Source organism: Arachis stenosperma, chromosome 3 (assembly GCF_014773155.1).
Source record: "Arachis stenosperma cultivar V10309 chromosome 3, arast.V10309.gnm1.PFL2, whole genome shotgun sequence".
Lineage (NCBI taxonomy): Eukaryota > Viridiplantae > Streptophyta > Magnoliopsida > Fabales > Fabaceae > Arachis > Arachis stenosperma.
In genome coordinates this window covers 43,799,734-43,871,822 of record NC_080379.1, presented here as the reverse complement: position 1 = coordinate 43,871,822, position 72,089 = coordinate 43,799,734, and the positions used below count along the sequence as shown (strand labels likewise).

The 72,089-nt window shown below is 35.6% G+C and overlaps 2 protein-coding genes across 2 annotated transcripts; one reads left to right on the top strand and one right to left on the bottom strand.

The window, feature by feature from the left end:
- The first annotated feature begins 18,080 nt into the window (after positions 1-18,080).
- On the top strand, positions 18,081-42,677 carry LOC130965764 (DNA-directed RNA polymerase III subunit 2). Its single transcript, XM_057890525.1, has 39 exons — positions 18,081-18,540; positions 21,060-21,251; positions 21,432-21,558; positions 21,727-21,848; positions 22,064-22,156; positions 22,356-22,425; positions 22,497-22,587; positions 22,710-22,762; positions 23,140-23,204; positions 23,797-23,902; positions 24,000-24,110; positions 24,267-24,326; positions 24,530-24,568; positions 24,715-24,765; positions 24,936-25,034; positions 26,056-26,115; positions 26,207-26,299; positions 26,985-27,089; positions 27,242-27,352; positions 27,481-27,597; positions 30,215-30,331; positions 30,434-30,514; positions 31,188-31,292; positions 31,373-31,453; positions 31,549-31,680; positions 31,825-31,869; positions 32,849-32,926; positions 32,995-33,134; positions 33,236-33,323; positions 34,398-34,525; positions 34,622-34,751; positions 34,837-34,967; positions 36,966-37,091; positions 37,173-37,228; positions 37,800-37,870; positions 38,765-38,849; positions 39,424-39,527; positions 41,007-41,135; positions 41,954-42,677. Exons 2-39 carry the CDS (start codon positions 21,199-21,201, stop codon positions 42,002-42,004), a joined length of 3,504 nt encoding a protein of 1,167 aa, XP_057746508.1. The 5' UTR covers positions 18,081-18,540; positions 21,060-21,198; the 3' UTR covers positions 42,005-42,677.
- Positions 42,678-61,674: 18,997 nt separating this feature from the next.
- Positions 61,675-66,692, bottom strand: LOC130969534 (nucleotide-sugar uncharacterized transporter 1). The gene is made up of 8 exons (XM_057895297.1): positions 66,666-66,692; positions 66,381-66,508; positions 65,238-65,389; positions 64,906-65,114; positions 64,724-64,817; positions 63,982-64,148; positions 63,695-63,865; positions 61,675-62,338 (listed from the first exon to the last, which is right to left on the bottom strand). Exons 2-8 carry the CDS (start codon positions 66,451-66,453, stop codon positions 62,062-62,064), a joined length of 1,143 nt encoding a protein of 380 aa, XP_057751280.1. The 5' UTR covers positions 66,454-66,508; positions 66,666-66,692; the 3' UTR covers positions 61,675-62,061.
- Positions 66,693-72,089: the final 5,397 nt, after the last annotated feature.

Below are 72,089 nucleotides of genomic sequence, written 5' to 3'. Positions count from 1 at the left end.
AGGCGGGGCGTTAGTGACAGACGCAAAAGAATTAATGGATTCTATTCCAACCTGATTGAGAACCGACAGATGATTAGCCGTGCCGTGACAGGGTGCGTTGAACATTTTTACTGAGAAGACGGGACTATAGCCACTGACAACGGTGATGCCCAACATACAACTTACCATGGAAAGGAGTAAGAAGGATTGGATGAAGACAGTAGGAAAGTAGAGAGACGGAATGGACAAAGTATCTCCATTCGCTTATCTGAAATTCTCACCAATGAATTACATAAGTATCTCTATCTTTATGCTTTATTCATATATCATTCATAACCATTTGAATCCGCCTAACTAAAATTTACAAGATGACCATAGCTTGCTTCATACCAACAATCTCCGTGGGATCGACCCTTAGTCGCGTAAGGTTTATTACTTGGACGACCCAGTGCACTTGCTGGTTAGTTGTGTGAAGTTGTGATAAAGAGTTGAGATTGCAATTGAGCGTACCATGTTGATGGCGCCATTGATGATCACAATTTCATGCACCATACACCTAGAAATATTAATTGACTATTAACATGATTAGTTTACAAAATTAGATAAAATCAACTTCAATTTGAGGGATTTCAATCCTTCAAGTTCTCTCCACAATTAGGTTTTGATTTGATCTAATTTCATAAACTTATTATGTTAATAGTCAATTAAGACTCCTAAGTGTGTGTTAGAGTGTCATTTAATGTGTCACATTAGCAAATTTTGACTCCATCAACAAAGTGACAAAAGACTAATATGACTAATTTAAAATTTTTAAAGGACAAATTTGATTAAAAAAATCTTTTGAGGACCAATTTAAAGAACGAATTATTTTTCAAGGACTAATTTGACAATTTACTCCAATGGCTCCCTTGTCATAATTGGCTGTGAAGGGGTTTCCATAACTGTGATCACACTCACATAACTGCATTCGACCGCTGAGATTGTGCCAGGTAATCAATTTTAATTTTGACATGTAATTGGTCAAGCCATTTGGTGCTAGTTGAGTCTTTTTATTCTTTAAATTAATTGCTTGACAATTTATATGATTAAATAGTTATGTGTAGTCACAGCTACAATGAAATGTATGGTCCTAGTATTGACTAAAGTTCCTCAAATGATAGAGTTTGTTCTATAATGGCATTTCAAAGTTCCACACATTCAAAATAGCCAATTTCATCAAGTCTCAATCAATGGTATCATTAGAATTTTTTATGTCACATATGAAGCATATATACTAACTGATGAGCGGATAATTTATTCACTTTTTGGCAATGTTTTCATATAGTTTTTAGTATGTTTTAATTAGTTTTTAGTATATTTTTATTAGTTTTTAAGAAAAATTCACATTTCTAGACTTTACTATGAGTTTGTATATTTTTCTGTGATTTCAGGTATTTTCTGGCCGAAATTGAGGGACCTGAGCAAAAATCTGATTCAGAGGCTGGAAAAGGACTGCTGATGCTATTGAATTGTGACCTCCCTGCACTCGAAATGGAATTTTTGGAGATACAGAAACCTAAATGGTGTGCTCTCAATTGCGTTGAAAAGTATACATCCAGGGCTTTCCAGAAATACATAATAGTCCATACTTTGCCTGAGTTTAGACAACACAAACTGGTGTTCAACGCCAGCTTTCTGCCCTATTCTGGCGTTAAACGCCAGAAATAAGTTGCAAGCTAGAGTCAAACGCTAGAAACAAGTTACAAACTGGCGTTTAACTCCAAGGAAGACCTCTACATGTGAAAGCTTCAATGCTCAGCCCAAGCACACACCAAGTGGGCCCTGAAGTGGATTTCTGCATTATTTACTTATTTTTGTAACCCTAGTAACTAGTTTAGTATAAATAGAACTTTTTACTATTGTACTAGAGAGCTTTTGGAACATCTTTGGACCATTGTTCACATTTTGGGAGGCTGGCCATTTGGCCATGCCTACCCTATTTTCACTTATGTATTTTCAACGGTGGAGTTTCTACACACTATAGATTAAGGTGTAGAGCTCTGCCGTTCCTCGAGTATTAATGCAAAGTACTACTGTTTTCTATTCAATTCATGCTTATTCTTATTCTAAGATATCCATTCGCACACAAGAACATGATGAATGTGATGATTATGTGACACTCATCACCATTCTCACTTATGAACGCGGGATTGACAACCACTTCCGTTCTACATGAAGACAAGCTTGAATGTATATCTCTTGAGTTTCTAATCAACGATTCACATCGACTCCCCTCTGACAATGGGGCATCTGAATCCGAGATTAGAATCTTCGTGGTATAGGCTAGAATCCATTGGCAGCATTCTTGAGATCCGGAAAGTCTAAACCTTGTCTGTGGTATTCCGAGTAGGATCTGGGATGGAATGACTATGACGAGCTTCAAACTCGTGACTGTAGGGCATGGTGACAGACGCAAAAGGTTAGTAAATCATATTCCTACACGATCGAGAACCAACAGCTGATTAGCCATACGATATCTATGCATGGTATTTTTCATCCGAGACGAGCAATTCGACAGTTGATTAGCCGTACAAAAATCGTAGAGGACCATTTTCACTGAGAGGATGGGAAGTAGCCATTGACAACGGTGACACCCAACATACAGATTGTCATAGAAAGGAGTCTAAAGGATTGAATGAAGGCAGTAGGAAAGCAGAGATTCAGAAGGAACAACGCATCTCCATACACTTATCTGAAATTCTTACCAATGAATTACATAAGTATCTCTATCTTTATTTTATGTTTTATTTATATTTTAATTATCAAAACTCCATAACCATTAGAATCCGCCTGACTGAGATTTACAAGATGACCATAGCTTGCTTCAAGCCGACAATCTCCGTGGGATCGACCCTTACTCACGTAAGGTTTATTACTTGGACGACTCAGTGCACTTGCTGGTTAGTTGTGTGAAGTTGTGAAAAAGAGTTGAGATTACAATTGTGCGTACCAAGTTGTTGGTGCCATTGAGATCACAATTTTGTGCACCAAGTTTTTGGCGCCGTTGCCGGGGATTGTTCGAGTTTGGACAACTAACGGTTCATCTTGTTGCTCAGATTAGGTAATTTTCCTCTTTTTTCAATCCTTATTTTATTTTCAAAAAGTTTTCAAAAATTTTTCTTCTTTTTCATTTTTCCAGAATTAATTTTCGAAAAATCCAAAAAATTTTATAAAATCATAAAAAACCAAAAATATTTTGTGTTTCTTGTTTGAGTCTAGTGTCAAATTTTAAGTTTGGTGTCAATTGCATGCTTTTATTTTCCTAAAATTTTCGAAAAATTCATGCAAAGTGTTCTTCATGATCTTCAAGTTGTTCTTGATAAGTCTCCTTGTTTGATCTTTAAATTTTTTTGTTTTGTGTCTTTTCTTGTTTTTCATATGCATTCTTGTTTTGTTAGTGTCTAACCATTAAAAATTTCTAAGTTTGGTGTCTTGCATGTTTTTCTTTTCTTGGAAATTTTTCAAAAAATAAGTTCTTGATGTTCATCATGATCTTCAAAGTGTTATTGGTGTTCATCTTGACATTCATAGTGTTCTTGCATGCATCATTTGTTTTAATCCAAAATTTTTATGTGTTGAGTCATTTTGTGGTTTTTCTCTTTCCTCATTAAATTAAAAAAATCAAAAAAAATATCTTTTCCTTATTTTACTCATAATTTTTGAAATCTTTGGGTTGACTTAGTCAAAAATTTTTAAAATAAGTTGTTTCTTGTTAGTCAAGTCAAGATTTCAATTTTAAAAATCTTATCTTTTCAAAACTTTTTCAAAAATCAAATCTTTTTCATTTTTCTTGTATATTTTCAAAAATTTTTTAAAATTGATTTTCAAAATCTTTTTCTTATCTTTGTTTCATAATTTTCGAAAATTTTACTAACAACTAATGTGATTGATTCAAAAATTTGAAGTTTGTTACTTTCTTGTTAAGAAAGGTTCAATCTTTAAATTCTAGAATCATATCTTTTAGTTTCTTGTTAGCCAAGTAATCAATTTTAATTTTAAAAATCAAATCTTTTCCAAAATAAATTTCAATCATATCTTATCAATCATATCTTTTTCAATCATATCTTTTTCAAAAATTTGATTTCAAAAATCTTTTCTAACTTCCTATCTTTTCAAAATTGATTTTCAAATCTTTTTCAACTAACTAATTGACTTTTTTGTTTGTTTTACTATTTCTTATCTTTTTCAAAACCACCTAACTACTCTTCTCTCTCTAATCTTTGAAAATTCCTCACTTTTTTCAAAATTCTTTTTAATTAACTAATTGTTTTAAATTGTAATTTTTATTTTATTTCTTCTCCTAATTTTCGAATTCTAACTTTATTTTAAAATAAAAACAAAAATATATTTCTTTTCTTCTGAATTATTTTCAAAAACTCCTCTCTCTCTCATCTCCTTCTATTTATTTATTTATTTACTAACACTTCTCTTTTACTCATAATTCGAACCCTCTTCTCTTCTCTCTCTGTGTTTGAATTTTTTCTCTTCTATTCTTCTTCTCTTCTACTCACATAAAGGAATCTTTATACTGTGACATAGAGTATTCTTCTTCTTTTCTATTCTCTTCTTTTTCATATGAGCAGGAGCAAGGACAAAGACATTCTTGTTGAAGCAGATCCTGAACCTGAAAGGACTCTGAAGAAGAAGCTAAGAGAAGCTAAAGCACAACAATCCAGAGAAAACCTTACAGAGAATCTCGAAAAAAAAGGAGACATGGCCGAACCCAATAACAATGCAAGGAAGATGCTTGGTGACTTTACTGCACCAAATTCCAACTTCCATGGAAGAAGCATCTCAATCCCTGCCATTGGAGCAAACAACTTTGAGCTAAAGTCTCAATTAGTTTCTCTAATGCAACAGAATTGCAAGTTTCATGGACTTCCATCAAAAGATCCTTTTCAGTTCTTAACTAAATTCTTGCAGATCTGTCATACTGTTAAGACCAATGGAGTTGATCCCAAGGTCTATAAGCTTATGCTTTTCCCTTTTGCTATAAGAGACAGAGCTAGAATATGGTTCGCCTCTCAGTCTAGAGATAGCCTGAACTCTTGGGATAAGCTGGTCATGACTTTTTTAGCCAAGTTCTTTCCTCCTTAAAAGCTGAGTAAAGTTAGAGTGGATGTTCAAACCTTCAGGCAGAAAGAAGGTGAATCCCTCTATGAAGCTTGGGAAAGATACAAACAACTGACCAAAAAGTGTCATTCTAACATGCTTTCAGAATGGACCATTCTGGATATATTCTATGATGGTCTGTCTGAATTGTCTAAGATGTCATTGGACCATTCTGTAGGAGGATCTATTCACCTGAAGAAAATGCCTGTAGAAGCTCAGGAACTCATTGACATGGTTGCAAGTAACCAGTTTATGTACACTTCTGAAAGGAATCCTGTGAGTAATGGGACGCCTTAGAGGAAAGGAGTTCTTGAAATTGATGCTTTGAATGCCATATTGGCTCAAAACAAAATATTGACTCAACAAGTCAATTTGATTTCTCAAAGTCTGAATGGATTGCAAAATGCATCCAACAGTACTAAAGAGGCATCTTCTGAAGAAGAAGCTTATGATCTTGAGAACCCTGCAATAGCAAGAGGTAAATTACATGGGTGAAACCTATGGAAATACCTATAATCCCTCATGGAGAAATCATCCAAATTTCTTATGGAAGGATCAACAAAAGCCTCAACAAGGCTTTAATAATGGTGGAAGAAACAGGTTTAGCAATAGCAAGCCTTTTCCATCATCCTCTCAACAACAGACAAAGAATTCTGAGCAAAGCCCTTCTAGCTTAGCAAACATAGTCTCTAATCTATCTAAGACCACTCTAAGTTTTATGAATGAAACAAGGTCCTCCATTAGAAATTTGGAGGCACAAGTGGGCCAGCTGAGTAAAAGAGTCACTGAAACTCCTCCTAGTACTCTCCCAAGCAATACAGAAGAGAATTCCAAAAGAGAGTGCAAGGCCATAACTATGAGTAACATGGCCGAACCTGGAGAGAGTGAAAAGGCAGTGATTCCTAGTGAGGAAGACCTCCTGGGATGTTCATTGACCAATAAGGAGTTCCCCTTTGAGGAACCAAAGGAATCTGAAGCTCATACAAAGACCATAGAGATTTCATTGAATTTCTTTCTACCATTCATGAGCTCTGATGAGTACTCTTCCTCTGAAGAGGATGAAGATATTACTGAAGAGCAAGTTGCTAAGTACCTTGGAGCAATCGTGAAGCTGAATGCTAAGTTATTTGGTAATGAGACTTGGGTGGATGAACCCCCTTGCTCACCAATGAACTGAATGACTTGGTTAGGCAAACATTACCTCGAAAGAAACAGGATCCTAGTAAATTCTTAATTCCCTATACCATAGGCACCATGACCTTTGAGAAGGCTCTATGTGACCTGAGGTCACGCACAAACTTAATGCCACTCTCTCTAATGGAGAAACTGGGAATCTTTGAGGTACAGGCTGCCGAATTCTCATTAGAGATGGCAGACAAATCCATGAAAAAGGCTTATAGACAGGTAGAGGACATGCTAGTAAAGGTCAAAGGCCTTTACATCCCTGCTGATTTCATAATTCTAGACACTGGAAAGGATGAGGATGAATCCATCATCCTTGAAAGACCCTTCCTGGCCATAGCAAAAGCTGTAATTGATGTGGACAGAGGAGAGTTGATCCTTCAATTGAATGAGGACTACCTTGTGTTTAAAACTCAAGGATCTCCCTCTGTAACCATAGAGAGGAAGCAAGGAAAGCTTCTCTCAATGCAGAGTCAAACAAAGCCCCCATAGTCAAACTCTAAGTTTATTGTTGGGAGGCCACAACTAAACTCTAAGTTTAGTGTTGAGACCCCACATTCAAACTCTAAGTTTGGTGTTGGGAGGCCCCAACAATACTCTGAACATCTATGAAGCTCCATGAAAGCTCACTGTCAAGCTATTGACATTAAAGAAGCGCTTATTGGGAGGTAACCCAATTTTATTTTTCTATGTTATTTTCTTTTTTTTTTTAGGTTGATGATCATGTGGAGTCACAAAAACAACTGCAAAAATTAAAGAAAAATAAAAAATAGCATTAAAAATAGCACACCCTGGAGGAGAAACTTACTGGCGTTTAAACGCCAGTAAGGATATCAGCATGGGAGTTTAACGCCCAGTTTGGCACCATTCTGGGCGTTAAACGCCAGAAAGAAGCACCAGACTGGCGTTAAACGCTAGAAAGAAGCAACAAACTGGCGTTAAACGCCACAAATAGGTTGCAGCCTGGCGTTTAATGCCAGAAAAGGAATAAAAGCTGGCGTTTAACGCCAGAAACAAGCAGCAATCTGGCGTTAAACGCCAGAATTGCACACTAAGGGCGTTTACACGCCTAATTGGAGCAGGGATGAGAAATCCTTGATCCCTCAGGATCTATGGACCTCACAGGATCCCCACCTACTCCACATCTCCCTCTCTTTCCCTATAAATACCCCCTCTTCACTCCTTCATTTTCACACATCACAAACACTCTCCTACCCCCTTAGCCGAACCTTTAATCCCCCATCTCCTCCATCTCTTCTTCTTCTCCGCCCTTCTTTCTTCTTTTGCTCGAGGACGAGCAAACATGTTAAGTTTGGTGTGGTAAAAGCATTGCTTTTTGTTTTTCCATAACCATTTATGACACCTAAGGCCGGAGAAACCTCTAGAAAGAGGAAAGGGAAGGCAAAAGCTTCCACCTCCAAGTCATGGGAGATGGAGAGATTCATTTCTAAGGGCTATCAAGACCACTTCTATGAAGTTGTAGCTAAGAAGAAGGTGATCCCTGAGGTCCCTTTCATGCTAAAAAAGAATGAGTATCCGGAGATTCGACATGAGATCCGAAGAAGAGGTTGGGAAGTTCTCACCAATCCCATTCAACAAGTTGGAATCTTAATGGTTTAAGAGTTCTATGCCAATGCATGGATCACTAGGAACCATGATCAAAGTATGAACCCGAATCCAAAGAATTGGCTTACAATGGTTCGGGGTAAATACTTAGATTTCAGTCCAGAAAATGTAAGGTTGGCGTTCCACTTGCCAATGATGCAAGAAAATGCACGCCCCTACACTAGAAGGGTCAATTTTGATCAAAGGTTGGACCAAGTCCTCATGAACATATGTGTGGAAAGAGCTCAATGGAAGAGAGACTCAAGAGACAATCTGGTTCAATTGAGAAGACCGGACCTTAAGCCTGTGGCTAGAAGATGGTTGGAGTTCATACAACACTCCATCATTCTTACTAGCAACCGATCTGAAGTGACTATGGATTGGGCCATCATGATCAATAGTATCATGATTGGGGAGGAAGTGGAAGTTCATGAGATCATACCTCTAGAACTCTACAAGGTGGCTGACAAGTCCTCCACTTTGGCAAGGTTAGCATTTCCTCATCTCATTTGTCACCTATGCAATTTGGCTGGGATTGACATAGAAGGAGACATCCTCATTGAAGAGGACAAGCCCATCACTAAGAAAAGGATGAAGCAAATAAGGGAACCCACTCATGGACCTCAACAAGAGCATGAGGAATTTCCTCATCAAGAAATCCCTGAGATGCCTCAAGGGATGTATTTTCCTCCACACAACTATTGGGAGCAACTCAACACCTCTTTAGATGGCTTGAGTTACAACATGGACCAACTAAGGGTGGAGCACCAAGAGCACTCCATCATTCTCCATGAAATTAGAGAAGATCAAAGAGCTATGAGGGAGGAGCAACAAAGGCAAGGAAGAGACATAGAGGAGCTCAAGAGCACCATTGGTTCTTCAAAAGGAAGACGCCACCCTCACTAAGGTGGACTCATTCCTTAATCTCATTGTCTATTTATTTTTCTGTTTTCGATTTTGAGCTTTATGTTTGGCTATGTTTTGTGTCTTTACTACATGATCATTAGTGTCTAGTATCTATGTCTTAAGGCTATGAACAATTCCATGAATCCTTCACCTCTCTTAAATGAAAAATGTGCTTAATTACAAAAGAACAAGAAGTACTTGGATTTCAAATTTTATCTTGAAATTAGTTTAATTATTTTGATGTGGTGGCAATACTTTTTATTTTCTGAATGAATGCTTGAACAGTGTATATTTTTTATAGTGAAGTTTATGAAGGTTAAAATTATCGGCTCTTGAAAGAATGATGAACAAAGAGAAATGTTATTGATAATCTGAAAAATCATGAAATTAATTCTTGAAGAAAGAAAAAGCAGTGAAAAAAAGTGGCGAAAAAAAAGAGAAAGAAAAGGAAAAAGCAACAGAAAAAGCCAATAGCCCTTTAAACCAAAAGGCAAGGGTAAAAAGGATCCAAGGCTTTGAGCATTAATGGATTGGAGGGCCCAAGGAAATAAAATCCAGGCCTAAGCGGCTAAATCAAGCTGTCCATAACCATGTGCTTGTGTCATGAAGGTCCAAGTGAAAAGCTTGAGACTGAGTGGTTAAAGTCGTGATCCAAAGCAAAAAGAGTGCGCTTAAGAACTCCTCTAACTGGGGACTTTAGCAAAGCTGAGTCACAATCTGAAAAGGTTGACCCAGTTATGTGTCTGTGGCATTTATGTATCCGGTAGTAATACTGAAAAACAAAGTAATTAAGGCCACGGCTAAGACTCATAAAGAAGCTGTGTTCAAGAATCAACATACTAAACTAGGAGAATCAATAACACTATCTGAAATTCTAAGTTCCTATAGATGCCAATCATTCTAAATTTCAAAGGATAAAGTGAGATGCCAAAACTGTTCAGAAGCAAAAAGCTACTAGCCCCGCTCATCTAATTAGGACTAAGTTTCATTGATATTGTGGGATTCATTGTATATTCTCTTCTTTTTATCCTATTTTGTTTTCAGTTGCTTGGGGACAAGCAACAATTTAAGTTTGGTGTTGTGATGAGTGGATAATTTATACACTTTTTGGCATTGTTTTTATATAGTTTTTAGTATGTTTTAATTAGTTTTTAGTATATTTTTATTAGTTTTTAAGCAAAATTTAAATTTCTGGACTTTACTATGAGTTTGTGTATTTTTTGTGATTTCAGGTATTTTCTGGCTAAACTTGAGGGACCTGAGCAAAAATCTGATTCAGAGGCTGAAAAAGGACTGCTGATGTTGTTGGATTCTGACCTCCCTGCACTCGAAATGGAATTTTTGAAGATACAGAAACCTAAATGGTGCGCTCTCAATGCGTTGGAAAGTAGACATCCAGGGCTTTCCAGAAATACATAATAGTCCATACTTTGCCTGAGTTTAGACAACACAAACTGGCGTTCAACGCCAGCTTTCTGTCCTATTCTGGCGTTAAACGCCAGAAACAAGTTGCAAGCTAGAGTCAAACGCTAGAAACAAGTTACAAACTGGCGTTTAACTCCAAGGAAGACCTCTACATGTGAAAGCTTCAATGCTCAACCCAAGCACACACCAAGTGGGCCCTGAAGTGGATTTCTGCATTATTTACTTGTTTTTGTAACCCTAGTAACTAGTTTAGTATAAATAGAACTTTTTACTATTGTACTAGAGAGCTTTTGGAACATCTTTGGACCATTGTTCACATTTTGGGAGGCTGGCCATTTGGCCATGCCTACCCTATTTTCACTTATGTATTTTCAACGGTGGAGTTTCTACACACTATAGATTAAGGTGTAGAGCTCTGCCGTTCCTCGAATATTAATGCAAAGTACTACTGTTTTCTATTCAATTCATGCTTATTCTTATTCTAAGATATCCATTCGCACACAAGAACATGATGAATGTGATGATTATGTGACACTCATCACCATTCTCACTTATGAACGCGTGATTGACAACCACTTCTGTTCTACATGAAGACAAGCTTGAATGTATATCTCTTGGGTTTCTAATCAATGATTCACATCGACTCCCCTCTGACAATGGAGCATCTGAATCCGAGATTAGAATCTTTGTGGCATAGGCTAGAATCTATTGGCAGCATTCTTGAGATCCGGAAAGTCTAAACCTTATCTGTGGTATTCCGAGTAGGATCTGGGATGGGATGACTGTGATAAGCTTCAAACTCACGACTGTAGGGCGTGGTGACAGACGTAAAAGGATAGTAAATTCTATTCCTACACGATCGAGAACCAACAGTTGATTAGCCATACGATATCTATGCATGGTATTTTTCATCCGAAACGAGAAATCCGACAGTTGATTAGCCGTACAGAAATCGTAGAGGACCATAACTTAAAATTTGTTGCTATAAACTCCTTAAAACTCCTAGAACATAATTCATGAACATAGAGAAATTATAACGGATTGTCCTCTTATGAACATCATGGCCAAATTTGAGAAGAGAGGAGGAAGAGAAATATTCTCACCTTTTCTTACTTATTGAGGTTTCTAGATATGATTTTTCAAACAAGAGAAAGAAAAAAAAATGGATCATCCTTGAGAAAGTATGATGGTCGAACTCTTCATAAGAGAAAAAGAGAAGATTTAGTTAACAAACCTTCAAAAAATTGGTATGATAATGAAGAGGAGGATAGGAGAAAGTGATTAATTAGAATGAAATTTGAGTTTGAGTCATGAATCTCTCAAAAAATAGAATCAAAGTTTTATGAATAAAGTGTTTTCTCTATTCTTTCTTTCCTCCTTTATTTCTTAAGATAAGAAGATAATAATTGAGAGAGAGAGAGAGAGATATTAAGGGATAAAAAGGGATAAAAAGGGAGGATTTCATGGTCATAAATTACTCTTAAGAGATAATTACCAGTTATGGTAATTATTTGATCACATGTTTTTATTTTATTTGATCAAATAGTCCTTTTATCAGTGCAAATGACGCTTGTATGATAAGTTATCTTAGTTCCAAAATATCTTTAAAATATTTTGATATAGTTTATTAAAATAAACAGTACTAGGTAAAATCCCATACCAATTGAATTTAGATCCGGTAATTATATAATTCAGAAAAACTCTTTTACTGTTTATAATAAAATATTATTTTTATGAATAACAACCTTGGGTTTTTATTTTAGATATGCGTCTATTTTGTTAAACAAAGCTAGACTATGATTCATGATTTTCGCAACTTCTCATCATAGAAAACTTTATAAATTATTTTACAAAAGATTAGAATATTACACTCTTCAAATTGGGCTTTGAGAATTTTAGCCCAAATATTCCCACCTCTTTAGTCTTGGGTCCTTTAAGATTCTTTCTTTCTTGACAAAAAAAAAAGATTCTTTCTTTTTTACGCATCACTTAAATCTACTTCTCACTCTAATCTTATCCTTATTTGAATTCATTCTTCCCATAAAATATGGGAGGCATAATTTTCTCCCCTTCTTTAATCTTATCATTAATGTTAAGATTATTTTCAAATTTAAAAATATTTTAAATTTTTTAAGAGTATCTGTAGGTTCCAAAAAATTTTTATTAGACACAAGATTGATGCAAATATCATAAATCTTTTTTATGGCATCTATAATGAGAAATGGTGAAACAAAATCCTCACAGTCTTGATCCTGAACCTTAAGATAGTTATAACAACATGAATACAAGGAATTTCTAACAAAATTAAAATATCAACAATAGTGATTACAATCAAATCTAAGTCATGACAATAAATATCAACTGGATCCATTTACTCACATATCAATTGCTATAAGTTACAAGTGCATGCATGATGCTACAAGTTCATCCCAAGTTTGTGTGAGTTCCTAGTTACCTTAAACTTGACTTTGTTATTGTCACCACATTACTGTGCATTTCATTTATGACTTTTTAGCTTGTTGTATTTGTCTAGTCTCATTTATTGTGCTGGTGGGAGCCTCCACCCAATGCCATTCTCAAGGTCAACTGCGATGTTGGTGCTCTTTAGAGAGTCCAACAAGCAGGTTTTGGTTGTGTTCTGAAGGATGATAGAGGGAGATGGGTGCTGGACCATTTAGGTACTCTTTCTTTCTAGTCTGTTTATCATTGTGAGTTGTTGGCTACTTGGCAGGGGCTGATGTTAGCTTGGAAAGCTGGTTGCACGAGTATTATTTGTGAGACAGACTCGCTCGATGCTTATCTTGTATTGATTAACATCACCAGCCACACAAGACATGAGGTGAAAGATATTGTGTTAAAATTCCAAGATCTTTTGTCCAAAGACTGGGAGGTCCAGTTCCATCTGATTCAAAGGGAAGCTAATAGTGTTGCTGATTGGTTGGCTAAATCTGGAGTAAGAAGTTATTCAGCTCATATTTTTTGGATAAGCCTAGTATAGCTTTGGAGCAAATCCTAGTGCAGGAGGCTACTGGTTCTAGCTAGTTTAGCTTGGCTTGTATTTTGTTTCTTTGTTTTTTGATATTTTCAGTCACAAAAAAAATCCATTGTGGAATGTCTTGATTTAAAAGGCTTTGCTCACAAAATTTTTAGAAACATAAATTAGCCAAAGACAATTCTCTTTTGCACACGGCTTCTAACTCTTTCGAGTTCATTCTTGATATACATGCAATTCTTTTCATTCAAAACAAACTATTCCTTCAGATCATTCTTAAACAGTTCAAAAGGAACAAACAGCATCCTAAGCTCAAATTTAACATTTCCATAAGCAACATCCTCATTAAAATCTAGACCAAGTGGACCTTTTTCTTTATTTGAAGATACAGAGGTGTCAAAGTCCTCAAATATATAGTCATACACTTCATCACTGTCAGAGTCCATAGCATCAGCCATTGGACCTCTTATAGTAGCCCCTTTAGACCTATTTTTGTCTACATTGCCTTGGACTTAGTCTAATCCATTCCCTTTACTAACATTAATATTGATTCTGTTATCAGCTTCATTGTCATTTCTAGTGTCAACTCCACTTTCATTCTCACCATTTAAAACATGCTTCTTCCTCTTGGTTTTAGTGTATCTCCTTTTTCATGGTGATTGATGACTTAGATGTCTATTTTTTCTTGCTCTTTTGAGATCTTGAAAAATTCTCACTGCTATCACTCTCATACTTAGGAGGAGGAGGCTTATAAGCTTCATACTCAGCACTCTTGTAGGAATCATATGAAGATGATGATTAAGTCTCCACCAAAAGATCATTATAAAAAACAAACTTTCTCACTCACAAAATCTTCTTCAGAAATATCTTCCTCCATTACATTACCTTTAGGATTATAAGGCTGATCCACCGTACGCTTAAAATACAAGTAGAATTCTTTCAGGTTATGTCTCAAAATAAAGTCATACATATCGTTTATTTTCTTATCACCAACGTAGTTAGATCATGTTAGTACATAGCCTTATACTCCAAATATTCCAATCTCTGAACAACTCCTCCACATCCTTCTTATTCACGAAGTTCACATTTATCAGGAGAAATTTTTCTACTTTTTTATCTTTATAGTATAACTCACCTTTCAAATATCTTTTGAACCTTCCACCATGATTAAACATAGAAACAACAAAAATGGACATCTATAAACATAGTACAAAATTTCATTTAAATTGTCAAAAAAATTTCAACAATGAACAAACATAAAACACCTAGTACGAGAAACAAAGCAAACTAATCAAATCGTATATTTTATTGTAGTTTTTACACATAACAATAGACAAAATCCTAACTCAGCATAGAAATTTACGAAGACATCATAATCATATAGTTTACTCAGTTTTCAACAAAAAAGTCATTAAAACAATGCAACAACACTCTCCAGTTGATTAAACAAGTTCATTATAATGTAATAAAAGCCAAAATAGGAGAATATACATGAATGCCAAAAACTAATAACTAACCTTGTTGATTCTTATCAACTTCTGTCAACGAGTCATTTCAAGAACTAATACTTGCAATGTTGTCACTGTATTTTGGAAGAAAACAAAAAAGGAAGACAATGTTTTCGAATTTTTCTGTGATATATGAGTAAATGAAAGAGATTAATAAAAAAGTAAAAAATTCAGGATCTCTTATACAATTTTATTTTTGCAACGACATTTTATATTTGGGAAAGAGACTAATTAACCCTTTGAATAATTTTTCAATATTATGTGACACTAATATTTGCCATCTCACTCATAAATTGACACATCATATGGATAGCTTTTTGTTAACCGATTACAAGAGTTGATTTTTTCAATTCGTCTCTAGGATGAGAGCTATTTGAGGATTTTCGAATGATTGGAGTGTGTCATGTTCTATAGACAAATGATTAAGGATTAAAATGAGTATTCACTCAAATGACGTTATATTGACCCAGCTTTGGTGTTTTTGTTGGATATGACCCATTTTGTGTGTAATCTAAATTTATGGAAAATATTATAAGAGGGCCGAAATCGCCAATTCCATACATCAAGCCCAAATGAAAGGGGCAAACAACTCATTCAGTCTGTAAAAAGTGGCTCTAACAAGTGCTGTCACTGGAAGATTGCGTGCCCCTTTTAAGACGCCATTAATACATTCAACTAGATTCGTGGTCATATATCCCCATTTATGTCCACTATCAAATGCCAAAGCATACTGATGCCGAGGGGTCTTATCTAACTACCGAGTATAAACCTTGCCGCGGTCACGTAGTCGTTGGTATCGCATATTAAATTCATGCACTGTTCTGGAATAGCCTGTTTCAAAAAACGACCGTTAGACATTTACACACAACAAAAAAATTTGAAATTCTATATTGCTAAATTTTATTTACCTATGTTGACAATAAGCTTTTGCAAGTACAGTGTCTTAAACTTTCTCAAAAAGTTCGCTACTATGTGCCTAATACAATGCATGTGGATAGCTCTCGGAGGATCCTATGCTCCATTGCTACGGGCTATGACTGAAGTAATGGACTCATGACAATTAGAAATAAGACCGACACCATCACGAGTCACGACATGTCTTCTCAAATTAGAAAGGAAAAAGTACCATGCATCAACAGTCTCCCCTTCAACAATGGTAAAGGCAATAGGCACAATATTCCCGTTGCCATCCTGTGATACTGCAACCATCAGAACTCCCTTATATTTTCCATATAAGTGTGTGCCATCTACCTACACAATTGGTTTGCGATGTCTAAATACTCTAATATAAGGGTAAAAACCCCAGAACACACACTATAACAACCGGGTATCCTGAGCCAACTCATCTCCTCGATATACAGGCAATGTTTCAAACTGCATAGCTGCTGATGGTTTTTTGTTACACATAGCTTCAAACCATGTTGGCAGAGCCTCATATGAGGCCTCCCACCACCAAAAATCTTCTGCAATACTTTTTGTTTTGCCAACCATGCTTTGCGATAGCTCACGGTGTAATTGAACTTTGTTTGCACATCTACAATCACAAATCACACTTTCAAAGATGGGTTAGGTTCAACTAATGGCTTTACCGCTTTTGTGATTGTGTCTGAGTCTAGCTTGCAGTGGTCTTAAGAAATGGTAGATCTGGTGCGAGTGTCGCTACCGTTATAACGTCTTATTTCCCAACAATATTTCTTTCGGATCAAACTTACCCTGATAAGCCAATTACAATTGTTGTCATATTGTACACATTTGGCATAAAACGTCGTTGGTTCAGACTCGTATACCCGGTAGTCAACTCCTCTACGAATTGTATAGTCTTTGATGGCTGCAACTACAACTTCTCTGGAACTGAATTCCATCCCAATAACAAATTCACCGTCTGCAACAATAGGTGGATCTGCAACAATACCACAAAAAGCAATTATACAATATGATTTACCAACCTCGGTAGAATCATCATCTCATAGTACATGAAATATATCTACTCTCTTAATATCATATTCACATACGAGCAGTTACATACTCAAGAAACTCTGGTGCATTCAACGCCGCAAGGTCCAAAACGCGCAGAAAAGACGGCTCCTCAAATGGATGTTGACTTGCTAGGACATTTGCTACTTATTCTACATCTGGCTCATTAATGCAATCAACATCGTCTCCATCTACGTTTGGATCATCTATTTCATAGTTGCCTTCAAATTCATCTTCGCTTTCACTATTGTAGCCTTCCCAATCCATGTCTCCATCGGCTTCTTCAACACCATAAGTCAAGTGTTTGAACTCAACATATAGCTCGATGACAAAGTCTTGTGGTCGACTTTCGTGATATATTGAAAACATTTCTTACATCGTTGCTTCATTAGTTACATATTTTATCTCGAATTGTATGAATCCTCCAAATACTATTACAAGATATTTGTATACAACACTAATTACTCTTTTCAATATCTGAGGATATATCCTTTCACAAATTATACCTTTTAGTTCTTCAAATAATATGGTGAAAGGAACAACAATATCGCATGAATTCTCACACATAAATTTTACACCTTCCGCTATTTGAAATAAAATTTGGCCATTATAATACACTCTCAAATGAACTCTATCACCCATTTTTTTCAATATTTTTTTAAAAAATTAGATACAACAACAACAAATTTACCAGAATGAAAAAAAGAGACGTAGAGTGAAAAAAAGAACAATAAAACTAGGAAGATGAATGCAAAACTTGGCTAAAACCTTATTTGTAGCTGCTGTAATTTATTTTTTGTATTTTCTGTACAAATCGCCCCCTTCAATCCACCATACATCAACTCACCCCCACCATCTATCAATTCGCCCTCTCCATTTTGTTTTATTAAAAAAAATAAAACTCTCTACACCATTTTCTAGCCTTTTTTTTACCATTTTCTGTTACTCCACAAATCGTTGGTGGCGATTTCTGTCTCTGTCTAATATTCAAGTAAAACATGAATTCACATCAAGAATAACCAATGTTCTGAAAATCAGACCGGATCAACTGGTTCGACCGGATTAACTGAAAATTGGTCATTTGTTCGGCCGGTTGACTTCTAGAATTGCAAGATTCTGAAAACCGGACCGGACCGACTGGTTCAACTGGGTTAATCAGAAACCGTTCATTTGTCCAATCCGGTTGACCTCCAAATCGTTCTGCAAAAAACCGGTTTAAAAACGGTTAAACCGGTGGTTAACCGGCGAACCGGCCGGGTTTTTTCAAGCCCCGGAATCAAAACAGCGCGGTTTTGATTCCAGAGAAACACGAGTACAGTGCTGAATGACACCCCCTCCCCTTTCTCTCTCACAAACACAGCCTCACCAACCCTAGATTCTCCTAAACCCTATCAGAGCCACCATCACCATCTCCCCTTTCTTGCATTCTGCTCTTCTCCTCGCGTCGCCAGAAGCTAAGGTCGGTTCGCGGCTGTTGTTGGCGTCGCCGTTTCCCTGTCCGAACTCTCTCTGTCGCTGCTTTTCTGCTCCTTCACCGTTGGTCGTCACCGCTTCTCTGCTCCTCGCCGTGAGTCGTCGCGGCTTCTCCCCTCCTTGCCGTGCGTCGTTTCTGCTTCTCCCATCCTCGCCGTTTTTGGCTGTAGCCCCTTCTCTACTCCCTGCCAATCTTGTCGTCGCTGCTTCTCTGCTCCACACCGTGTCTCACCGTCATTGCTTCCCTATTTCACGTTACTGAAGTTCCGAATTTGAATTTCTCAGTCTCTCTGCTCTCTGGCTCTATGCTGTCTTTTCCTCCCCTTTGCTGCCAATCCAGATAACGTAAAAACCTCCCCTTTATCCTCTTCAATAATGTTCAATTTGTTGTAATTGTATTATATTGTTTTCTTCTTCGTTTTGTTCTGAATATACATATGATGTATTATTGATGTTTCTGCTGAGTTTTGAGATATTAATTTTCTTAAGTTTTATTTGAATTCAGTCAGTTGATGTTGAATTAATTCTGCTGAGATGGAGTTATAAATTAAATTTGTTTTAAGTTTAATTTATTAATTATGCTGAGAATGATTTTTGCTGAGATTGATATGAATTAATTCTGCTGAGAATGAGTTATAAATCCAATCTGTTTTACTTGTTATTTTGCTGTCATTGATTCAAAAGAGAAACATGGCTACAATTCTGCATTGGATTTACTATATGCGTTCAAAATAAGGGTTGGGTGAAGTTCAGACAAGGAGATGGTTTACTCATAGGAAAAGAGAATGAAGTTAAGAAGCAAAGAACAAAAAGATTACCTAATTTATGAAAATGGAAAATTCAGGAATGGAAACCTAATTTGTAAAGGTTATTTATGCTTCTTTATTGTGTTTTTGTCTTGTTTAGTTAATTTAATTGTTCAGTTTTTTTGTGTTCTGGGCTTCTTACTGTGCTGTGGAATTGCTTCTTCCAGCTCAAATTGTAGACTATACTGATTTCTTTTCCACCTTGCACCATACTAAAATTTGTGGCCTCAAATTTTGCTTGCCTATCTTCTGTTATATCTGAAAATGATATTGTTTGACCGAGTTTAGAAGTCCTATTGCTAATGTGTTATATATACATGAAGATTAAGAAACTGATATTGTTTAATTCATACAATGCTTTAATTATTCTGCACCCTATCTCACAATATATGCCACTTTGAATTTTTAATAATTTTAGGTTATATTTAATTAAACCGGTTCAACCATGATTCGACCTCGGTTGAACCGTTGAATTATTAAACCAGTTACTTGACCGGTTCATTGACTGGTCCGGTTCTTGCAACCTTGGGAATAACACCAAAAGCACTCCAATATTGAAAAAAATGAGCCCTCAAATGAAGAATTTTTTTAAAACTTTTAGGAAGTCTAAAATACACGTAATATTTTAACTTCAAAACAAAAAACCCTAAAACCGTTTCCCTCTCTCCCAAGGCCAAACCCCAACCTCAAGTCTCAGCCCACTCTCCTCCCAAGAATCATAGATTCACTCACCAACCTTTTCTGACTTTCTGCTTGTGAGTTTTTTTTTTTTTGAAGTTATTCTTACTAATTTTTTATACTGGATTTTTGCTGTTTTAATTTATTGATGCTAATTGTATTCTAATGTAGAACTGATTGATTTAATTTGTAGAAGGTTTAGATGAATCGTATTTGTATTTTAAACTAATTGATTTAATTTATTGTTCTCTTTTTTCCTTTTCCTCTCTTGAGGCTTGTATACTAAAGTTTGGAGAAATTGAGGGAGATAATAGAGCAGAAGACATTTCCATTAACACTAGAAAATTTGTTTCCTAGCTAATCAAAAGATGAAGATTCCATAACAGGGTCTTTCTTCTGGTGTTGTGTAGCACTCTTTAATTTCCTTAGTGGACTAATCACTTTGCAATAGTTTGATTTGGAGGTCAGTGTTAATAATACGAGTTTGTTTTTAAAGGAGGGGAAATGGAAAGTTCTAGCAGTTTTAAGTTTCAACATGGAATTTTCATTTGCGTTGATAAGGAGTCTTCGAGACGAGGCAGGGAAGACATGATAATTGTTCATTGAAGCTGTTTTGTTTCATGCCAGTAGCTAGTGGATTTTTTTGTGTTAGAAGCGATTATTAGTTATGTTGTTTTGGTTGGTTGACTGCATTTTGTATTCTTATTCTATGTTCTTAATTTTTTAGTTTGACTTATAGAATATGCTTAAAATCAATGAGTATTTTTCTTACTATGTATGTGACTTAGGCTTTTTTAGATGAGTGTTCATCTTCACGAAAAAATATTGGAATTCTGCTATATTAGTTTATTTTCCAATGGAATATATTTCATTGAAAAACAAAAAAGTCATAATTTCAGCCTCTGCATTATAACTTTAATTTTCTGGATGTTTTCTTTTTCTTGGTTAATCTCTGGACAATTAATTATTTAAGAGATCGAGTCAACCGGTTCAACCCGTGACTTACCGGTTGACCCAGTGACCCAATAGTCCGACTGGTTCGATTACCGGTCTGGTTCTGATAAGTATGCTGGTAGGTGTGCCTCCCCTCTTTGATCCTTGCTCTGTTTTGCTGTTGTTCTTGCTGATGGTGGTGTGTTGTTCTTGCCGCTTGTGTGTTGCTCCGTTGCTGTGTTTTTGGGTTCTTGCCATGGTTTATGGGCTTTATATAATTTTATTTTATTTTATTTTTGTATGTAGCCATTAAACAGATATGGAGTAGATTCATTTTGAATTTCTTCTTAATGTTTTTCCTTTTTTCCTTTTTTCTTTTTTCTAAAATAGTTTGTCTTATTGCTGTTTCTTTCCTTTCGTATACACACACACATGCACACTATGCAGTCCCATCTCTTCCCAAATACATTCACAAAGTTGGGGTTCAACCAGCTTGATCAAGTGATCATAAACCTCACAATAGCGTTCTTGAAACTCCACTTTCCCGGGCGCGCACACAAAGGAAATTGACTCCATCATCATCATAATGGTTCTCAATCAGGAAGAACTGCAACAACTGCCAGATGACAATTCTCAAAAGTGAGTCTTTGTTCTTTAGATGAAAACGCTTACCACTTTTTCTCTTTGGTGTATGTTTTGTTATTATGGTTTAAATTTCTCTGATATTTTTTTCTTTTTTCTCTTCTCTCTTCTCTCTACTTTCTTTTTTTTTTTTTAAAACAATTTTTATATGTTCTAATGTTTGATCTGTAAATTAAGTTCTGCCATGGGGAACCAATTGCCAAATTGCCCTATCAACTATTCCGGAATCATGAACAAGCAATTACTAACTGCTCCAATCAAATCCGCTACCGATAAGTTTCAGCTTCTTCCTGAGTTCCTCAAGGTATCTCATTATGTAATTGTATGTGGATTATAATGATGGTTTATGATTTATGAATTTTGTTGTAATAATTAGTCAAAATGAATACGCATTAGTAATTTGTTGCCACAGCTTAAATGGATGCCTCTGATTCTCTTAAGTTCTTTTAAATTTATTTTCGAAATCTATTAGATTCGCGGATTGGTGAAGCAACATTTGGATTCCTACAATTATTTCATAGAAACCGAGATGCAGAAAATTCTCGATGCTAACAATATCATTCGGATGACTAAGTTCCCACATATCTACATCAGGTAAAACCAATTGTCTTGACCTGTACCCTGACCAATTTGCATAATTTATGTTTTGTGAATTGTCATATATGTTCCTATAGTTAGAGCGAACATTAAGGCAAGGAATATCATTTGTGGATCACTGGATCTATTGTTCTTTAGTCTTTGTGTGCTCAAGCCATGCCAAGTTGTTTTGATGGGATTTATAGTTAATTTACAATAAGCTTTCCTTGCAGGTTTTTGAAAATTAGAGTTGGTAAACCTTCAGTATCAGTGGATACTGCTGTCGAGAATATTACTCCACAGACATGCCGCTTGACTGACCAAACGTAAGATTCTTTTCCCTCAAAAACATGTCAGAGTCTTAATGTTATATTGTGTAGCAATAGATTGTTTTATATTCACTGTAGAGTTGTTCGCTTTGGTGCTTCATTTTTGTGTGTGTATATAATGGCAGAGACTATAGTTTGACCAAATAGCACTCCTTTTTTTTGAAACATGATTCAATTTACAATGTCCAAATTGAAGGTATGCGGCTCCAATAAATGTTGATATTGAGTATGTGACAAGTCATGATGCAGCAGACAAACGAAGAAAGGTATTTGAACTATACTGTGATGTGAATTTTACAAAGCGAAACTGCATTATGAATTTAGCTTTGTTTTTCAGAATAATTTTTGTATTGGAAGAATGCCTATTATGTTGAGGAGTCATTCTTGTGTCCTGCATGGGAAAGACGAAGCTGAACTTGCAAGGCTTGGTTCGTATGAGTTACAAACACATATATTTATTTATTTTTTATGCATTTTCCCCGTTGAATCCTAAGCCTATATGTTGTCCGTTCCTTGTTAAAACTTACTTATTTAAATTTTCTCTGATCAGGTGAATGCCCTCTTGATCCTGGTGGATATTTTGTAATCAAAGGAACTGAGAAGGTGCCATTCTGACTCTTTTCTTCAATGCTTTTCATAGTTAGAGACACATTTTGGAAGTTTCTGATCAAGATTAGTTGAAACTGATGTTTTTGAATGATACAATTAAAAAGGGTTAATAATCGAAAATGATTGTATAAACGTTGAAATGGACATTGGTAAATAACTGAATATTTGTTTGAGAATAACTGGAAAAACATTTTAAATAGTTGGAGATAAGTTGTTAAGGTTTCTTTTTCTTATTAACTGTTGTCATAACTTTTACTTATTATTTTCTTTAACCTCTTCTAATTGCATTTCTTCCGATCTTTGTTATCTCGGTATTATTTATATTTTTTCTCTCTTAATTTATGAATTATGCTGCCACCAATTTATTTCAGGTGATTTTAATACAAGAGCAGCTTTCAAAGAATAGAATAATTTTAGACACTGACAAGAAAGGAAAGTAAGTAATTCTTCTTAGTTTGTCGCTCATCATTTCTCCTTATATATGCGCATTCAATAAATGCACTTCCAAACATGTATGGTTTTGGGAGCTTCCTGATGTCCCTCCCTTCCCCCTCTCCCCGTCTACTTGGTAGGCTAGTATGATCGCTTTTGAGTGATATGCTTTTCCTAACATTAGGTACTAATGATGAGATTCATTCATATGGTATTCTCTTTCTTGGAACTATGGGTTGCTCTAGAGTACTGGTTCTGGTGGAAAAGTAGCCCAAATTTAAAAAATGAATGAAGAATTGAAAAATGGATTTGCACAAAAAATCCTTAGACAGGCCACGGGACCCAATCCTTTATTTGGGTTAGAAGCCAAATGAACAGAGCCATGACAGATTACATTCAGAATGTTCCGTATCATTTAAGTTCTGGAAGGTCATAATGACAATAAGAAGACAAAATCTCGAAGTTTGTAAATATTTGTGACATTTAGATGAACCCATTAATAATCTGTTAATACCTTATATTCACTTCATTAGATTACTAATTATTTTGTTTTGTGTTGTTTCTTAAAGTATAATTTTTTCTTCGCTTGCTTTCAGTATTAATGCATCTGTTACAGCCAGCACAGACAAAATAAAAACTAAAACAGTTATCGTGATGGAAAATGAGAAGATGTGGGTACAATTGAATGTGTTTCCTAAAAAGGTGTGCACTTTTCCGTTTCAATTAGCTTATACCTTCTACTCTCCTATTCCATTGAAATTTGGTTTATCACATTTTGGAATCTCTTAATTCTCTACAGGTTCCTCTTATGGTGGTAATGAAAGGTATGGGGATGGAGAGTGATCAAGAAGTTATACAAATGATTGGAAGAGATCCTCGATATAGTTTGTTGCTTATGCCATCAATTGAGGCAAGTGACATATCTATTTGGCTATGTCAGAATATAGAAATACTTATGGAGATTAGAGAAGCAATGTCTTTTATAACAGTTTTCTGCTTATTGCTGACTTAAATGCATTATCTTATTTTGTTGCTTATATTACTATGTTCCCCCCTCCCAAATCAGGAATGCTCAAAAAATGGTGTATATACACAGCAACAAGCACTGGAGTACCTTGACTCAAAGGTATGTGTGTGAGACTGTGCGTATGTTTTTTTTTTTTTATTTTTTTTATTCTTTTTCCCCCCTCAACATATATAATTTGGACATCCTTTTAGTACATAGACTTTGATGATATTCCTCTTTTATCCAAAAATGAAAAGAGAGAGAACCTTGATATGCACACTATTGTTTATTGCTGATTCTGCTAATTTCTATTGTCTGTTTAGGCCAAAAGTTCCACATATTCGAACAATCCATCTGAAAAGGTTCTTAGCTCTCTGTCTCTACACTACACACACACACACACACACACACACACTGTAGTTTGTTTATATGCTATTGGTTACGCAGTAATATTTGAATTTTCCCTCTTCATTTTTCTAACTTTGTCATTTCAACCTTTTCTATATAGGAAGGAAGGGCATTTCGTATCCTGACAGATGTATTTCTGGCGCATGTGCCAGTAAGTTCTATTTGAATTTTAATTATCTCTTGAAAAAGTATGTTTGTTTATGGTCATTTATTTTCATCTTGGTATAAGAACTCCATTTTTTGTAATCAGTATACCTGTTGAGTGTTGATAACCTTAATTGTGTTTCGTTATCACTCACTATTTTCTTTTACTGTCATTAGGTGCATCAAAATAATTTTAGGGCAAAATGTATATATACTGCTGTTATGATGAGACGCATGATGGATGCAATTCTGAATAAGGATGCAATGGATGACAAGGTAATCTCTTTTTCTAATACATGACTGTGCCAGCTGATGTATCTTGAGAAAAAGACTGGGTTACGTAGTGAAAACTATTGTGAACAAGATTTTCCTATGCGATGGGAAGATTCTGTATTTCATTTTACTTAGTAGCCATAATTTTCTTAGTAGTAGCCTATCCCCATCCACTACTGATGGAAGGTGCTTCAAATGTCTTAGAAATGAAGTAATCTCAAGCACTTCTGAGAGATTGTGCTGTCTCTAGACAATTAGGCTGCGTTTGTTTCTGAGAATAGGACATGACAAGACACTGAGAACAGGACAGGACAAGACACTGATGGACAGAGACATAAAATTTTGTGTTCTTGTATTCTGTTTGGTGATAAACTAGAATAAATTATGAAAATCCAATTTATTCTCATTTTTTTTCATTAAAAAAATTTGAGATGAAAAATATAATAATAAAAAATATAATTATGAAAAATTAACAAGAATAATGAAAGAAAAAATAAAAAATAAGTTGTATCCCTTGTTAGTGTCTCCGTGTCCTTCCTGTCAGGATGGACACAAAATACACTAATTCAGTGTCTCTGGACACATTGTCTCTGTCCATGTCTCTTCTGCCAAATACGATTTTGTGTCACTGTGTCCCTGTCTCAGTGTCCTGTCTCTGTAAACAAACGCAGCCTTAGAAATTAGCTCCAACTATGTCACAAAATCACGGGAGAAATGCAAGCAAGTTTGTGATAGGAAAGCGGAGTTTTCTGACTGATTGAGAAACTGAGGTGGTCCCTACATAGAATTGTTTTGATAGCATCTCAGATTTTAGAAAGTAGGGGTTTTTTTTTTTGATAAAAAGAAAAATTGAGAGATTTCAATCATACCGGACCACAAATCAATGAGTGGGCTATACATACTTGAAAATCTAAAGCAGAACACTAAGGAATACAATTAAATACGCCTGATCCTATGGGTTCGGTCTGCATTCACAGTGTGTTCCTTTGGCTAGCTGGTTGACTACATAAATTTCCATATGTAGGACTATGTGGGAAACAAGCGGTTGGAGTTATCTGGCCAGATAATATCTTTGCTTTTTGAGGTACTCTCTCATTTAGTCTAATAAACAATCAACTTTTGTGGAGATTCTTTGCATGTTTATTATTGCATCTATGTTATTCCTTCTTTTGTAGGATCTTTTCAAGACCATGATACTTGAAGTTAGGACACATATAGACAAACTGTTGGAAAAGGCAGACAAGGCTAAGCATTTTGACATTACTAATGTAAGCCTCTTTATATTTATACTCACTAGTGGATTAATAGGCACACCCCCCTTTTCTAAAATTCAATGTGTGCAATAATAGTGAATGTGGGATAATCAAGATGACAAATACTTTACTGTTCAATTGAAAAGTCTTGGGTTCAAGCCTTAAGAGTAACAAACTTTTTGTTTTCTGTTTTTTTTTTTTTTTATTATTATATATATTATATATAATAATAATATAATAATGATGATGGTGATGATAGGATAGTCAAGATGACAAATACTTTACTGTTCAATTAAAAAATACTAGACTCCTAGGTTCAAGTCTTAAGTCTTAGGTTCAACTCTTAAGATACATCCACTATATCCCCACTATATAGTGGGGATAGGGAGGGAGTTAGTGCACAAATTCTTTTATGAAATACCCTTTTCATATATAGTGGGGATATAGTGGATGTATCTTGCAAATGTAATCAATGCATGCATAAATCATCAGAAGTTTACTCATTAATGTCATGAATCTATTATCTTTTACTGTGGTTTGTTTGTACTAAAATAAAGAGAGATACTTGACTGCTTTTACTTCTTTATTTGTTTAATATTGTCTTGTTTTGCGTTGTTTAGCCAACCTGATTTTAAAATGTCTGCTATTTGAATAATTTTCTTTTTTTTTTTTATTTTTTTTCCTCTCCAAACTTTGATAGTGCTTACAAGGAAAACCTACAATCACTAATGGATTGGAAAGGACTCTCTCCACTGGTAATTTTGATATTAAGAGGTTCAAAATGAAGAGGAAAGGAATGACACAGGTTGTATATTCTTTTCCCTCTTCGTCCTTCCAATTACTTGATATTTAGTATCCAAAATGACTTGGTGTAGTGTAGTTAGTTTAGGAGGTGCCTCATTATCAGGGTGCTTGGAATTGTGTGTATTTCTATTGATGAAATTTCTCTATTTACAGGTGTTGCAAAGATTATCATTTATAAGTGCTTTGGGGCAAATGACACGAGTCTCACCACAATTTGAGAAGTCCAGGAAAGTAAGCGGACCAAGAGCTTTGCAGCCTAGCCAGGTGAGCTGCATTCTGATTGCAAACTTTCATGACATACTATTTTTATGATTCTCAGACATTTTATTCTAAATGTTGAAATTTTATTTACTGAAAAACTCATATCTTCTTATCTTTTCTATTTGATATAGTGGGGTATGCTTTGTCCTTGTGATACTCCTGAAGGAGAAGCTTGCGGGTTGGTGAAGAACTTGGCTTTGATGACTCATGTTACTACTGATGAAAAGGAGGCCCCCTTAATCTCTTTGGTATGTGTGTTATATTATAGAGTATAGACTGATGGACGTTTCCTTATTACTGATTTATTGTTTAACAAGTATGACTGTTTTGTAAATTACAAATAGATGTTTTATTAGGACTATGGGATGATTGAAGCCATCAAATTTCTAAGTGTGGCTGAAAACTATTTTAATTATATTGCACTATTGTAAGTAACCACACAATAAAAGGGAGAGAATATGTAGTGTATTATTCACTCACTATAAAGCTGGGTCTCAGCTCTACTGCTTGAAAAGAAAAAACAAATCAGAATTAGCAAAGGGAGAAACGAGACACTGTAGCAGCCTCACTCTCCCAGCCAATTCCTACCAATTTCCTGCCTTGCTTCCACACCCTCCTCTGCCTATGTATACATTTTCCCCAGAATAGAAAAAAACACGCACCTGCATATTCTATTGCCAGACTAGTAGTCTCATTCCTCACTCGCCCAAGTTAGTTAGGCCCTAAGGTCCCACCCAACCCTCCTATAGTCTGATTTGGAAATCCCCAAACTGCCCCTGAAGTTCTATGCTTATAAACTTGAAGTCCATTGGGAAATTTGTCTCTAATCCTAACAACTGTATTCACTGATCGAAGGTTGACTCCTGGAGGAAAAATTTGGATCTGGCTTGGTTTTATAAGATAGAAAATAGAAAGAAAACTCCTAAGAGAATTTCAGGGACTCCCTAAATCCCCAAGTTCGTTGTCACTATTATTAACTCTCTACACTCTCTCACCCCTACTATATTCATCATTCACTCTCTGAATCTTGTGGCATCCTCCTTCCTCTGAATTACATTTTTTTTTGTATCTTTTTGTTGGTAGAAAAAGAAACTCTCTGCAGATAGGGAAGATTGTGCAGAAGAGGATGACACATCCTCACATTTACAAAATCTAAGACCTGATGATATGACCATGTAATAAAGCTTGCCAACACCCTTAAAGATTCCATGTTCTGAGCACCAAAGAGTGGGTGAAAAGCTAATCCCATACCAAAGATAATTAATAGTCAAACATGAACTGTCATAAACTATAATTCCTTACAAACCAAATAAGCACTGCAAGGATTGCAGTTTTCCATAGTCTTTGCTTCTTTGTGTGTTCTAAACCTTTTGTTTAGTAGGTAGAACTGATGCAAGTCCTTGGGAAAACCCATGATTCTTGAAAGATACCAAAAATCCTGCTTCAAAAAGATCTTGCTCTAGGACTTGAGCCCCTGATTTGGAATCTAAACTGCTCTTTATACTCATATCAGTGGACCAAGGAAAGAGAGCCATGAACTTCTGGACTTTGGAGCATACCACTAGTGTTAATCCTATTAAGATCAGCAATCAAAACAGTAGCGCGATCTTAGATGGAGATTCAAATTCCAAATGAGCTATCCAAGAGGAATGTATCTATCTTAATAGTGGAACTCAATTACATGGGCATAATATTTGCATTTGAAAAATACACGTATCTATCTATCTAGCTTCTAGACACTTCCTTCATTCATCCTATTAGGAAAAAAAAATATTTAAAATTCTTAAATGTTAAAAATTTTCATCATTTATGTTGATCAAGATTGAGACAGAGAGAATTGAGAAATTCGCAATAATAAGTTTGAAGAGGTGGGTCTTTGCAGCTCACCCAACAAAAAAATGCGTTGTCGTTGCAAAGAGGAGGTTTTGTAGTCGCTGTTTGGAGGAGAGGTCTATCTCAGATCTGGCTGCCGTGGGAATGGTGGACTTGAAGATATGGGAAGTGGTTCACAAAGACGAAGAGCTTCTTCTTGGCGCTAACAACCCCAATAAGCCAGAGTTTGGTGATAGCCTTGTAGAAAACTTGGTGGGAGCACAGGCGGGGTGATGTACGTGTTTTGGAAGGAGAGCTCGGTGTAGTTGTTTTCATTGGAGAAGTCGAGAAGTATGAAGAGAGAGAGATGAGATGAGAGAGAAGAATGAGAGCAAGAAATGGAGTTAGGGCTTATGGAGGAAGATTGGAAATTGATTTTTGATTTATTTAGAAAAAATTAGAAACAAATTTGTGCAGAAAGTTGCTGTTGAAGCCACTGCCTTGCTTTGGTTTATGCCTTTGTCTACTGCGGTTTGTGTTTTATGTTTGAAGTTTGAAGCCAGAATAGGAGAAGACATGTGTCTCTCAGTGAGTAGGTGCTGCAGTGACATTGTTTGGGTGAGATCACAGTGGACGAGCGGACCTCGTCCACTGGACTGCATGTGTTTTATATTTTTAGATATCCGAAGCTGTTTCAATATTGTTTACACTTCTGCAACCAATATTTGAGTCCTGTTCACCAGCAATCTCATTGGCATCAAAACTTCAAAGCCTATAACAGCAATGTGCTTTCTTGTAGATTCAAGTGAAACAATATGGCCATCGCTCAATGTTAATAGAAGTTAGAACTACACTTATTATGAGTGGTTCCCTCCAGTTTTTTACCTGTACTATGCGGTCTCATGTGTTGGTTTGTTTTCTCTTCTGTACATTTAGGAAAATCTGGAAATGGTCATGGTTGGCGCATTGATATTTGTCTTATTGAATGTTTGGCCTGTTTACTGTATGTTGCATCACGTATATATAATGTAGTGTTCATTATTTCCATGACAGTGCTACTCTTTGGGTGTTGAAGACATGGAGCAGCTCTCTGGCGAGGAGCTTCATACACCAGATTCCTTTCTAGTTATTTTTAATGGTTTGATTCTTGGGAAGCATAGGAGGCCACAGGTATTCGTTTGTCCGTGTCGTTCGTTAATTATGCAATACATTGTAAACCTGCACTCATTTTTAAAACTCTATAGCTTGACTTTTCCTCCCTCATTGTTAAAGCATTTTGCTACTGCAATGCGAAAGTTGAGGAGAGCTGGTAAAATGGGTGAGTTTGTGAGCATCTATGTCAATGAAAAGCAGGTGAGTTGTCCTCTTATAATGGATGCCCCCTCCACCTCTCATCTTCTTGCCCTTTTTTAAAAAAAATTTTAATTTTTGAATTCATGACCTCGTGCAAACTATAGAAACCAGTATTTTAATTTATGTCCTCATGACATGGTGTACTGCCTTTGTTTTAAGATATAACTTTAGTTTTATGGTTACAAGTTTAGTAGTCCTTATAAGTATACATATTATGTCCATGATTGTGGTTTTGAATCGGTTCTCAGCATATTTCTGAGAATTGGTTGTAGCTTAAAAATAGGCTGCAAGAAATCAGTCAAAAACTGATAAAACAGGTCAACAACCGGTGAACTGGTTGAACCAGTTAAACACGTTTAACCGGTTAAAAAAATTGATAAAACACAAATCCATCTTCCAAGAAAATATGTTTTATGCATGGATTTATTGTTTTAGTTTATTATTATTTCTGGTTAAACTTCTAATTTCACCAGTTCAATGACTGGTTTTCAGAATTTGGCTTTTAGCCTTTTGCATCAAATCAGAGTTGATGCATGAACATACTTACGGTTCCAATCTGGTCGGAGTTGCATGTTTTTCCTTATGTCTGCATTTTATGATTCGATTTAATTATTCTATCTAAACAAGTGTTTTGGTTCTGAGTTAAATTAATGGTAAAAAGACATGTCTCCAGCATTGTGTGTACATAGCTTCTGATGGTGGTAGAGTTTGTCGTCCCCTTGTTATTGCTGACAAGGGAATATCAAGAGTCAAAGATGATCATATGGAAGAGTTGAAGGTAAGCATATCATTTGCTTTTATTGTGGAAATGAAAGGAGAAAAGTTGCTTATGAAAATTCAATTATCATGCTTGTTCAGGATGGAATGCGCACATTTGATGATTTCTTAAGAGATGGATTGATTGAATATCTTGATGTCAACGAGGAAAACAATGCTTTGGTTTGTTCTGCTCTAATTATTTCTAGCTAGGATTTTCTTCAAAGTCATTCCTGATAAGTAAATATGCCAATTGCCTTGTTTCCTTTTCTTTTAAGATTGCTTTATATGAAGGAGATGCCACACCAGATACTACTCATATTGAGATTGAACCTTTCACCATTTTGGGAGTTTGTGCGGGACTAATTCCATATCCTCATCATAATCAGTCACCAAGGAACACGTATCAGGTTGGTTCCCTAATCTCACCTTGTCTTCTCTCTTCGAATCTTTGTAGGTGTCAGAGAAGGTGACAAATATGTAAATAAAAATTATTCTTCTCATGTTCTGATATCTGTATATGCTGCTTTTATTTTTGTGGTCACCGAGTGTAGTGTGCTATGGGGAAGCAAGCCATGGGAAATATAGCATACAACCAGGTACGCAACTTTTTGAAGGTTAATTGACATGAGCTCAGCAATGCATGGATTATATTTCAAAGTTTGTTGAGTACTAATTGTAATGGAATTCTTTTATTCTTTAATTGAACAAATCTAATTTTTAATAGCTTTATTCCTTAACTAGTGTGTCAATATTCACTCTTTCATTTATTAAATGTGTATAAAAGTAATAAAATGGAATTAGTTGAGATGACAAGTTGTTTATAATTTAACTAAGAGGTCTTGGGTTTAGGTCTTAGAAATAGCAAAGAATTTTTTTTATGGATCGTATATAATGAAGGGCATTTCAGCAAAGAAAGTTATGCACAAACCCTTTCCATATCCCTATTATATATAGTATAGAGTAGACACATGCAAATTAGTACATGCCATGTGGATCGTGCTCCAAAATTTTAAATATTAGCAGTGCCTAGGAGTATTTTACAACATGCACCAATGTGAAGGAAATATTCTCCAGGAGTGTATGGAAAGAGTTATGATCATGTAGTCTTAAATCTTACCCTGTAAATCAAATGCACAGAGATGTTTCTTTGGCTTGCCTCCACAGGAAGCTGCTTGCAATTGAAGACTAGCTGATATGCAAGTCCATTTATACTTTACCAGTATACTTTATGTTTACTAATTTGATTATAGTGAGACTGGGTTTGGTTAGAATGATTTTACGCTTTGTGGTTGTAGAGGCCGAGTGCTTGTTTAGTTGTAAATCAAGCTAAAAGCCTTTTTGGTTACATGCGGCCATGTTGGTAGTTGGTTTTAGGAATGTGTTTCATCTTGAAAAATATTTGGCATGAAGACTGAGGGCTTGATACTATTTCCTATGTTTTTATTGCGCATTGTGTAGTTTTACTGCTGCAATCAGCAGTTTTTATTACTATCATAGATAGAGCAGGGTTGACCAAGTTATAGGAGCTTGCATACTGGGTGCATAATAATGCAGTTTAAATCTTTATTTTTGTAGCTATGCCGGATGGACACCTTGCTTTATTTGCTGGTTTATCCTCAGCGGCCTTTGCTGACAACAAAGTCAATTGAGCTGGTTAGTATTACATTTTTTCATTATTTGATTGCTTATGAGTTGAGGTTGTTAATAATATTTGTTCTTAGGTTGGATATGACAAGCTCGGAGCAGGTCAAAACGCTACGGTAGCTGTGATGAGTTACAGCGGTTATGATATAGAGGATGCCATTGTGATGAACAAGTCATCTCTTGATCGTGGCTTTGGTCGTTGTATTGTTATGAAAAAGTATGCAATTTTATTTGGGGTTTTGCTTCTGGTTGCTTTATATTTCATGGTCAGGATTTTTAAGGTAGCAGTGTTGTGCTTTAATGTTTCTTGATGGATAGGTATACTGTCATCTGCCAGAAGTATGCGAATGGCACATCTGATCGAATACTTAGGCCCAATAGAGCTGATAGTTCATCACGTCAGCAGGTTATATGTTTTCTTATTAATTGATCAATTGATTTTACAGTTTTTATTTTCTTAGTAGTCACTACATATAATCAAGAAGTGTTGTTGCTTATTTGCATTGCCTTGTGATATGACCCCTAGCTAGCAGAATTAGGGATCTTTATTGATGAACAGGGGTTGAAAATCAGAATCCCCTAGGAATCAATACACGGGAGGAACTACCTCCTCTAGAGAGAGTACCTCTCCATAGTTCTAACAAAATAACCAGAAAAGAAAAGCCTAATCCCTTCTAGACACAACACACTATTTATAGGTAGGTAGAAATCCCACTAATAACTAATTGTCAGCTCTAGTAACTCTCCTGTAGGCTAAGCCAAGCTCAAAATGCCCAGCAATCAACAAGTGAACAGCAACTCAGGCTACTTACCTCTCCTTTTGTAAACTAAACCAAACCTGTTAGACGCCATCCTATCACCTACCTTGCTGACATTTTATGGAATACTTTGTATGTTTGGCTACTATTGAGTGTGCCTTGCAATCATAAACCAGTTTCTCTTGTTTGCTGGTTTTGGTGGTAGTGCAACTCTCACCTTCAATGATGGTTTTTCACAAAAGCAAGTTTTATAGTGTAGGATTAGAAGTTTGACTTCTATTTGGAGTAAAGTGGATCTTTCAGGGATTGGAAAGCTATGTTTTATAGATAATGCTCTGTTTTTCTTGCTTTTGCTCCTGTAAAGAGGATTTCTTTTCTTCTCATCTTGTATTAACCATCAGTTTGTCTTAATTGGATTCTTTTCTTTCTGAAAAAGCTCTTATGATTTCTCTATTTGTTTATTTTGTTTGTTTTTTTATCTTCACCCCATCCATGAAAAGCTAACTGGCTTGTTTGTCATTCTTCTCTTTGAATTTTGTTTTAATCGAAAGGGAAAAAATGTAGTGAAATGTTTTTACTCCTTTTGTGATTGTTGTATAAAATCGGAGTTATTTAATGGTCAGGAAATTTTATTCTTCTATTTGTCTTGTCCTAGTTTGATTTTTTTAGTTCCTGAAAATATGTTTTTCAAATGTCATTTGATGTTTTCAAGCTTCCTTCAGATACTTGATGATGATGGACTTGCTGCACCAGGGGAAATTATTAAGCCAAATGACATCTATGTCAATAGGCAATCACCAATTGATACTAGAAGTAACATTATTGGGTCTGCAGCAAATTTGCCTGATAGGTTTGTTTTTTACTTTTCATATTTTGATTTAGTTGAGTGGGTTTCTCTAGAAATATGTGGTTCAACCTTTTTCTTATATGTTATTCTTATATCCAGTAAATATCGATCTTCTGCGCAATCGTTTAAGGGTCATGGAGGGGAAGTGGTTGACAGGGTGGTTCTTTGCTCGGACAAGAATAACAACATGTGTATCAAATATATAATCCGTCACAATCGTAGGCCTGAGGTAAAGTCTTGGTTGGTTCAATGTTAAGTATCTTGCATGGTTTGAGGTAATGTAGCTAACTCTTTGTTGGAATATGTTGCCTTAGCTTGGTGATAAATTTAGTAGCAGACATGGTCAAAAGGGTGTTTGTGGAACAATTGTCCAGCAGGAAGATTTTCCATTTTCTGAGAAAGGCATTTGTCCTGATCTGATAATGAATCCTCATGGTTTCCCAAGGTAACACAAATTATTTGTATGTCGAACTATTTTTCAATATGCTTCGTTGTTCTCTTATTTGCATTATTATAATTTTTAAATGAGTTATGTTATTCATGGTTTACTTTGTGTTCAACATTTTCTGTCTTTCCTACTCGTAAAATTTTTATTAGGAAACATATGAAGGATTCTTAAACTCGAAACATGAAGCGGGGTCTCTGAATAACAAAATAGATGTTGGATTCTAGACTAAAACTTTGTCATCTTCACCATGCTAATAATGTTTTGACATTTATGTAGTGCATGGGCATGGCTATTTTTTTAATACGTATGTGAATTCATTCGCATGTTGAGCTATTAATCAAATATAGTTATGAATGAGTCCTGTAAAAAAAGAAAAAGGTTAACATCTGTTAGTATTACTCATTAATGTGTACTATCATACACATTCTGTGTCAACACTATTACAACAAATGCAGAGAATATAAGGATATGTTGAATTCTTTTAGCTCAATTATAAAGTATAGTTTTCCAATCCTTACACCAAATAAATGCCATACGTCTAATCGTGTCTTGTAAAACTTGCTTGTCAAGAAAATTTGTGATAGAAAAGTGCTACCAAGCTTGAGTGAAAGTTTTAGTGAACAACTATTTGATTTGCAGTGTTGGATGGATTGAATCTTGGGTGGTAAAAACCTAACAAGAGAATGTATTTGGGGAAGCTAATAAATGATTATTCCATAATCAATTTGTTTGAGGCTTTACTTGAAAAGTAATTTTAAAATAATGTGTTTTGTTTAGATTCTATGAAGGGTTATGTTAGGCCTGCGACAACAACTGTAAAACTTCGTCGCATCCCAATGCTTGGACATGATGCAATGACATCTTTAATCCCTGTAGCCGACCCCAAGGAAAAGGCTTTGTTAACAACAACTTGTATAGTACCCATTGGACGTTCATTATCAAAATTATTTTCTTAACTAATTTTTATTGTTTTGTTTAAATTAATAAAATAAATAAAAATACTTTTTTCCTAACAATATTTTACTATCTAAGAACTTTTATCCAATGGGTATACACAAAACCTACATGTAGAAAAATGAGGGAAAGAAAAGATAAAGTGTTCAAAGAAATTGTGATGAGAGAAAAGTTTCTTTTGAGAGAAAATATTTTAACTAAACTGTGACATGTAACGTGGGAGAGCTAGGCAGGAGAATGAAAATTGTGAGAACGGTTAGGGATGATATAGCTTTAGAATAGAAAGGGATTACAAGCTAATGCCTGAGTAATGCTCCAATTGGTGCTTTTCGTATCTCTGTTCTAAATATATATTGATGTATTGAAGTTCCAATGAGAAGAATGGACTAGATAGAGGAAAATCTAACGGGTATAGGTAGAAGGATATAGCGAAAACTTTAGATGATAGCATAGAGGAGTTAGATTTAAATAACTAGCCTATTGGCGTGGTTTATGATGCACTACATAGTCAACAGGGAAAAAGGATTCATCTTCGAGTGGTTGGGTAAGATTTTTTTTTTATTAGGGCCAAATCACATATTTTGTTATTGGGGTTGTGGAAAGTCAATGAGATTTGAGAAGTCACTGAAATATGATGTGGATGCAAATATATATGCTGCTTTGCATGTTTCTGTGCCCAAAATTATTGTACCTTAACTGTCTGAGTGGTAACATTCATTATTGAGTTTCATTGGTAAAAAGGCATGTTCGTTTTGAATGTTTAGCATTAAAATATTTTTTTTTTGGATCAAGCTCTTCTAAAGTAAGCTCTTCTAAAGTGAGGGAGTTGGTAAAGTGAGAGTCTAATCACCTTTGAATCAAGGTAGTCGGACTCGCATATAATAGAAGTTACAAATTTAATGGTGATTAATCCCTTATGTTATTACTTTACAATTCGCCTCACTTTAGAGGATCTTTTTCCCATTTTTCTGGGATGTAATTAAATGGATAAACAACAATGCATTTTACCTGACGCGAACTAATAATTTTTCATATTATCAGTCGTATGACAGTTGGAAAGATGATTGAGCTTCTTGGAGGCAAGGCAGGGGTTTCATGTGGCAAGTTTCATTATGGAAGTGCTTTTGGAGAAAGAAGTGGTCATGCAGACAAGGTTGAAACTATAAGGTATCTTATTTGTCTCCGGTGTGACATTCTTTATATTGACTTACCTGTGTTTATGTTCTTATGGTTTTATTCATCTGGCAGTGCAACTCTAGTGAAGCATGGCTTCAATTACAGTGGAAAGGACTTCATTTATTCAGGTTCTCTTTTCCTCTTACAGTTATTAATTCAGATTTATTTATGGAAATGTTTTCTAAAATATTTTGGGAATGAAATGATCACATCTCGCCACTATGCATGCATGTATATGTGATGACATGGTCAGGTCTCTAGTCAGTTCATGTGGGTATATGAAATATAAGTACGACAGTCAACAGAACTAAACTGTGTCTATATCCCATGTCGTAGAGTCAGCTAATAAAGATTCAGAAACATTTTTCATGGGCAATCAATTGAATAAAAGCAACCATCTTGCCTTATCAGTTATCGGCATGGGTTTTTGGTTATTTATAGAATTGTTGGGCATTTGGTTGACAATGTCCTAAAGGTTGTTACCATACCCAGGTGGGAAAGTTTTGTTCTATGATGTAGTTTTTGCTGTTGCTTGGTGTTAGCAAAGTGCATGCTTTTAATGGAACCTCTTTGCATTTGCATATTGCACTGGTGAATTATTTCGTGCTCCTCTTTTTGGGTTGTTATTCCAGCAATATAGTTTAACATTCCCTTGTTCATGTATACAAGTGGCATCCACATTCTCCTTTTCTATTTCAGGTATCACAGGCTGCCCATTGCAAGCATATATATTTATGGGTCCAATTTACTATCAGAAGTTAAAACATATGGTGAGTGAAGTCTTTTTAATATGATTTTTTATTTGTGTTAATTACTAGAAGGGGTACCATAATTTTGGCTTTTATAGTCTTCCTATATGAAGCACCAACCATAAAATGGAAATGTTCCAGGTTCTATTTTTTTAGATGACGGAGCAGAAATGCCCTTAACTGCTCATGCTTTATGGCTTAAAGAATTTATATCTATTCCTTCCCCTGCTCCCCCCAATATTTGAAACATATGTCATCTCATCTTGTTTATAATTACCCTCGAGTCTTTATTCCAGTCAAGTGGTACAATTTGTCAAACTTTGGCTTCATTTTAGTGCTTTAGGATGCTACATGATATTCTATACATCAATTAGCTACTGTTCCAAAAGCTTATGTATGAACCCTGCGGCTTGGGACATTCACAAAACCCAGGCCTGGCCTACTTAAACGTTCAAATTCAACTTTCATTGTACCCAGAAAAAATATTCAACTTTCATTTAGAACGGGGTGGCAACGATTGAATTCCTAACCATTCACTGTAAGGATAAAATGGTATTCCTTTATTGTGATACTACATAAGCCTGCATCTACAATGGTAATATTATCCCCCATTTTTCCTGCTGCTTTTTTTTCTTCTTGGCACAGGAGAGGGTTCTTTATCCTATTCACTTTCTGTAATTCTTCCTCTTCATCTCAATAATTTTCCCTGTCAAAAAATTATATTCAGGTATCATTATATTACAATAATTAGGATCTTTATATACCTGTTATGAATTAACTTGTTACAGTATCAGTCTCAAATTTTATCATGCATATTTCGTAATGTTCATGGTTGAATGATATTTTTCTATTAGATTTAACTTGCTCGTATATTCATGTCATAAGTTCATAAGCAAATGCTTTGTCCATGACCAGGTGCTCGACAAGATGCATGCTCGAGGCAATGGCCCTCGCGTTATGCTTACTAGACAGCCTACAGAAGGGAAAGCTAGAAATGGAGGTTTTCATTTTAGACTTTCTTCATTTGTTGTTGAATTTATTATAGAATAGTAAAAGTTAATATGGAACACTGCTGTTTTCCCGCTCCTCTTGGGGGCAATAGTTTACAACTTTTATTTGTCATTTTTTTTTTTGTGGTCATGTATGTTCTGTTCAGCAGCATTCAATTTATAGCCTAAGCATTATTTAATTATTAAAGTATTTTTCAAATTAGCCTACCAGGCCAACAAATTACCCTAAAATGTATATTCATTTTGGTTCCTGAAGTTATATGAATGCCTTGCTTTAGTCTATTATATTGGAGAAAGTGATTCCAACCAGTTCTTTTTGGTGATTAAAGTTAGTCGCTACGAAACATCACCTTAAGGGATAAACCGAGTCTGTTTCCAATTTCAGAGATAACAAACCCTAGGGATTAAAATGAATGTCCATTGACTCCAAATACCTAGTTGCAATATATTTCATCCCGGTATTTATTCTAGATTTGGATTGGCAGAACCTAACCTTTTTCCTGGTAGCTAATTTATAGATATATGTTACAGAGTGGTTAATTGATAACAACTCCCTTTGTTCAGGTCTACGTGTTGGAGAAATGGAGCGTGATTGCTTAATTGCATATGGTGCTAGTATGTTGATTTATGAGCGACTCATGTTATCTAGTGATCCTTTCGAAGTTCAGGTAAATAATTTAGACTTTTATGTTGATTGCATTCATTGCAGTATTGTATGCATTTCAAAAGGGGGAATCAAGTACAGAATAATTTATAATAATATTAAAAGGTCAAATCAGGGTTTTCTGCAGAGTGCAGATAACCAAGTCCCAATACGCATACTATTTTTTTATTTTGGATAAAGTAAACCCCCTTTCCAGGTTAAAGAATTCATGTGCAAGACTTTATATTGAAGTTGCTGAATTCTGTTTTAATTCTGGCAAACAAGGATTTCCTGCATGGATTAGATTGAAGCTCTTCCATGAAATCTATTGATATTTGCATAATAAATCTAAAAATTCTCTCATCCAAATCTTTCCTCAACCTTCAAAGCCTCATATCATACTGGTTTGGTTATGTATTATACTTTACAATGATGGAGAAATGCTCTTTGGAATGGGGTAAAGAGAAAAGTGGAAATATTGGAAGTAACTGTCAAGACATTTCTAGGTTAAAATTTGAGAAAAAAAAGTTAGCCAGCCGTAAGGTGAAAAATCACTTTACTTCAAATTTCAAGATCACTTATAATTAAAATTCAGGTATTTGGAGGATTACACAATGTGTGCCCAATTTTTTAAAAGTCTTGTTTAAGTGATCTATATCCATTATGCATCATGTCAGATGCTATACACATACTTTCATCTACTTTTAATTATATTTTAGAAAATCTTTCTTTAAGTTTTTAAACTTTTCATATATATAAAATAATAAAATTAGAAATTTCATAACATTAAATAGAATGACTAACTTTTAGTTTGTGTATATTAATCTATGCTAATATAAATTCATAACTGCTTTCTTTTAACTTAAGCTTTATGTTTTTTTCTTAATTTTATAGTACTTTTCACATACTATTATATAGTCTGACTCCACAAAGCATGGACTTTTAGCTGGCCTCGCCACACCAGTGCCCTATGTTTAATGCAATTACATACTTCCTTTATTCCAGAATATCTATTATTTGAAATTCTGTATAATGGCAACTCAGTCTATTTGGAAATAATTTGTATTTAGATAGAGTTTTTAATGCACCGGAATTTTGAAGTGATAGGTATTTGAAGCAAGGAAGTATCTTTTATATGCGTAGTCTCTTTTGTGTGTAATAAATATATTATTTTTATATTTGATTTTAATTCTTGTATTGATTGTGTCGTGTCCTATACTTTTACAAAATTGCCGAGTCCCCTTATCCGTGTTGTATCATATCTATGTCGCATGTTGTTTCCATGTTTCCTACATATCTAGCTTGCCCACTACTGTAACAATTCATCATCTCTGCAATATTAAGCAAAATCAATTTTGACGAAATAGTTATTGTCTGGAATAAAGTGCTCAAACATGAAACCAAAGACACTATTTTTATTTTTTGTTCGCATGGTACATTAAAAGTTAAAACCGTTATATTCTTTACAATCAAGTTGACTCATGATACTTTCATTTCTACACAGGTCTGCAGAGAATGCGGTTTGTTAGGATATTACAACCATAAGCTGAAAACTGGCATTTGTTCATCTTGTAAAAATGGAGATAAGATTTCTACCATGAAGCTACCATATGCATGCAAGCTCTTGATTCAGGTATGATATGCTCTTCTCGATAACTTCAATTTATATATTCTGGAAGTTCAGTTATCTGATGGAGATCCTATTCATTTATATGAAAAATTATTGTACCAACTGATAAGTAATCAACTCCTTTGTCTCCATTTATATGAAGTTGATTAATATATCAATTATTTATTTTGAGCAAGAATTAATCTTATTTCACTGTTAAGTTAGAAAATGATAGATCTTACGAACCATTCCAATAATAGAAAAATGCTTTGAAAAGAATCAATTTTATTACTGTATGGAGTTATTAGAACAAGGATAGATGCATTTAGTTCCAAAATAGTTTCATATCTATGTGCATTTTAATCTGGGAAATGAAATTTCTCATTTTCTCTATTACACATTACACTGAAAATAGCACAAACCGAGATCTCCATAATAACGAATTAATTTGAGATGGTTTCAGCTTTTAGCAATCAGTGAAAGAGGCACATTGCATTGATCTAATGTGGTGCAAATAAGCACTTTAGTTGCTTCTCTTATACTTATTTTGAGAATCTAGAAGGAATAGAAGGAGAAAACTGCGAAGTGGAAGCGTTGGAATTTGGAAATGGCTATATTTAGCCATATTAGTCTGCTTCCTCAGAACTCAAGCAAATAAAAATAAAATAACCAAGCTTTTACCACACTGTGGGGCTGTTATGCGAATCAAAGTATTAAACTAGAATAGTCAAGTGTATATAAAATTTTAAATTGGCCTATGATTTGAATTGAAAAGATCATGCCCATCAGCTTTTAAAATAGCTGTTTGTTGATTGATTTGATTTGGTTCTCAAAATTTTCAGGAACTCCAATCAATGAATATTGTTCCTCGCTTGAAATTGGCAGAAGCGTAAAGTCTTTTCAGATAAAGTTGAGAGGAAAACGGGTTTGCTGCTTGGGACAAATCAAAGGCAAAACGTTGCCATTGACTACCAACTATTCCTTCTTTGTATAGGCGTTAGGCACAAGTGATTTGCAAAGCTGAAAATTAGTTTTTCTTTTTATATTTCTAGGTGTTTTCTGTTTCTTTGTCAAAGGTAGTTATCGACGGTTAAGGAAACTCCTTGTTCATGATGTGGTTTCTGAGAGTAGAACAAACTCTTTAACATACCAATCAGAGCAGCACATCAACCAATGAGCATCTGAATGTACATAAACTTCATGTTATTAGAAATAGAGTGATGTTAGCACTTCATAGAATAACGAAAGTGTTACAAGTTAGTATTGATCTTCACAGAATTTCGAAGACTCCAGGTTGTAATTTGCATGAACTTAGTATATAATGAGACGTCGAAAATAAAATAGAATTGCAATAAAACTAACAGAAACAAAGGAAAAGTAAATTTGACAATGAAAGAAATCCTACTCATCAGTGTTATCAGAATCGTAACGAACAAGAAAATGAGTGAACCTATCGTTTTTGCAATTTTAAATTCGTTGAAAACTGGCTGGTTTAACGTGAACACGTGATAAAAATACTCGAGTGATTCATAGTACATTAATTCTCTTGTTCCAAGTTCGGCCAACATTCTTTTTTCGTTTGAGCATTATAAACACTTTTTTCTATTGTGAAAAAATATAGGTAACTAGCATTTTTTCCTGCTAACTATCTTCACTCCAAAAAAGATGATTTAATTAACAAAATGCTTTACCATAATTATGCTCTGATTACGTTAGTTATAGTGTATTATGATAAATCAGCATTTTTTTAATTTAAATCAGTGTATTATGGTAAGTTAGTATTTTGTTCACTAAATTACCTTTTTTGAAAGAAGAATGCTAGAGGACTAGCAGAATTTCTTATTTTTTTTAGGATGAACTACCAAAAATAAACTCAAATAATTTTATCGCTGATGAAAATGCACCAAAATTTTTCTATTGACAAATATTTTCAAATAATTTAAAAACGCGACAAATTTTTAATATTAAATATGTATTTCTCAAAAAATAATTTAGAAATTGAATTTTGATGCGATTTATTACAAGTATGATTAGAAAAATGAGATATTATTCTTAAAATTTAGTAATTTTTTTGTTAAGTATATATATTTTTGTGATTTTTTAAAAATATTATTGGTTGTTGACAAAAATTACAAAAATATATATATATACTTAGTGAAAAATAACTAAATTTTGAGGATAAAAATATCTCATTTTTCTAATCATACTTGCAAAAAATTGCATCAAAATTCAATCTCTAAATCATTTTTTGATAATACATTTTTAATATTGGGTATTTTTATTGCGTTTTTAAATTATTTCAGGACATTTTTGTCGATAACAAAATTTGAGTACATTTTTATCAGCGACAAAATTATTTGGGCGCATTTTTTGGTGGTTTACCCATTTTTTACTAGCAATGTTTAAAACTGTGGGTTAAAGTTAAAAGTATGCTTCTGGAGTTATTAGACTAAAAGAATTAGGCTAATAACTAAAAATGTTAGTAAAAAATAATAAATTTTGTTGGTGTTGATTATCTAAATTTTTTCTTTTACATATAATACCGCAATTTCCTAGACAATAATCCTTAGTCTAAAGAATTTGAATGGATAAAGTGTAATGTCTCACTCTTAAATAATTTTTCTCTCATATTTTTTTTATCTTATTTATAAAATAAATAATAAAAGATCATATTTATTTTTTAAAATGGAAATTCAAAATTAAAAGAATCCAAATCCTAACCTAAAATAGACGTGGCATATTTGAATAAGATGAAATCCATCCAAAGTCCAAACTAACTATGCTGTGTAACAAATAATGGGTTTTAGCTGCGTATTTCATATTTTGAATACGTAATCTAATCTTATTGATTAGTCATAGATTCAAATCTAGTCTTATTGTTTACTTTATGGGCAATGCTACTGTGTCAAAGAAGGAATCTTTCAACAGGTAAAGAAATGCGCTAGCGATTATAGTTAGTGGACGTGTGTTGGTGTTGGCACTACACACGCTGATCGAATATAACGCTTTGTAGTGATTGCAGACAGTGCTTCACCTAATAATGTTTAATGGTGAATTTTAGCCTACGGCCATTCGAAAGGGGCTTGTGGGATGCTTCATACGGACACAATCTGACGTCGGTATACTGGTGTATCATGGAATTGCATTGGAGCCATGAAAGTTTTACATTTTCAAAAAAAAAAAATTTATGGCATTTTGAAAAGTGACCTATAAGTTGTAATAAATTATTGGACTTATCCTTCAGAAATTGCGGCCTAAAATGTAAAACTCAGCTGAATTTAAATGTTCACTATTTGGAGGGGTCTAATTCGTGATTAACAAAAGCATTTGTTAAACCCCTTTTCATTGTCGACCAAAACCCATGATAGAGGAAAAATTGGTGAAAATTTAAAACAAAAAAAGATTAAGGGTTTGTAAGATAATAGTCCGTTAGATAGAAAAATAATAGACTTCTCCTTCCCTTTTTCTGACAGAAACTTTCCTTTTTCTTTTCCCTTCCTCCTCAACAATAGGTATTTGTAGTGCAGTTTAAATTAATTTTGAATCAAAACTCTTATGGTGTGATTTAGATTGGATGAATATTTTCAAACAATCAGAATCGATCCGATCTAATTTCAAGTGGTTTGAATTGGATTGGATTTACAGTTTTATAAATTAAAGAATTAAATATATCTAACAAGTGTTAAAATTAAATTTAGATAACTAACAATAGCATAACAAGTCTCAACAATATCTTAAAAAATTAACAGTAACATAACAATAGAAATAAAATTATAGGTTAGTTAAAATAAATAAATAAATCTCATTTTAAACATTAATATTAAATAATAATACATAAATAATATAAAAATATATAACAAAATTGAACATATTATAAGTAAAATTATAAATATAATAATAAAATAATAATATTATAGTACATTATACTGTTTGGATTGAATTAGATTGATTTTAAAAAGTACATCCGAAATCCGATCCGATACAATTCGAGGTGTTGCTTGTCCGAGTTCTTTGTGAGGAGGTTGGGGGTGGTACTTGCAAGAGACTCCGATGTTTAAGTTAGCAAGGGGTTTAGGCAGGTTTTTAGTAGATAGAACATGAATTATATATGGAAGTTCTAGTATATTTATAGTAGAGCTGCTAACCACCTTTGTTAGAGTAGTTCTATCTTTCTGATAGATAACTATTCCTTTTATTTTGGAAGTTTGTTAAGATATCCCTTCTAGACGTAGCAGAGAAACATTCGGAGGCAGTTACTCGTTTAGATCAAGTAGAGCTAGACCTCTTTGTTGATGTCCGACCTCCTTGAGAGGTCGGGCTTACCGTGAAGGGCCTACACCATTAACGGGCCTTTGATAAACCACTATTTTATGGTTTATCTTATGCTCAATTGAGTGGTTTTTATCAACTTTTTACTCACTTATTCATACAATTCGCATGTTTTACATTTTCCTTCCTGATTTTGTGCTATGATTGAAAACATGCTTCTTTGATCTTATATTTGCTTATTATTAATCCTCTCTTATTACCATTAGATGCCTTGATATGTGTGTTAAGTATTTTCAGATATTATAAGGCAGGAATGGCTCAGAGGATGGAAAGGAAGAATGCAAAAATGGAAGGAATACAATAAGTTGGAGAAACTGCTAAGCTGTCTAGCTTGACCTCTTCGCACTCAAACGGCTATAACTTTAGCTACAGAGGTCCAAACGACGCGGTTCCAGTTGCGTTGGAAAGCTAACGTCCGAGGCTTCGATTTGATATATAATATGCCATAGTTGCCCTGACGCTAGGCGACGCAAACGTGGACACGTCGCATCTGCGAACTTCAACCCGCGCGGCCGCGTGGGCGACGCCTCCGCGTCATTTGGCCGCGACCTGTACGGACCAGAAAGCGTTGGAAGTGACTTCTGGGCTGTTTCTGACCCAATTTTTGGCTTAGAGAACACAGATTAGAGGCTATAAAGTGGGGGAATGCATCCATTCAAGAGGATGCTCTCATAATTCACAATTTTAGTTTTAGATGTAGTTTTTAGTGAGAGAGGTTCTCTCCTCTCTCTTAGGATTAGGATTTAGGACTTCTCTTAGTTTTAGGAGTGACTCTCAATCCCAGGTTCAATGTTCTTTGTATTTATTTATTTTCAATGTTCCATGTTTAGATTGATTTTCTTAATTAATGTTATTTGAGATATTTCAGTTTATGATTGTTTTATTTATGAATGCTTTTTATTTAATTTAGATAGTTTCCCGTTTTGGCTTTGGTTAAATAATTGGTGACTCTTGAGTTATCAAACTCATTGTTGATTGAAAATTGGATTTCTTCATTTCATTAATTCAAGTTCCAATAACTCTAACTTTTTCCAAGGAAAGACTAGGACTTGAGGAATCAAAATTAATTCATCCACTTAACTTACCTTCATAGTTAGAGGTTAACAAAGTGGGAGAAAAATCCAATTCTCATCACAATTGATAAGGGTAACTAGGATAGGACTTCCAGTTCTTATACCTTGCCAAAGGTTTATTTTACAGTTATTATTATTTTATTTTACTTGTCATTCAACTAACCTTTTACCTCAATCCAAAACCCCAAAACACACTTTTTCATAACCAATAATAAGAACATACCTCCCTGCAATTCCTTGAGAAGACGACCCGAGGTTTAAATACTCGGTTATCAATTTTAAAGGGGTTTGTTACTTGTGACAACCAAAACGTTTGCACGAAAGGATTTTTGTTGGTTTAGAAACTATATCTACAACGCGACTATTTTTATAAAATTCTTTACTAGAAAAAATCCTAACGTCAGCCTTTTTGTCTTATTGGGCCTGGTTTTTATTTATTGGGTCAGGGTATGAACAGTGTCCCTACTTGAGTACGGATCCTTTTATGGGTCGAGGTCAAGCATTTCGCGGCTTCTGTTGTGGACGTCGGGTTCTAGCACTTCGGTTTACCCGATGTGTTTAAAATTTTGAACATTGATGATGTTTTAATGATGGGCGAACGTTGCGCGGCAATTGTTCCTTGGAATCCACACACGTTTAAAGAGGAGTAAAGGGCCATTTTTGGTTTGTTGTCTCTTATAAGGGACTTTTCGGCTCTCCTCCTTTTTGTTGTTTCTGAAAAGATTGCTTTACTTTCTTTTTCACAAAAGAACTCCTCTGTGTTACTTCAAGATTTCTCTATCTTGATCTTTGAAGATTTTTTTTTACTTTCGCTGGCGTGGAGGGGATCGTTTGTATTTTGCTATTTTTAGACATGCTCTCCCCCTTTTTTCACGATTTTCTTCAACGTTGGTTTTCATTTTCTCTTTCCCTCAAACTCTCCTTTTTTATTGTCTGAGACTTGCTTTTTATTGAGTTTGCTTTTACTGTCCTTGCACTTTCCTTTGAAAAAATCTGTTTTGATTTCCTTACGAGTTTGATGTGGAGCGTTTTGGGAAGTAAAAAACGTTTGTCACCAAAAGATTTTTTTGAAAGACTCTCTTCTTTCTTGAAAGAATCTTCATTTTTATTTTTGTGTATTACCGTAGCTATTACCTTTTGTGTTTATGCACTGTACTGCCCCTAATGGTGCTGTTTTGATATGACGATGTTGTATAAGAAAGGCTCTATTTGGTTGTGCTGTAGGGATATTTTTGAAAAGACTAGCTTTCTTTTTTATTTTGATGTTTTGCTCAACTTATATTGGACGAGTTCTGACTTCTTTTAGTAACGGTATGCTTTACTTTTGCGTTTGTAGGTATAGCATTTATGTCACGCCATGTTATCTTGAATATGTCGACTAAGGTCCCTCCTGCTCTGCGGGTTTAGGTAGATAGTAATGCTCTTAGTTATGTCCCCGTGACCGATAAAGAGCATTGTGATGAGTTCCATAGGCACCATAGTATATGTGAAAATATGGAGGATGAGCTATGTTTTAGAACCGTCTGACCTAGAGAGAGTGTGTTTTTCCCCTTTAGAGGAATTTGAACAACCTTTCTTTTATGCCTATGATTGTTTCTTCACTAGGCTAGGTGTCTGACTTCCATTTACAAACTTTGAGATGGAGGTGTTGCGGTTTTCTAACCTTGTCCCTTCTTAGTTACACTCGAACTCTTGTGCTTTTATGAAAATGTATCAGCTCTTGTGTCAGGAGTTGGATGTCTGACCTACTCTAAACGTCTTCTTCTATCTCTTTGTTGCAATAAAACCCTATAGTTCTACAAAGAAGTTGGGATGGATATCCTTCCAAGCTGTACAAGGTTGGAAGGTTTTTTCTATCTTCGATAATTCTTTTCATGATTTCAAAAATCACTTTTTTAAGGTCCGGGGTGCTGAGGGTGTCCTTTCTTTTTGCCTGAGAACCAAGAACCTCCTTTTTCCCTATATTGGCAAGATACCCTTATAATCGTTAGGTGTGATCTAGTCGAGTTAGACGACCTAGAGAGGGGTGTTGTAAATTTTTCGTTGGGTACATGGGGCCAAGCTCCCAATTTGGATACAAAAAGATATTTGGGAGATCCCAGCCTTCTGAAGTCCAATCTCAGTAGTTCTCTCTTCCTTTACTTGTTGAATTCTATTATTTGTAAGTGTTGTTTCTGAGTGCGTTTGTTTTGTTTTGCAGAAAGTATGGCTCCGAAATTAGCTATGAAATTTGTTGAACACCAAGAAGATAGTCGTTGCTAGAATCTCCAATAGCAAAAAGAGGTTGGGGCCAAATCTTCTCCTAGAAAGTCGGGATCGGGTCCGTCTGAGCAGAAGGATGTCATTCCTAGTCCCCTCTCCAAGCTTATTCTTTCTAAGCCTTCCCCTCTGTCTCCTTCTTCCACCTAACCTCCCTTCAAGAAACAGAAGGTGGAAGACGATGAGAGCATTTACTCAAAGAGCTTCGATACCCTGGCTTGAGGGGAGAAAAATGTCCTCCCATACCACCACCTAAGCATGGATGATGTGGCTTTTCAAAACTACCTCCAACACTTGGCACGTCGTAGGCTACGTACGGTTGGAGTGTGTACTACTCTAGCCAGGGAGTTGAGGAACTCTTCCATTCAAGCGACGACCAGTGCTTTGGTATTGGCCCATGCTGATGTGGAAAGACTGAATATGCTAAAGAAGGACTTGCAGTAGGAGTGAAAGGCCTTGAGGTCCGACATTGAGAGAGCTCAAGAAAGAGCGAGCAAGTCAGAGGCCGCTGCCGCTCTGACTGAGGAGAAGGTGAAGAAGTTCTAAGAGAGATATATTCATGCAGCTTGCTGAGTCTTAGGCTAAGGTCTTGGCTTCCGACTTTGACCTTTCCCTCTTTAGCGTGGACAACATAGTAGTAGATAGCAAGATAGTTTCGGCACCTGAGGACGATGATGAGGAGGAGCCTCCAGTGGATCCAAAGACCTCGGGGCCTCAGGTCGGGCAGACTTCCATCTCGGGAGCCAAACCTGAAGCTACTACTGTGGAGACCTCTCCCACGACCTCTGTTGTCGTGTTGGCCGAGCCAGTCTCTCTGCTTTGTGCTTTTCCTAGAAAAGATGATGTCACTGGTAAGAACCTCACTCCTCTTTAGGCCTTTTATATTTTGTTTCATACAATTGGTATGGCCCGACTTGTGGGTCTTATAACTTTCTTGTAATAGCTCGTAGTTTTTGAACAATTTACTTTTTATTCAGTTGTTTTTCACAACTTTTTGTGAAGTGATGTTCAAAACTCTTTACTTTATATTGCAAGGTGCTTTTACGTCCTTTTGGAACAAAGTCGTGTTTTCGTAGAAGGGTTCTATTTTCTTTTGACCTTTTGAGTTTTTAGCCAATTTTGTGGTTTTCTTAGTTTCCTTACATAGATCCAACTTCGAGTAGTTATACTTTGTTAAGTTACTTTTACAACTTGTTTTTTATCCGTCCTTCTTGAGGTTGCTTTGTACGAGTTGTTTGCATAACTTTCTACATTAACTTGTACCTCGTCACTTCATCTTGTCGACCACTTTAGGTTGGGCAATGATTTTGCGGTTTGCCGAGCTTAAATTAATGCTTTTAAGATAGGAAACTTTTTTAAAGAAATGGTTTAGGAATCTTTATTGATATTTCAGAAATTCCTTTACAAAGCATACTAGGAATTTGGTTATCTCTAGCCCTCGTATTGGTGCTTCGTTAAAAAACTCTTAAAATCAGGAAAAAGAGTGCACCCATTAAACGAGGTTGACTACATAACTGTAGTATTTCTTTAGATTACAAGCGTGCCAGGACCTCGGCAGCTCCCGTCCTTGGAGGTCGGACACCTTATAGTAACCTTTGCCTAAGACCTCTACTATCTTGTAAGGTCCTTTCCAATTTGCAGCCATCTTTCCTTGTCCCGACTTTTGTACTCCGATTTCATTCCGGATCAGGATGAGGTTGTTGCTAGTGAATTTCCTCTTGATTACCTTCTGGTTGTATCTTAGAGCCATCCTTTGTTTCAGAGCTTCCTTCCTAATCTGAGCTGTTTCTCGGACTTCAAAGAGGAGGTCGAGCTCTTCCTTTTGTGCCTGGGTGTTAACTCTTTCATTATAAAATATGACTCTAAGTCTTCATCTATTTCTATGGGGATCATTGCTTCCATTTATTAAGCAAGGCGGAAGGGTGATTCTCCTGTTGTGGAATGGGAAGTGGTCTGATATGCCCATAAGACTTGAGGAAGCTCGTCCGCCCAAGCTCCTTTTGCATCTTGCAATCGGTGCTTTAACCTGGCCAATATGACTTTGTTGGCTACTTCAGCCTATCCATTGGCTTGGAGGTGCTCCACGGATGTGAACTGGTATTTTATTTTTAGGTCGGCCACTAAGTTCCTAATGATTGAATCCGTGAACCGAGTCCCATTGTCTGTGGTGATGGAGTGGGAAACTCCAAACCTTGTGACAATGTTCCTATACAGAAATTTTTGACTTCTTTGAGCAGTAATAGTTGCTAAGGGCTCTGTCTCAATCTATTTAGTGAAATAGTCAATCCCTACTATGAGGTATTTGACTTGGCCTGGTACTTGTGGAAAGGGTCTGAGTAGGTCGAGGCCCCATTTCGCAAATGGCCACAGTGAGGTAACACTGATGAGCTCTTCAGGAGGGGCCACTTGGAAGTTAGCATGTTTTTGGCAAGGCGGGCATGCCTTAACAAACTCGAATGCCTCCTTCTGTAAGGTCGGCCAGAAAAAGCCAGTTCAGATCACTTTTTTTGCTAGTGACCAAGCTCCCAAATGATTTCCACATATGCCACTATGTACGTCCTCCAAGACTTCCCTTGTGTTAGAGGTTAGGACACATTTTAAGAGGGGTGTTGAAATTCTTCTTTTGTATAAAATATTATGGACTAATGTATAATTTTGTGCCTCCTTTACGAGCTTTCTAGCTTCCTTTTCGTCCTTGGGAAGTACATCGAATTTGAGGTAGTTGATTATGGGAGTCATCCACCTTAGATGTTGATTGGATATGGTCAGTACTTCCTCTTCCTTTGATATGGATGGTGATTGCAGAGTCTCTTAAATGAAACCTCTATTGTTTTCCCCTGAGTTGGTGCTGGCTAATTTTTTGAGGGCATCTTGGGCATTGGATTCCCGAGCTATATGTCAGACCTCACTTTTTGAAAAGTGTGTCAGTTGTTCCCGGGTCTCATCCAACTATTTCTTCATAGTGGGGTCTTTAACTTGATAGGTACCATTAATTTGCGAAGTTATTACTTGCAATCACTGAACACCACCACTTTTTCCGCCTCCACTTCTTTAGCCAACTTTAAGCCAGCAAGTAAGGTCTCATACTCTGCTTGATTGTTAGAAACATGGAACTCGAACCTTAAAGATAGCTCAATCCAAGTTTTCTGGTCACCTTCTAGTATAACATCAGCTCTACTTCCAGCCTTATCTGATGATCCTTCTACATATAAACTCCATATAACTGGGTTTCCTAGGCTTTTGCCGTATTCGGTAATAAAGTCAGTAAGGTACTGAGACTTAATGGTTGTCCAAGCTTCGTACTTTAAGTCGAACTCGGACAAATCTATCGCCCATTGTAGCATCCAATCTGTCAAGTCTCTCTTTTGTAGGATGTGTTTTATTGGTTGATTAGTGCGGACTTTAATCGTATGAGCCTGGAAGTAAGGTTGGAGCCTTCGAGATGTGAGGATAAGGGCATAAGCAAACTTCTCTATCTTTTGATAGTTCAACTCTGCCCCTCGTAGGGCTTTGCTGATGAAATAGATAGGTTGCTATCTATTTTTGTCTTCTCAGACCAAGGCTGAAGCTATAGCCCAGCTTCTAACTAACAGATATAGCACGAGCTCTTCCCCTTTATTAGGTCGGGTAAGCATGGGTGGTTGTCCCAAGAATGCTTTAAAGTCTTGATAGGCTTGTTCGCATTCTGGGGTCCATTCAAATTGCTTCCCTTTCCTTAGGATTGAGTAAAGGGGATGTAATATTAGAGCTGACCTGGCTAAAAATCTGGATAGAGCGGCCAACCTTCTGTTTAGTTGTTGGACCTCTTTGACACAAGTCGGGCTCTTCATCCTAAGTATAGCCTGCCATTTGTCTGGGTTTGTTTCTATTCTTCTTTGGGTTAACATGAATCTTAGGAACTTCCCAGCTTCTACTACAAAGGTGCATTTTGAGGGATTTAACCTTATTTCATGCTTCTTTATAGTGAAAAATACCTCAGAGAGGTCGGAAAATAGTGTCGCGTCCTCTTAGGTCTTGACGAGCATGTCGTCCACATATACTTCCATGAGTTTTTCTATGTGAGCGAGAAATACCTTATTCATCAATCGCTGGTATGTAGCACCGCGTTCTTTAATCTAAAAGGCATTACTACATAGCAATAGTTAGCCTTTGGAGTTATGAATGAGGTATTCTCTTGATCCGGCTTATACATCAGAATTTGATTATACCTCGAGTAGGCATCCATAAAGGACAAGTATCTGTAGCCTGATGTTGAGTCGACTAGAGCATCAATACTGGGGAGTGGATAAGGGTCTTTAGGGCAGGCTTTATTAAAGTTGGTATAATCAACACACATTCTCCACTTTCCGTTTTATTTTTTCACTAACTTTACGTTAGCTAACCATAATGGATATTTTACCTCCCTTACAAACCTTGCCTCCAGCAAGGCTTGTACTTGTTCTTCTACGACCTGTGTCCGTTCTGGTTTGAGCTTCATGGGTTTCTGTTGAACAGGTCGGGAGCCCGGATATACTGCAAGCTTATGGGACATCAGGTCAGGATTTATGCTAGGCATGTCAGAAGCTTTCCAAGTGAAGAGATTGGAATTTTAGCTTAACAGTTGAACGAGTTGTTTCTTTAGGCTTCCTTCTAGGTTTGCCCTTATGCTCATTGTCTTGTCAGGATGGTTCTCGATTCGCACTTCTTCTACTTTACCCTCAGGTTGAAGGCGCAATTCTTCACGACTTCGAACCCTCTTTTTCCGTTGGATTGCCTTTCAAACTGAGGCTCTCGTTGTAAAATTTTCATGCCAATTTTTGGTCCCCTTTACAATAGCAATCCCTTATGCAATTGGGAATTTCATACAGAGGTGAGGAGTAGAGACGACAGCTACAAGTCAGTTTAAGGTAGTCTGACCTATTAGGGCATTATAGGTCGAGGTTACATCTACTACTATGTAGTCGATGCTTAGTGTCTTTGATCGTATACCTTTTCCAAAAGTGGTGTACAATGAGATATAACCAAGGGGTCAGATTGGGGTATCTCCCAGTCCGAAGAGGCTGTCGGGGTATGCCTTTATATCCTTTTCTTCTAACCAGAGCTTGTCAAAAGTGGGTTTAAACAGAATATCAGTCGAGTTACCTTGGTCTATCAGAGTTATGTGGATTTTAGCGTTTTCCAGGATCATAGTTATTACCATTGGGTCGTCATGTCCTAGTAATATCCCTTGAGCATCCTCTTTAGTGAATGAGATGGTGGGTAGATCGGTTAATTGACTACCTTCCTCGACTTGATATACCTCCTTGAGGTATCTTTTTCGTGAGGATTTTGATATTCTTCCTCCTGCAAATCCACCATTGATCATGTGTATGTGTCGCTCTGGGGGTGAGGAGGGTGTTCTGGACATCCTCCTTCTTCGTCCCGTCTTCTTTTTCTCGGTCGTCTAACCTGTCGACTAGGTATCTGTCAAGTCAACATTCTTTGACCAACTTTTCTATGACATTCTTTAAGTCGTAACAATCATTAGTGGAATGTCCGTACAGCTTATGATACTCGCAATACTCAGGCCGAATTCCATATTTTTTGTGCTTAATCGGACGAAGAGGTGGAAGTTTCTCCGTATGGCATATCTCGCGGTAAACATCCACCAGAAAAACCCTTAGAGGAGTAAAGCTGTGGTATTTTTGGGGTTTTTCTATACTATGTTCTTCCTTCTTCTTAGGCTCCCTTTCCTTTTCTCGAGGATGATAGGGCAGGTTTCTTTCGTGGGAAAGGTTCCCTAAGTCGAAAATTTTCCTCCATGTTGATGTATTTCTCTGCCCTTTCTTGAACTTCGTTTAGAGAAGTCGGGTGTCGTTTGGATATCGACTGAGAGAATGGTCCCTCTTTGAGACCATTAACTAAGCCCTTAATCACGGCTTCAGTGGGCAGATTTTGAATTTCTAAGCAGGCCTTGTTAAACCTTTCCATAAAGTCGCGAAGAGTCTCACCGGCTTCTTGCTTAACTCCCAACAAACTCGAGGCATGTTTGGTTTTATCCTTTTGGATGGAAAATCTAGTTAAAAACTTTCTAGCAAGGTCGTCGAAGCTGGTAATTGACCTAGATGGCAAGTTATCAAATCACTTCATGGCCGCTTTTGTTAAAGTAGTTGGGAAGGCTTTGCATCGAGTGACGCCAGAGGCGTTGACTAGGTACATTCTACTTCTAAAGTTACTGAGGTGTTGACTCAGGTCAGACGTTCCGTCAAAGAGATCCATGTCGGGTGATTTGAAATTCCTAAGAACTTTAGCCTTCATGATCTCTTCCGTGAAGGGATCTTCTCCTCCTAGGGGACTCTCATCACGCTCCACCCAATTATTCCTCCTTTGTAAGTCAGCTTCCAGCTTCCGAAGTTTGTCTTCTAGTTCCTTTCGTCGTCTCACCTCTCTTCATAATTCCCGTTCTTCCTTCCATTGTCGTTCAGCCTCGTGTTCGAACTATTGCAGTCGATTCCCCTGGCCATGAACCAGTCCAGGATCTTGGTTGTATGAGGACGGTCCTCATCCTCGGGATGGTTGACCTCGGAATGGATTCTCCTTGTATGTGGATTTCCTGAGGTCCCTTCCCCGTGAGGGCCTTGGTGTGGTGGTAGAGGAGGAAGCACAAGGGCCTGGCCTTCTGGCTGAGCTTCTTGTTCAGATTCAGATGCCGTGTGGTTGTCTTTAAGCTCGTAGTCCCCCATTTGTCAAAGAGGGAATTTCACGTCCCCGACAACGGCACCAATATTCCGGGAGTTACCTGAAAAGTGATTTGGGCCTGAACGTTAGGTCCAGATCCCTTAATGTGGTAGCGTCCGACCTCTTCTGTGCAGAGGTGCCGCTTGTCCAAGTTCCTCGTGAGGAGGTTGCAGGTGGTACCTACAAGAGACTCCGATACTTAAGTTAGCAAGGGTTTTAAGCAGGTTTTTAGTAGATAGAGCGTGAATTTTACTTAGGAGTTCCAGTATGTTTATAGTAGAGCTACTAACAATATTTGTTAGAGTAGTTCTATCTTTTCTAATAGATAACTATTCCTTTTATCTTGAGAGTCTGTTAAGATCTCCTTTTTAGACGTAGGGGAGAAATATCCAAAGGCAGTTACTCATTTAGATCAAGTAGAGCTGGATCTCTTTGTTGATGTCCGACTTCCTTGAGAGGTCAGGCTTATCGTGAAAGGCCTACACCATTAATGGGCCTTTTGTCTTATTGGGCTTGGCTTTTATTTATTGGGCCAAGGTATGAATAGTTATATATCCAAATTTTTTTGTTATTCAAATCCAATCAAATTCGTGTAACTTAACAAAAATTAATTATGACTAACATTATTCCAAATCTTATTATTTAACTTGATTGGACTTGGTTCATAAAAAGACTTAAGGCCCAGTTTGGATAAACAGCTTAATTAACCTCGTTTTGACAAAAAAGCTTAAATAATAAATGGCTATATTAAAAGTAGCTTATAAATAAGTTATTTTATGTTTGGATTTTTAGCTCTAAAAGTGTTTATTTTATAAAAATGTGATAAAAATAGTAGTATTATGAGAGAAGTCATTTTTTTTAACTTCTCTATAAGCTCCTAAATAGCTTCTTAGAAAGCTGCAATTTGATTTTGAAAATTGCACCAGACATTAATAGAACTTTTTCTTTTTTATATTGTATTACTAACTGTGAAATCCTCCATGATGGACCAAATTATGTGTTAAACACTGCTATGGTTATTTACAAAACATCAATGATGTTTTGTTTTTTTACAACTAAAATAATATTTTTTATCAAATCGTTAATGACGTTTTGTGTTTTAATAATTAAAATAATATTTTTTATTACAAAACGTCAATGACGTTTTGTACTATTATCACAATTGTGTAAAACACTAAAATAATCAAATACTTTTATATTTCACATTAAAATTAATCATATATAAAAATTTTAGCCACATTAATACTACTACTTTTCATAAGTTAAAAACTCAAAAAAGTTACTTTTTAAGCTTCCCAAACGGACCCTAGTGTTTATTGTTGTAAAAATAACACCTTTAATTTATAAATTTACTATTTGTATAATTATTTTTAAATAAAGGGTAAATACCCTTTCCGGCCCCTGAGCATTTTAAAGTGGGACATGTCGCACCTTTGTCATCCAAAAACCTCCAACAACTCCTCAACCATCAACGTGAGTGACCGTTTCGACCCCTGTGACCGGTTGCCAACAGGTTGCCCTGATGATGTGTCAGGTGGAGGCTGAGTTGTCAACCCCTGGTGCCACGTGTATGTATAAGTTGTTGAAGGGACTGAAAACCCCCTTCCTGCAACTGAAACGGTGTCGTTGCCTTGGATCCAAAATCCCCCTCAACATCGTGGTACATTTACTGTAATCTCCTTCTTCTTTTCACTCATTCACCAAAAAGCCCTAACCCTTCATCTCCCACCCTTGTTTCCCTCCAGAACCTTTGCACGAAGCTAGAATGGAACTCTGGCATATTGAAATCTGCGACGAACGTGTGGTGGAGTTAGTTGTTGACTGTGTGAGGCGGCAGTGAAAGGTTAGTTACTTTTTTCGATTTTAACGTAGTTAGTTGAAGAGTGTAATTGTTTTCCATGCATGTCTATGAGGGGTGTGAACTGCTTTATGTTCGTATTGATCAGTATGATTAATGGATGAAGTGGTTTTAGAATAAACTCTGTTTTTAATTATGGTTTGGTAATAGTAGGGGTTGATAAACGTAGTGAGTTTTCTGGGCAATGAAATATGTTTGTAATGTTTTAGTGATGATAATGTTTATGGCATTATTGTGCATTACGGTAAAACGTGAATGATCTGGATTATAAATGTGGCAGATGTCTGTGTTTGTGATCCCTATATTTATGCATGGAGGAAAGCTTCTAAGAGCTAATGGTAAGCTACATTACTTAGGCGGGAAGGCAGACAAGTTTCCTCCAATGGATATTGATTTCGTAAATAAGAAGGACCTGGAAGAACTTTTCAAAGGTTTGGGGTACTTAACATACAAAGAAATCTATTGGCATGACATAGAAAGAAATCTACTGGATTAAGCCACAAAGTCACAAGTGGAATGCTCAATGGTGTGGTGACAATGACAGGGTTGTATTTGAGGTATCTAGGAATACACATAAGCTTGGGGTTAACCTGAAAAATCAAACCTGCACATGCAATTTATGGCAGCTCACAGGTTAGGTGTATGAATGTCATTCCACTCAATTTTCTGGTAATGCTGTTGTGCTATGCATGATGTTATATTTATGAAATTATGTATTGTAGGTGTACCTTGTGTTCATGCTGTTGCAGCAATATCCAGGGTGAGGGTGAAATCCGCTGAGGACTTCGTGTCTCCATTTCTCACTATGGTGGCCATAAGGAAGACATATGATATTTGTATCAACCCGGTTCCAAGTGAAGAGTTTTGGGAACCAACTGACTAACTTAAGGCAGATCCACTAAAAAGTGTGAGACCTATTGGTAGACCGGTTAAGAGGAGAAAGGATTCAGCTACACCTCCAGCTCCAACTGATGGTAACAAGGTCAGAAGGACCTTCCAGGTTACCTGTAGCAAATGCGGGGAAAGTGGCCACTATTTCAAAACATGTAAGGGAGCACCTAAAAACTCTAACTGGCAACCAAAAAGCAGGAAAAATAACAAGGTATGGAAATATTTTAAAGAACATTTGCTTTCCTATCTTTATTCCTGGGAATACAATAACTTAATTGTAATCTCATATCATTGTTCAGGGTGGAACATCTGGCCACACTCACACCAAACCCATGCCTCAGATGCCGAAGCCTACTTTACAAGAAATTAGGGTTAGAACTGCCATATTTTACTTTGCTATGCTATGGGTGTCTTTTTAGACCTTATTGGTTTGCTGATGTTCTTGGGTGTGTGTGTTTTTAGATCTTATTGGTTTGCTACATTATTGTTTGAAACTGAAACAGGATAAGCTAAAGAAGCAAAAGAAAAAGATGCCAAAGAGGCCACATGCTCCACAAGAGGAAATTCCAATCACTCAATCTGCCCCTCCAGTGGTAAATCTTATTCATTATCTTATGCAGTCTAACTTGTCCACTCATTTTTTTGGTGAAGTAACTAGCTCAAATTGTTTGTTGTTGCATAGTAATCTCAAGGTGAACCTGCAACACCAGGCTAGCCAACTCCTGCAGCACCAATCCAGCCAACCCCTGCACCACCAGCCCAACCAACCCCTGCACCACCAGCCCAGCCAAGTACCAGACCACCAGTCCAGCCAAGTGCCAGACCACCACCCCAGCCAAGTGGCAGATTCAGGCCCAAGCTGAAGACCTTTAGGCCACCAGGTCCTCTGAATCCACAAATAGGCCACCAGCCAGCAGCTACACCAGATAATCTTGAGGCCATAAGCAAGGAAACAATGGCTGCATCAAGTGTGGGAACCTCTTCAGACTTATTGAAGTTCATTCCAACACCAAATTTCAATCCACCAAAACAGACTTAGTTAACTAGGATTTTAACTCTATAAGACTTATATGTTTGATATGCTGTTTATGTTTTTTTGGTTGCTAGCCCATATTTTGTAAAACTGCTGCCAAGCATTGACAGGTTTTTTTGGAAAACTACTTGGCCTCACATTGTATGTGACCTTTATTTTGTAAACTTTGTCTGGTGTACCCTCTGTGTTACCTTATGGAAACTTTGCCTCGCATGGTTTGTTAGCTACATATAATGAATCTTGCATTTTGGGAAATGACTTTATTTTGTAATCATTGTGTAAATGTGCAGCTTTACTATGTTTTCAATTTCTTTGAACCATGATTCTGTCAATTAACTACACACAAAACTATGAAATGCAAAAAAATAGTCATAGCTGAGTAAACAATGTCTATTAATCCATAGCCATAGTTGATTACAATTTCATATTGTTTTCTTTCACTACACACAGAAATTGTATTCATTACAGAAGTCTGAATTTACAAGTACAAAGTAATATTAACATCATACAGCAGTAACTAGACTACATCCCTTTCCTATTACAATGCCCAGCAAAATCAACCCTAACGCTTTCCATCTGCTAAGAGCACCACTGTTCTTCTCCTCGTTTTTGGTCTCATCCATCTTCTTCTCTATCTCTGCAATTCTTTCTTCCATCTTTTTTGTTGGGTCTGCTACTCCATCTTGTAGCACTTCATCAATACAAAAAGATGCAACATACTCATCTAGCCAAGAAAAGTATTTGCAATGTCCTGTGTTGTTCTACATCAAACATGTCTTCTATTAAACTCCAACTAGTTACCAAAATAACGCAGCAACCCAAATATTCACGATTTCAAAAAATTTACCTTGAAATAAGAACAACCAAAGAAAAGCCTCTTAGGATTTTTTGAAGTGCCAGATTCGAACAAAATGGCGTATGATCCGCAATTGCACACTGGATGAACAAATTTCTTCTCTATCCTTCTTTCTGCTCCTTCTAGAATGCTTCCATCGGCACTCATTCCACTGCCCCAACTCTCCTCACCCACACCGCATCTTTTCTTGCGACTGAATGAAGCAACAGAATTTGCAGTCGCCATGCCCACTGTTGCAGGTGCTCTCACATAGCAACAACATGCAAACCCTAAGCCCTTTTAATCATTCAAGAAGGGGGGATTTTGAATCCAAGGCAACGACGCCGTTTCAGTTGCAGGAAGGGGGTTTTCAGTCCCTTCAACAACTTATACATACACGTGGCACCAGGGGTTGACAACTCAGCCTCCACCTGACACATCATCAGGGCAACCTGTTGGCAACCGGTCACAGGGGTCGAAACGGTCACTCACATTGATGGTTGAGGAGTTGTTGGAGGTTTTTGGATGACAAAGGTGCGACATGTCCCACTTTAAAATGCTTAGGGGCCGGAAAGGGTATTTACCCTTAAATAAATTTTCAAATCAACAATAATATATGACTTAACATATATAACTAGACATATATTATTAGTTATATATTACATAATAAATAAAAATTAGTTATATATATTTAAAATTTGAAGAATAAATTAAATGACAAAATTAATGGCAAATTTTTAGAAAATCAATTGCAAAATAACAGAAATAAATTCATAGAAAATTTTAAGAAATTAATTGCAAATCAACTATAAAATGATGTTCTCAATGTGAATTAAAAGTATACATATTGGAAGTAATAGATTATTGTAATTTTTTATTTATTGTTCATTTTTTAGTACATTTTTTGCAAAAAAACCAATCTTTAATTTATTTGCCTAACATCAATTCTCCTTTTTTTTTCATTGCAATATTATATTTCTAGTAATAAAAAACCTTTAGCAACTAACTGATAATAAAAATAAAAAATCTTCAAAAACAGGTCCAACAGCCCATTTTAACGGCCCACTTTATAACATACGTGCATTTAAAAATTTATATTTGTTAATATATATTGTTATCAACAGTAGCATGTGTATCATCGATGTAATTTTACACAGTAAAACATTTAGTTTTGAGTCTTCATATACCATTTATCAACTGTTTTTCATGTACTATAAATCTTATCAAAACAAGTAAAATATAATTTCAAAAATTGTTATCTACTTAATAATCTTTCATAAATAGACACGTCACAATAATTAACAATACATATAAAAACCACTATTAAATTTTACGTGATAAATTAATAAAAGAACATATATTATCATAGAAGACTAAATTAATACTTTTTTTTTATTCAGGAACTAATTAGTCCGGAATCGAAAGCTTCAAGAACCTAATTATCATAGAAGACTAAATTAATACTTTTTTTTTATTCAAGAACTAATTAGTCCGAAATCGAAAGCTTCAAGAACCTAATTGTCACTTTATTCAAACCTAATTGTCACTTTATTCAAAGAAGAATGCTGCAACCTGCAAACGTAGGAGAAAGTGGGATAGGTCTTGTTATAAGAGGAAGAGAAATATAACTGAACATAATTATACCGTCCGAACTAGGTGAAAAACCGAGAGGAAGAGATTTTTATATCCCTCCTTCCATGAGTCATGATGAATTGCAGCAATTTTTGTTTGTCAGTTACAAAAAAAAAATGCAACTATAGCTCATATTATAACATTAACCGCCTAATAAGTAATAACATTGTTGTTCTAGCTAGGATTACACCAAAACCCTAATATACATATGGTGTTACACTACCTATCTCTCTGATCATATATCATAGTCGACAAAATGGTTAGATCAAAATCAAGGAACAAGAAAGAAAAGAATGACCAGAATGTTTTGGTTAATGTGTATCATATCTTACTTAGGCATCTAGTTAGACGGACTCCGCCCCGTAATGTTGTTCATCGTGAGTGCCGCCATTTTCTTTGCTGAGTTTGGATTTCGGCAAAGTGGAAGCCTGCCAAGGGGTTACCTTGTTTGGTTGTGGTCTCATATTAAGGTAAGTGTAGACAGACATGCCGGCAATAGCTGTGAATGCACCGAAGATGCTGATTGCGCCGGGATTCGATCCAAAAAGATAATAGTTTCCTAGAAGGATTACACATGTCTTGAACTGCCCAAGTACAACATGGGAGATGGCAGATGTAGCACTGAAAAAGACGGTAAAAGAAAACGTATGAAGAAACTAACCCAGGAAATATAATTGAATCGGAGTGTTCAACCAAATAAGAATGATTTGTGCTCATGTTCTGGATAGAATACAGAAGTACCAAGCAAAATATGAGTAAGTTTGCGACCAAATTCACCAGGCAACAAATAGAATATTGAATGCATGCTAAGGCCTCTTAACTTAAATTTTTCAACATTAAAAATAAGGTATGAATGAAATTAGGGGTGGCAAGCCGGGAAGCCCCCCGCCCCACCGCACCGAAAGCCCACCTTTTGGCGGGCTGGCCAGCCCCGCTCCGCCTAGTTAGGCGGTCTTAAAATCCCACCCCGCCCCGCCTAACTGCGGGCTGGCGGGCTTGGGCTGGCGGGTTAAGCCTGCCAAAATCTCCTCTCTTTTTTATTATTAAGTATTAAATAATATATATAATTTTACAATCATTTTAATAAATTTATAATTTCTAAAAGCATAAAAAATTATAATTTTTATATTCACAACCATTAAAGTCTTTGTAATTATAAATATCTAATAAACATAATTATAAATATTGTCTCTAAAGCAAAATAAACATAATCCAAAACATAATTATAAATATTGTCTCCAAAGCAAAATAAACATAATTCAAAACATTCAATTTTCATTTTCATTCTCTTGTAAGTTGGGTTAGGAGAAGTTGGGTTTTGGCCCAAAAATTGCAAAAATACCCCCTTACCAAAAAAACACCAAGTCCGGCCAGGAAGTCCGCCCCGCCCCGCCAAAGCCCGCAGTTTAAGCGGTGCGGGTTAAGCGGGCTTTTACTATTTGGCGGTCCCATCCAGCCTGGCCCGCCTTTTTTCTAATTACTAGATGTTTGTGAAATAATCGTGGGAATTGCATGCTTCTCACCGAACACTAAGGCTGTGTTTAGAAAGAAGATTGAGACTTAGGAGAGAACTAAATTAAGTCTGTATTGTGTTTGGTGTAAAATGTATTATACTGAATTATGTTTAAATATCATGTTTGGTATAAGATAAATATGAAAATTGAAGGGTAGATTTAGAATTTATAAAGTTGAATGAAAGTATTTTTGGAAAGAAATGTTAAGTTTCAGTTTCCAGTCCCAAAAATTTCAATCCCATCTGTCTACACTTTCTAGAGGTACTGAAGCGATAGAAATTTTAGTTCTAGTCACTAACCACCAAACACAATACTAAGTTCCAGTCCCCATTCTCAGTTCTAGTCTCTCGAAACAAACAATACCTAAGTACCATTAAAAGGGAAGCAAAGGTATATGGAAACAAAAAATTGAAATCCCAATTCTATTTCGAAAAAAAATTTAGTAATTAGAACATTCACTTACCCTAATGCTAAAGCACCAGACCACTGAAGCAAGAATCCAAGAATTGCCGAGCCAAAAATCACGAGTGTGTTTCCGAAGTTCCAATCAAAGGAAAGGACACCCGGAGGGTCTAAGCAAGGAATCATAGCAGCCAGGAAAATCAATGTTATAGGTGTTGTTTTCCACATCAGACTGTTAATGAATGCATAAATTAGACAAAACAAAGAAAGAAATCATTTAATGCAAAGAAATAGATAGGAAGCACAGAGAAATTGGCATTAAAAGTAACAATGATAAAAATTACTCACGACAAAGCTGTCCAGTTCTCTTGTTGCTGCAGCCGAGACCAGAGGATTTTATTTACAGCACTCGGTACAATCCATGCCAATGCCACACATGCACCAAAAAAATGGAACTGCAGATCAGTCACCGTAGCCACAGCAACACCGATAGATACCACCGTTAATGCTATAGCCTGTAAAGTGACAAATAATATACTAGGCATTTCAATCTAAAATGAGATAAGCACAGTGACTTGAAAAGTTCAAAGACAATTAGAAAGAACCATAATACTCTTAAAATCTGAATATTTCATTTATTTGATTACTGGTTTCAAAAGAGTTGATTTAGCTTTGGCACATAATTACCTCTGAAAAAAATATTATAAGTGGTAAATCACAAATGCAATTAATTATGGTCCCGATGGATAGTACACTTCTCCAAATACAATTTTAAGCTACATTCCAAGGACCCAGAAGGGCATGTAATTTCATGCCACGCGATCCACTTTAAATATATTCAGGCATCTTCAAAAATATAGATGCGCTTCTGCACTATGCATTATAACGAAGGATAGCATCAGCACTTTGATCCATATTGTTTTCAGTTAAAAAATCAGATGCATAGAGGAGTGCACAGTCCAGTTGTTCACAAAATTGCTGTGTTATTGCATTAACTATAAAAGCTTTCATTCCTACAAGAACGAAAGATTTCTATTTATTGTTACCGGATACAAATGCACAATCAACAGACCAAAGAAAGAGGGCAGACCTTGGGCAAAGAAACTTTTTTTCTGTACAATACAAATTCTGCCAAAACTATTGACGGTGTCACTGCAATCTTTGCCATCTGATAGAAACCAATGCTGAAGATAAAGAAATTAAATTTGGAGTGTTTAACAAATAATTTAAATTTAAAAGAAAGAGAACAAGAAATTGGGAGTAATTGGTTACCTGTTATACTTCAAGCTGACATTAGCAAAGCCAGTTGAGAGTGACATAACAAAACCAAGAGTAAATAAAGTAGACATCCGAGTTGATTTTGATGAAGGAGATGAAGGAAGGATAGAAAATGCTTTAAGAACAGCCATCAAGAACCAGCTTACTAAATAATGGATTAGTGTAAGAAGTATAGGGAATTTGAATTTAACAGTTTGAAGTACCTGAAACAAAAAGGACATAGAAAAAGAACCGAAGAAAATGAGCAAATAAAAATCATGGTACAACGAAACTTCCAACGAGGAACACAGCTTAAGCAGATCAAAAGAAATGAGGGGTAAACAAACCATTTTGTTCATGAAAATAATACCAACTGCAACCAGAAAGTTGAAGGAAAGTGCAGTAATTGGACCACAAATACGCTGCTGCTGACGTTTTGCACCTTCGGAGGAACGAAATTCGTTAAATAGAGAGGCTCTCAATTCTTCCAGAGCTCTTCCTGCAACAACCAGAGCAAGGTAACGGGGTTCATCCACTTGGACATTTTTGTTTCGTACAAGCAATAACATGATAGAAGTATAAAACACATCCACTGGCCAGTACAGGCTTCAAATTCTATCTTGGGATGTGAAAACTTCTATAGCAGCATATTTGTGACTTTTAACCAATGAAGTTCTATAGGCATTGCTTTGAGACTAAGTCCCTACGAATTGAAATGCCACAATCCCCATTGGTAATCCTTGTTGTGATATGTACAATTTTACTCTTGGATCAGCTCTATGTACAATTTTACTCATCAAACTCATCCAAGAAAATTCTATCACATTGTAACCTCTCGACCAAACATATACTAGATCTTTAAAAAAGTAAATGCACAAAGAGAGAGAATTTTAAAATATGTCTTTGGAACTTTGGATTAATTGAAAACAGACTCTAAGCAAAATTTGACTAAGAGCTTTTCACAGAGCAAGAACACTAGGGTCGAATTGGTTTAAGAAAACCTTTTCTTATTTTTCTTTCACATTTTCATAAAATCATAAGGAAATAAACATTGAAAAAAGAGATTACAAACTAATCGGGTTCCTAATTTCTCTCCCAGAATTAATTAAAACAAAAGCATGCATTAAGTCTCAAAAACCAAAGCATGCATTAAATCTCAAACTATCTGCACAGAAAAAAAATTGCAATCCACCAAATCAATTATTTGAAAACAAAACCGGCACAGAAGTACAATGACATGCCTAAACAACCAAGAATCAATGAGCAGGAACATCCAGAAGCTCTGTTGTGCAATGCAACCTTCATCAATCACTAATCAAAGACCACAAGACACCATTTAACCCCAAATGACAAAATGATTCAAATTGCATGCAAGAAAAAAAAAAAAAAAAAAAAAAAAAAAACTTGAAAAGCAATCCCAGCTGAAAAAGAGAACAAACGTGAACCACTTGAAACTCAACTCCCAAATTTCTTAAGGAGGGAAGGAGTACCTTTTTCACCAGCATCACTGTCTTTACGCTTGAGAATCTTTCTCACATCTTTCCTTGTTAAAAAGTTAAACATTGTCCTTTAGCAGAGAGGGAAGCTAAGTGTGGTACTTGAAAGTTGCAAGCAAACCCTAGAGAGAGAAAGAGAGAGAATTTGAAGGTAGAATGAGAGAAGAAAACAGGTTCCTTGGAGTGAGTGAGTGAGTGAGTGAGTGAGGGGTGTGGTGTGTTTCAAGCAAAGCAAGTACTGGTAAAGTAAAACTGTTATTGAAAAGACAAAAACAGAACCACTTGCTCTTCTGTCACTTCTTTGCTTCAGTTCAAAAATTGCAGGGTCACTCACACAAACACAAACAAAACAAGTGATGAGAAACACAGAGGACATGAGAACAAAAATGTTACAAAATTAGTCTTTATATATATAATTTATTTTATTTTATATTTTAATATATATTTTATATTAATAATTAATTTTAATATATACTTAACATGAATTAATATATAATATTAATTTAATAATAAAAATTTTATTAATACATGTCTTATGTGAATATATTTAAATTAGTACTAGTAAAAATTTTAAATATTTTATTTTAATAAATATACTAAACATTTAAATTTTATAATTTTTTAGATAAATCTTAATAATAAAAATAAGAACAAAAATAAAAAAAGAAAAAGAAATGAACACGTGGCATTTAGACACCGATGATAGCGGAAAATGGCAGCTGGCGAGAACACAGACAAAAACATTGATCACCAAATTGCAGATTCAGTAGTTTATTGAAGAAAAAAATATACTATATATAAATATAAACTAACATTAATATCTATAATAAAATCAATTTAAATTCATCCAATAGTTAGTTTATTAATATATTTAAATAAATATTCAAATCTTATTTTGTGGATATAATAGTTTATTAATTAATAATAAATTTTTAAATAAAACCTTAGTCACCGATATATTAATCTTTGATTTACCTAACTGGAATACGCTATGAGAATCTAAACAAAAAAAGAAAATTAACATCTATAGAAATAATGATTAATCAAAATCACGGAAGCTACCCAAAAAAAAAAAAAAAGAAAATCAAAGTCACGGTGTCACCGACAGATACTGTTTGGATTAATTGAATGGAGCCAAACAAATTTAGGGCCGGTACGTTATTTATTTTTAACTAAAGTGAAACCTGCATATTTCGCGAAAAGTAAATTAATAAGAGGTTAATTATTTTATGTTTTATAATTTTATGAAATTTTTAATTAAATTATTATATTTAATTTTTTAATTTAATTCTTATTAATATTAAATATCTAAAAAATATTAGTACATTACAAATTTATTTATATATTCATATTTTTATTTTTAGAAATCTTTAAATTCATCAATGGCTTTTTCATTTTTTCTTTCTCCCAATCTTCAGTCTTTTCATCTTCTCTCTTTCCACCATCTTTTTAAATGAAGCTATCTCCGACGTTGCCAACATTTTTGCCAATTCAAATTTTATCTCCATAACTCTTATGGCAACGAAATCCCTCTTAGTTTTTTATCATTAAAGAAATTACTTTGATTGATTAGGCATTACATAGGGATTTAAAAATCTTTCCTGCAAAACTGTCTAAGATTCTTGAAATGAGAGAAATCATGGTCACCACGCATAGCATTCTGCCACCATATCTTAAAAGTCATCCTCAGAAATTTTTTCGCCATGTCCAACTGCTCCGACAGCCACCCTATCACACTACTACTCCCCACTTCCCTTCTTGAATCCACTATCCTATCCGATGCATGACTCACAAGGTTCCTCGTGTCCGGGATCTCTAACTCCGACAAGGGCGACGCCTTCTGGTCTTTGAAGTAACCTTTGTCATTCTTGCCTACTCAAACTTCGTCTCCATGGCTTTTACCCTTCAAGTTGGGGCAGAATTCCTTTTGGAACAGTCCTCTTCTGTCACCATCCTCGCCCCCACCGACTCTACCTTTAAGAAGTCCGGTTAGCCCTCTCTCGACCTCCTCTGCTTCCACCTTGCTCCTTTTCCCTTATCATCGCAGAGCCTCCGCCTCCCCCTAGCTAGCGCCAAGATCCCTACCATGCTCCCCAGCCAGTCCCTCGTCATCACCACCTTTCCCTCCGACCGCATTACCTCCTTCAACATCTCTTGAGCCACCTCATTCGTAGCTAAAAATTTTGAAATTAGCCACAACACATGAAGGACTCGATCATCAGTTCCAGTCGATATCCTCAGAATCCTCTTTGAAAAAATTGTGATTCCGGTCGGGTGGTTCACGAACTGTTCTCTCCCTTCTGCACATAAACACAGTTGAGCCAAGAGCTTGAATATAAGTTTTGTTAGGTTTTTCTCGATTGGTTTATTGACAGAGTTCGATTTGTTTGGCAACTACACCGGATTTCACAATCTTCGTTTTATTTCTCCCCAAGGGTTATTTTGAAATTTTAAAAATATAGAGGTGTCCTTAATTAGATTTTCAACCATAATAGTGAGAATATTTGTTGTTTTTACAGAATATTCTATCTCAAACGTTTTTGTCACAGTAGAAACTAAATTGAAAAAAAATTATGGTATAAAGACCAATTGAAAAGAAAAAAAAAACTATAAAGACCTAATTAAAAATTCGGTAAAACTATAGGAACCTATGAATAATTAAACCTTGTGAGTTAAGAAATTAACTAATTTTAATTGATGATGAAAAATATTATTTTATTGGGTTAATCATCTAATTAGTTCTGATTATATTTGAATTAAGTGATGTAGGCCAAAATCAAAGAAGCAGCAGCCCAATTGGAATGAAACAAAAACAAGATTATTGGTGAATTCTCTAACCAACAAGCCCAAAATAATAAAGCAAAGAAATCAGATGGGCCGGATGGAAACTCTATACAACCCAAGTCCAAGTTGATTCCACCTAACTGAAGCATTCCAAAGCAAATGTTCAAGTTAGCTTCGGTCAAAATCAGACAGTGAGAGAGAGCCTTGTTCCGCTTGCTTTAATCACCAGAAAAGAAAGAGAGAGAAAGGTAAATCACCAAAAGCTAACATCTAATCGTCCAAATCAAAGAAAGCTTAGCTAAGTTAGAAGTTAAGGGTGATTTATTTTCATTTGGATGCAATTTATTTTCTTCACTCCTTCTCCAACTTTCTTCAACTTCAATTTAGGATAAATGAAGAAACTGTTATCTGATCTGTGCTACTGTGAATCAATGGTTCACAAAGTTCCTTGGGGGCAAAGCACATTCTTAATGGTATGAATTTGGAGCTTATCACTGAACAACATTACTTGCTGCTTAGTTGACCTCGGTCAAGCAAGAAAATAAAAATTGAAATCCCTAAATTGGAGGTTAATTGAAGAAAGTAAAAATGACAAGCTTGGGAAGCACATAGCTCGAGGAGCTGATTCAGAAGAGGTCAATATAGCAACTTGTGAAGAGGTACAAAAAGGAAACAAAATTATTTTCTGAAGACGAAGGAGAAAGAACCAGATTTTGAGTTTGTTCTGAAGAGTTTTTCTATGAAGAGTTCATTAACTTTGGACAGTGTTTTCTAGTAAAAGAAGCATTCCGCTAAGATGAAGAACTTAATCATAGTCAACTGAATCTGGTTCAACTTATAGCAACAGAGGCTGTTAATGCATCAATCTCCTTCATGTCCCACAATTTGTATTTTATTTTCAATGTATATCTTTTTGTAATTTTTTGAGTGGAAAAAGGATGAAAGAGAGGAATCAAGAAAAATCCTATGAATGATCAAAGACTGAGTGAAATACATGAGAGAAAAGCCTAGCTAGTGACTTTAGATTTCTTTAGGTTGTTTCTTATGTCTTGTGTCTTGTACCTGTGAAGTGTTCCTTTCTAAGTTGGGTTAGCACTTAAAGTGAGGAGTTATGTATTTAGCATATCCAAGTCAAGTTAGTTGAGAACTTGAGAGAAAAGGATTGTGTGAATCATATGTAATTGGTTTATGTAATACTTTAATTATAGTGAAAATTCCACTATAACGATGTAAGTTGCATTGCATAAAACAACTGAACCAGGATACATATTTGTATCATTCTTCTCCCTTTCTTTAAGTTTTGTTTTCTGATATTTATGAGACAAAACGAAATTGTCTCGTAAAGTATCCGCTGCACAGTTCAAACAGATTTTAAGTAAAAGTCTATAAGTAGAGGCTTATTTCATTAAAGTAAAAGAAGGTCATAGATTCAATCTTCCTTCTTTAAACCTTCTACAACCTTCAAACTTTAATTATACTATATAGTGTATTCTAATAAGTATTATATTATTTATAAATTAATTAGATAATATATAAACTAATTTTAAATTTGAATTGTTTTATATTAGAAATATTTTGTAAAATGTTTATTTAATAATTTATATATAATTTTATATAATTATTCAACTAAAATATAATATTAATTAAAATATAGTTTATTATTTTAAAAATTCATTTATTTTTAAAAAAGACATAAACCTTTTATATTAGAGTTTTACAAAATTACATTTTTATTTATTGCTTTCGGTTTTATATTTGTTTTAGTTGTCATTTTGAGTTTTTTTATGGTTAAACATAGGTTAGTGATTACGTAATGCATGTATGTGAAAATTGAGAAAAAATGCAAGTTATGCTGGTTATAAAAATGAGTTGGTTCCTTTGTTTACCTTTTAGGCATGATTATTGAGTTATTAGTGATCATATTAGTATAAGGTTTAGAAGTTGGTTAAATAGAGACAAGATATTGGGCAAATATATGCTTGTTGTGGCTTACCTTGTAATGATTGGCATTGGTTATGTTTAGGCGTATATAAGTTAAGGGCAAGAGAAAAAAATATCGCATTACATTGTCAATTGTATGAAGGTGTTATTATACAGGAGGAGTTTTGTTTCGATTAGAGGGGGAAGTGAGAATATTAAAGCAAATTATGTAAAAGATAATAACACCTTATTTATATTAAATCTGGGATAATATAAACAGACTATTACAGAAGGAATATGGAAGAGGCAATGACTGATTAGCATTTGATTCCACTTTTGTAGAAACTATGAATTTGTCTAAACATCACTTATCTCCACATTAATCTTTCTCTGGTTTCGATGTTGAATTTTCCTCAATTTCAGTTGCCAAACCTGCAACCCACCAGGATTCTGCTACCTCCTCCTTGCCAACGTTTTCGGCTCCAGAAACCTTTTAGACTTCAGAGTAATTTCACTGAGTTCACTCTCTTTCTTTTCACCATGTTTTATTTTTCATCTCTTTCTCTTTCCACCAAATTATTTTCTTTTCAGTTTTCCCACACTTTCTTTGGTTTTCCTAGCACTCGTCAGCTCAAAAATGATGTGGACCTCTGTTGACCATGATTTTCTTTCCCTCTCCGTCGGCCTATGAACTTCCATTATGACAAAAAACAACTCACCCAAAACCCATATGGACTCCATTGTTCAAAACTTGCATGGCCCATTCACCGCGTATGTCGCTTACTTTTTGAGTTTCGGCTTTAGCTGTTTCATCCAAGCTCGTTCGCCTTTTGAAAACATTGGTATTCTAGTTGTTTTAACGTTAATTTTAATTAATATATATTATATATATTTTTTATAATTCAGATTAACGATTAAAATAAATAGAACACTGATATTTTCAAAACACTTAAAACTCTTCGTATAATATTTTCTTACATGCGATACGACAAACCTCTT

Coding starts and splice junctions, on each gene's coding strand:
- LOC130969534 (XM_057895297.1), bottom strand. CDS start 66,453: ATGTTTAACTTTTTAACAAGGAAAGATGTGAGAAAGATTCTCAAGCGT. Junction 64,818..64,905: donor GTCAGCTTGAAGTATAACAG/GTAACCAATTAC, acceptor CTTTATCTTCAG/CATTGGTTTCTATCAGATGG. Junction 63,866..63,981: donor GAGAACTGGACAGCTTTGTC/GTGAGTAATTTT, acceptor ATTCATTAACAG/TCTGATGTGGAAAACAACAC.
- LOC130965764 (XM_057890525.1), top strand. CDS start 21,199: ATGGTTCTCAATCAGGAAGAACTGCAACAACTGCCAGATGACAATTCT. Junction 22,588..22,709: donor AGCTGAACTTGCAAGGCTTG/GTTCGTATGAGT, acceptor TTCTCTGATCAG/GTGAATGCCCTCTTGATCCT. Junction 26,300..26,984: donor AGCATTTTGACATTACTAAT/GTAAGCCTCTTT, acceptor AAACTTTGATAG/TGCTTACAAGGAAAACCTAC.